This window comes from Gymnoscopelus braueri (genome assembly GCF_963280865.1).
Source record: "Gymnoscopelus braueri genome assembly, chromosome: 23".
Lineage (NCBI taxonomy): Eukaryota > Metazoa > Chordata > Actinopteri > Myctophiformes > Myctophidae > Gymnoscopelus > Gymnoscopelus braueri.
In genome coordinates, this window is record NC_137625.1 from 29,813,819 (window position 1) to 29,880,779 (window position 66,961).

The 66,961-nt window shown below is 42.3% G+C and overlaps 1 protein-coding gene across 1 annotated transcript; it reads left to right on the forward strand.

Annotated features, from left to right (window-relative positions):
- Positions 1-37,122: 37,122 nt before the first annotated feature.
- LOC308079623 (phosphatidylserine decarboxylase proenzyme, mitochondrial-like) lies at positions 37,123-38,280 on the forward strand (the record flags this gene model as incomplete). Its single annotated transcript, XM_080421174.1, has 1 exon — positions 37,123-38,280. The coding sequence occupies one exon, from the start codon at positions 37,123-37,125 to the stop codon at positions 38,278-38,280; it is 1,158 nt and encodes a 385-aa protein (XP_080277300.1).
- Between the last annotated feature and the right edge of the window lie 28,681 nt (positions 38,281-66,961).

Below are 66,961 nucleotides of genomic sequence, written 5' to 3' on the forward strand. Positions count from 1 at the left end.
GAACGACGGCCTTGATAGTGGTTTCTGTTCCGCTTTTGTTACGTGAAACATTCCTCATGGATGTGTCAGAGACTGTGTTGCCAGGTCTGCTTATTATAATTTCCCCCCAAGAGTTTATTTGAAAATAGCAGATCTACAAGCTCACAACGCGTCGCGTTGTGAGCTTGTAGATCTGCTATTTTCAAATAGCTGATGTATATGTTTAACATGCTCATGTGACCTAGGTTGCTTGTTTCTCTCACAGAATCTGGCAACACTGGTCAGAGAGGAGACATTTCTAGTTCAACCGTTTATCTGACACGATTATAACACAGCCATGTGCAAAGATTACTTTTGATATAAAAAGGACAATACCGGTCTAAACACATCATTGTCTACTGAGATCTATGGCCATATATCCTACATAAACAGGCCGTCTAGCTTTTTAGAGGTTGTCACGTTTGTTTAGGACGACTGGAAATGTCATGACTTAAAGATCAGATCTACAAGCTTGTATATCTGCAATTTTTGAATAGCCAAAGTATAATATAATGGTTAAAGTGGTTAAAATCCAAAATGACAGATGCTTTCCCGTTCTTAATGGGTTAAATAGCAAACTGTAAAACAACGTGTAGCAATTAAACAGATCACTAATAAAGTCAACTCTGAAGCAGGATAATAGCATTTACCTGTCAACGCAAAGGTAGAGAGAGCTAATATAAATAACATGCCATGATAGTAGACAGATACTATGATGCCATTCAATTCCAGATGGTGTCTATAGTGGTCAAATAGAACATTATAACCAAGTTGACAATGTCTATCATTACTAGCTCAGCAAAAGGCTTTTTTTAATTGTGAGTTGACAGTGATTTAATTCTCCAGTAATAAAATTCAGCGCTAGAAAATAAGTAACACAAAATAATTGTCGTTGTATGACCATGTTAGCCAGTCACAGTATAAACATCAATTGTATGCCCCTGAATACAATCAAATTACTATCATACAAAATGTGTGATATCGACAAATATCAAATGGCTCTCTGAATAATCTACATGGTATGGTAACGCCATGAAGCGGGTGATTTACGCCTCTTCAAAGCCATGACTTTTCAGCAGTGGTGGAAGTAACTAAGTACATGTACTCAAGTACTGTACTTAAGTACAATTTTGAGGTTTTTACGGGTGGAAAACGGAACGCTCGTCCTAAAACACACTGCCCCATTTTTTCCACGGGCCGAGGCCGCAGGATTAGACCCGGGGCGAGGGTGTTTTAGGACGGCGGTTCTTCCATTTCCATTCGTAGAGGTGCGCGAGCAGCGCGATGGAGAGACGAAGGACCCGCCGATGTTTCCTTTTTGCTTGATATTGTTTGATGGCGAAACAATCATGACTGAAAGAAGACCCTTCACAGCTAATAGAGAATTATTTTACATTTTAGGAATCGGTTCAGAATTGAATGAGTACGTAGTATAAAAAGGGGGGAAAAAACGGGGGGAAAAAACGCAATTTTGTGCGCGCGCACACTCTGGTCACGCATGCACGAGCACGTGCATGTGCGTGAAGTGTCCTCTTTTTGGGAATTCAGAATATGGTCGGTCTAGTCGGTCTAGTCTCCCTGTGCTGGATTAGATTAAATTCATACTTTCTTATTCAGATTTACCTTGCTTGATTTTTACAAAATGGTCCATTGAACTAATTATAATAAATATAATAATTTACAGAAAATTTTACAGTGGTGCACAGCTGTTATATACATGTAGGATAAACACTTCTGATTCTGAATCAATCCATCGATGAGACAAATCAATATACTACTAGGAAGCTTTCTTTGACCTCTGGCATTGAAAAGCCAAAGAATTCAAAAATAAAAAAAAACTGGCAAGCCAAAGTTCAAAGGAACACAGATGTGGTAAAAAAAAAATTGGTGCCACACTCCTAATATTCAATATAAAACTTAACTGTGTTTATCCCAGTTAGTCCATGGAGATCATTAGATTTATGCCAGGTACATTTGGTCATAAAATGATTAAAGAGTAGCAGTGATAGTAGTATCTGACTCGTGTGCGTGTGTGCGTGTGCGTGTGCGTGTGTGTGTGTGTGTGTGTGTGTGTGTGTACTGGTGAGAGCAGGCAGGCTCCCCTGTAGAGCACAATCACTCTGCTTGGCTAAACACAATCACACAACCTCAACCTTCCTCATGGGGCCCACTGAAGGGGGGGGGGAGAGAGAGAGAGAGAGAAAGAGAGAGAGTGAGAGAGAAAGAGAGAGAGTGAGAGAGAGAGAGGAGAGAGAAGAAAAGGTAAGGAGAGTGGAGGGGAGAGAGAAGAGGAAGAGTTTGGAGAAATAGGGTGCATGGAGACAAAAGTGTGAGGAGGGCTGCGTGTGCGCGTGCGTGTGACGTGTGTGTGTGTGTTCTAGCAGGACAAAAGGCAGCCTCCATCTGTTCCATTGTCACAGGGTCTTTAATAGGGATCAGATAAACATGACATTTGGGATGAGTGACCAAACTCACATTATAAAACCCCAGACCCCGTAACCGCTGCTGTTACGTGTGTGTGTGTGTGTGTGTGTGTGTGTGTGTGTGTGTGTGTGTGTGTGTGTGTGTGTGTGTGTGTGTGTGTGTGTGTGTGTGTGTGTGTGTGTGTGTGTGTTCGCTCACTCGCACATCTGTGCGGGAGCACAGTTGTATAACCTGTTTCCCAGAAGCTCAGTGCAGGGCTGACATAGTGGATTTAAAGCAGTTGCGGGTGGATTAGCGGTCCATTGGCCTAATCAGAGGTGGTAATCAGACTATTCTCTGTCATGACAACAATCAGCACAGAGTGACACACACACACACACACACACATCTGCCTATTGAGTTGAGCCCTAATGCCATAACAGTGATGAAACATCTGGTCGCTCAGGGCTCATTGTAATCAAGGAGACGGATTGAGGCGCTTGCAGATGGCAGGGCCCAGAGGCATTATCCGTTTCATGCAACAAAGATGCAGACAGACCGGGTGCGACCGACACACAGACACATAAACATACGTGCACACGCACACGCTGTTGAGCTGATCTGCTTTGGTCACAACCAACGCACGGTGACTGTTCCGTTAAGCGTGATTTATACTTCATCATCGTGGACTGAAAATAGCCGAACTGTAAGCTCACAGCCCGTTGAATGTGTAACGCATTGTAAGCTTGTAGATCGGTTATTTCAGGCCTGCGATACAGTCGTACACGGTGGTGTAAAGTAACTAAGTACATTTTTTACTCAAGCACTAAAGCCAAAGTGCAGTAACTACGTTTTTTGGACACATCGACTTATGTATCCCAAAGGTCAAATTGCCTTCGTGATTTTGGGGGATAAACAATTACCTCACAACTAGTGTGATATCACTTATATGCCGATATCTCATGTGGCTGACCAGTTGAATCACTTTTAAAGCCATTTTTCAGTGTTTTTTTCTTTCCGTAGTTACTGCACTGTGGCTTTGTAGGGCAGTGTACTTAAGTACAATTTTGAGGTATTTTTTTTACAGACAACAACATATAGGCTAATCATTATATGCTCATTTATTAATCCGATAGTGTTGCCCACCGAATATAGACCTAAACACAGATCATAGCTATTTGCTGCAGTGTTGTAAACACTGGGTCAGACTCGCTCCCATTGCATATTATGATTATAATTTATCATAATAAATCGCAGCCTTTGCGATTCGCTAATCGCATTATTTTCAAATCGAGATTTCGGTTTGAAAACGATGAATCGTTCAGCCCTAATTTACTGTACATGAACTTGTGAAACGTCATCAGTCGCAGTCCAACTATTGTCCCCGTTCAATGCAACTCTGGTCGATTCATCACGATAGAGCCTACTTGAAAATGTGCTCTGACATTTGAAGTCTCCCTCTCAGTGGTGGAAAAAGTATTCACATTTGATACTGCAATGTAGAAATACTCTGTTACAAGTAAAGGTCTGGAATTAAAAATGTACTTGAGTAAAAGTACAAAGGTATTGGTATTAAAATGTACTTAAAGTACCAAAAGTAAAAGTACTCATTGTACACAATATCCCATTTCACAAGTTCAAAATGTATTAAAAAATATTTTTAAAATAGCCGATTTATCTAGATCTGCTATTTTAAAATGTCTGAAATATATTTAGGGCTGAAGTTGTTGGTGTGTTTTGTACTAATATTCAAAATCTACAAAGTAACTAGGAACTAAAGTTTTCTAATAATTATAGTGGAGTAAAAGTTCAATATTTGCCTCTGAGATGTAGTGGAGTGGAAGTAAAAGTATTGGAAATTGGACATACTCCTAAAAAAATCCTTAAAAGTGTACTTAAGTACAGTACTTAAGTAAATGTACTTGGTTACTTAACACCACTGCTCCCGCTGTTTGAGCAGTGCAAGTCCGTGGAAAGATATATTCTTTGGTTTTTGTGAACTTGAGAGAACATTCTCCTCAGGTTCATACTTTTGCCTTCTTGGTATTGAGGAACGGCCCAGTGTCGATTCCAGTTTTCATCCGTTCCAAGCTTTGGGGGAAGTGCCACTCGTACACGGAATGGAGACTGTGAGATGAAATTAAGGTGACGATCTACAAGCAACAACATCCATACAGCCATGATCCATTTACAGTATACAGTGTATATATTTGTTTAATTCAACTTTGTTCTTCATAAAACTTTGTGCGTGCCCCATTTTCCAACCTGCTGAAGGCAATATTGCCGACATCAGCGTTTCCCAAATAATCTTTCACGGCAGCAGGGGGTAATTTTGGTTTTGAGACGTACGGTATAGACTCGCTCCCGCTCCCAGTTTGTGTATTTTGCTGCAGCTTAAGGATTTCTCTTATTTCAATAGCTAAAGCATGATATATGGAACTGTCTGTGCTGTAATTACCCTCTATGTATGTGTTTGTTTTGGATGAGAAATATGGGGCCCGGTGATGAATTCTCATTGTCTTTACTTTGGTTTTTTTTCTCCCTGGCTCTTCTGGATGAATGCAGAGGGAACGCCGCTGCATCTGCATCGCCTCAAAATGTCGCCCATGTATCAAAGCTTTTTACACCTGCGGTGCTTGTCCACTATAACCCGTTAAAACCGGGAACGCATCTCTGTAACCATTATTTGATATTTTGGCTTTTCAAAAATAGCAGATCTACAAGCTCATAGCCCGGCACCGAGTGCCGCGCTATGAGCTTGTAAATCTTTTTTTTTTTTTTTTTTTGCAAATCATTGAATATATTTTTTTACTCAAATATTTGATTCTGGGGGGTCCCTGGAACAACATTTTTTGAGATGGGGGTCCGTGGGCAAATACATATAATTTTAGGGGGTCTGATGAAAAAAGTTTGAGAACCACTGATATAACAACATACGTTTGTTTGTTAGGATTGTGTTAGGATTTAGAAGAGATTTGTAGAATCCCCAGAAGCAGATATTTGAGTCAAAAATTGTCGCTTTAAAAATATATATATTCAAAGATTTGCAAAAAAAAATCATGATTAAAAAAATATATATATAGCAGATCTACAAGCTCATAGCGCAGCACTCGGTGCCGCGCTATGAGCTTGTAGATCTATTTTTGAATAGCCAAAGAAATCAAAAAAATTACACAGATGCGTTCCCGGTCTCAATGGGATAACTCAAAGCAGTCTCAAAGTCACAGGTCCTGTGTATCTGATAAAAGATAATGATCCATCTGTACAGATGGTCACCGTATCATGTGCCTCCTCACTTTCAAATTAATTTAAGTCAGGTTGAGTTTCCTTTCTTTACCCTGCCCCCCCCCCCCTCAAACCAAACCACATTCCACACTGTCTGTCTGTACGGCTGCAGACCAGTGGGCCAAATTACCTGAGTCTAACTATCCTACACACACACACACACACACACACACACACACACACACACACACACGCACACACACACACACACACGCGCGTCCGCGCACACGCACACGCACACACACACGTGTCCGCGCACACGCACACACACACGCACACACGTCTAGTCTAGTCTAGGGGAAAACTGACCCCCTCTGCATTTCCCCAAAGAGTTATGTGTATATGTGTGTGTGCGTGCGCACACACACACACACACACACACATGAGCATGTGTGTGCACATGATTGTCTATGGGTGCATGCTTCCATTTTCATGTGTGTGCGCGCGTGTGCGCATATGAGCACACTCGTGCCGTTTCCTGTCTGTGTGTGTGTGTGTGTGTGGGGGGGGGGGTGGGGTTGGCTGTAGTAGAATGAAGGCCCCATTGTTCACCATGGTGGTCCCTTTTGGACCCCCAATCCTACCCCCATACACACACACACACACACACACACACACAGAAACATGCATACGTACACACTTGCCGGCAGACTCACACGTCTGCGCGGCCTTAAACCTCTCTAATCATAGCTTTATGTCAGGGGGTGGTAGTAGCTGACTAGTAAATATTTGGGTGTTGGATGTAAACTCTAGTCTGCAAGCGTGTGTGTGTGTGTGTGTGTGTGTGTGTGTGTGTGTGTGTGTGTGTGTGTGTGTGTGTGTGTGTGTGTGTGTGTGTGTGTGTGTGTGTGTGTGTGTGTGTGTGTGATTCAGACACAGCTATACTTCCTTCCTGTGAGGTGATGATGTTTAGTCTCCCCCAGGCCGCAGCAATCTGATTGGCTCGAGTCGTTTGATCTCCCTGCTTAGACACGTTGCCCTTGACCTCCGCCCCCCTTGTCTCAGATCTAAGATCAGCCTTTTGTCAGACAGATTCCTACGCACCACGAGTAGGAGGTCAAATGATCGGGCCGAGTCCAGATCAGTGTGTTATGTGTAGGGAACAGTCTAGTGAGAGACTGTCAGGCCACTGTGGCTTCATAGGGGGACACTAGGGCTGTCACGATTACACATTTAAGTTGACAATTGTCACTCAAATAATTGCGATTAACGATTTAATTGTGTGTTTGGCATTGAACATGGGAACATATGAATGAAATAAATCTGTGTTTTAGGCTTCGTAAACAAAAATTGCACAAGGCAGTATAACTTAAGTATACAAAGAAATTGACATATTTAATAAAAAAAAATTGTAAAAAAAAATCAGAAATAGCTGATCTACAAGCGTCACACGTGACAAAGTTCTTTTTTATATTTGAAAATGTGTAATTTTTTTCAATCAAAACGATTATGATGATTATGCAAAAATAATAATTATCTCAAATTATCTCAAAATTTACAGGCCTACTGCACTGCACAGTAAAATCCTCAGTGTTAATTTAACTCTGATTGTGCACAAATCATGGGGTAAAACAGTTAATCTAACTAGTCGATTTATCGATTATAATAATATAATCAATTAATTGAGTAGCATAATGGACCATGAAGTCCAATAGGTCTACAACAGTTAACCACTTACAACCTGAAAACGTCGTCACGCTCATGTCACTACGCCGTCACACCGATGTCACTATGACTCAGCCATAACCATATAAGGAGTTCCCAATGCAGCTACGCCCAAATATGGAGTGTGTTGTCTAACCTCAATGTGTCGTCATGGCATCAGGCACAAACAAATCAGTCAGCTCCATATATGGGCAAAAAAGGGGGCATGCCCATATATGGGCATATACTGATGACATCATCTCCATACTGTATATGGGCATAAAAGGGACAAGGACTGACAGATACAGAGAGACACTATGACTCAGACATATTGGTCGGATTGGCGGTGTGACGTAGGTGTGAGGGCCGCGTAGCGGCTCCAACCTCTAGTTTTCAAAAAAATACCTGATGTTGTTGCTTCAATTCTGAAATTATAGTCTAGTCTGTGCATGCTATTTTGTCAACCAAAGTTCTCCAAAAGTACCATCATTTGACTCACTTTTGTCATAAATCATTCTGTATGCCTAAATGTCACCATTTATTTTAAATAACAGATGCCTCATTTTGAAATGCTACTCTCAATAAAGGAGAACATGAGGAAACCACTAGAACACCAACAAGAGCAACCTTTGTGAAATGGGACTCTCTCCAAGTGTGAAAAATACGCCCGTTCTCCTCGGCTGTGTACACTGTCAAATCTTCAATGTTCATTTAACCATTTGTAACTCTGAGAGTGTACAAATGGGATCAAATGGACCATTTGACAGTGGTGGAAAAAGTACTCGAATGTTTTACTAATAAGTAAAAGTAGCAATACCACATTATAAAAATACTCTGTTACAAGTAAACGGCCTGTGTTCAATATGTTACTTGAGTAAAAGTACAAAAGTATTGGCATCAAAATATAATTAAAGAGGTGGTGCCATGGTTTTGCACTTTTTCTGTTTTTCATGTGTCTATGAGGTTGATAGAACTTCATTAAGCCCCCTGGTGGTGTTTTAATGGTGTTTTATGTCTTCTCTGACTATTTTGAGTTTCTACCTGGAGGCTGAAACCTTGAGGGTCAAACGTGCCAATAGAAAAAAAGCGCTTTAGTGACATGGTAAAAACATACCCTCCCCTTCATTATCATAACACAACAGGTGTGGGCATGAGGAGGAGGAGGGACTAGGACAGGTGGGTGGTGCTAAGGTGGTGGAGGAGGTGCTAAGGTGAGAACCAGGTATACTTAATGAACTGGAGGCGTGTCCACATAAAACATAATTTGAACAATTTTTGAAAAAAATCTTCCTCCTAGTACAGGGCTACTCAACTTAAGATGGCTCAGGGGCCACTCAGCAAAATACCAAAAGTCCAAGGGGCCGCCATAAAAATGACGGTCCTATTTTGGATTTTTCGATTTTGTAACACACAAGAAAATGTACATTTTGACATCATATTCTTTTCACTGTACCAGTTTATTTTGTGTGTATGTCCAGTGGCATCAGTTCAGCAAAAGCTAAGGTATGGCAAGGTTAGGGTTGCCAACTCCCAGAGATTGAAATAAGGGACACCTATCCTGGGCGCGCGGCAAAGCCGCGCGGACGGAAAAATGTGGGGGTCAAACCCCCCCAAAAACCCGAACTATGCATTATACCTGTAACAATTGACGCACCTGTATGTATGTCTGTCTGTTTGTTTTTGAAAAATGTTTTAGCAACCCATATATTTGAACGGAAATGTATATTTTTATCCTGTGCTTAAAAATTAAAAATTAAAATTTTTTTTGTTTTTTTTTTTTTTACCATGAGGGGGCCGCCAAGACGCTGCGTTCGGGCCGCATGCGGCCCGCGGGTTGAGTAGCGCTGTCCTAGTATAACCATAATACCTGATGATTATGTTTTAGGGGGGGGGGGGGAAATCACTGAAAATCACGGCACCCCGTCTTTAAAGTACCAAAAGTAAAAGTACTAACATGTCTGAAAATAGCAGATCTACAAGCTCACAACGTGTCGCGATGCGACAGGTTGTGAGCTTGTAGATCGGCTATTTAAAAATAGCCTATGTATAACATAGGGCTAAAGTGGTTAATGTATGTTTTATAATGTAATAATTTATATCTGAAAAGTAACGAGTAACTTACGTTTTCAAATAATTGTAGTGGAGTAAAAGTAAAAGTATTGAAACTTGTCAATACAAAAATACCTCAAAATATTACTTATGTACAGTAATTGAGTAAAAGTACTTAGTTACTTTACACCACTGCCATTTGATCCCATTTGTACAACTCTGGGGAGCAGGGAACGGCCACGCAAAACAGGATTTTTTTTTTTCAAGAGCAGTTTTCTTTTCAAACAGTGTTCTTGGAATCCTCACGACACCCTTGGCCGATGTCTAGACCAAACACAAGCCTCTAAGCACTACAGTACGACTGCCCACTGACGTCCAGAACCCAGAACCCAGGGCGGGGGACAGCGAACACATGGTGATTATGTGGAGTCAACAATTTAATGTTAGACAATGAATTGCACTCTACTGCTTTGTCTAGCCTTTGTAAATTATAAATCCTACAAAATGTGACCTTAACCCATCAGGACCGGGAAAGCATCTGTGTCATCTTAAGATTTCTTTGGCTATTCAAAAATAGCAGATCTGCAAGCTCATAGCGCGGCACCGAGTGCCGCGCTATGAGCTTGTAGATCTGCTTTTTTTTTTTTTTTTTATCGTGAAAAAATGTTTTTTTGATTCTTTTTTTTTTTAAACTGTTAGGATTCAGAAAACATTTTTAGAATCGGCCTCAGGTATTAATGGGTTAAAGATTGGTTGCTTGAAATTTTACACCATCTGGCAACCTTTTTTAGCATATCTCTGCTGTCCGGCAGGAACCAGCTAACTCCAAAATGTCCTGTTTTTCAGGAAATTAAAAAGGAGGTTTTGTTCATCATTGATAAGAACAGCTGAATGGACCTCCAAGCTCACAATGAGGTTGGAGGTCAAAAGGGGTGGAGCCTGGAGTCAGCAAAACCAGCTAACTCCACCCCCCTTTGGTGGAGTTAGCTGGTTTAGCAGAAAGTTTGAGGATCCAATGGAGTTAGCTGGTTTTGTCAGAAGCGCTTTTTAATACTTTTCATTGGTTCAATATGTTTTTTACCAACACACAGACGTAAAGGGTGTTCAATAACACTGATTTATGGGGGAAAATGGGGGGGAGGGGTAACATACACTGTATGCTTTTGTCTTAATATTGACCTGTATGTGAAAATAGAAAATACCAATAAGGAAACCTTGAACAAAACAAAAAAGATTGGTTGCTTGGTTGCTTAAAGATACGTAGGCCACTGGCATAATTCCTCCTAAATAACAATCATAGGGTATTACTGATATATGTCCTGTTTTTTTTTTTTACTACAGTACTAGTAACCAGTGGTGGAAAAAGTACTCAAATGTTTTACTTAAGTAAAAGTAGCAATACCACAATGTAAAAATACTCTGTTCAACCCGTGTTCAAAATGTTACTTGAGTAAAAGTACAAAAGTATTGGCTTCAAAATATACTTAAAGTACCAAAAGTAAAAGTACAAAAATGTTTGAAAATAGCAGATCTACAAGCTCACAACGCATCGCGATGCGATACATTGTGAGCGTGTAGATCTGCTATTTTCAAATTGCCTAGGTATAAAATAGGACTAAAGTAGTCAATGTGTGTGTTATGTTATGATATAATAATGTATATCTGCAAAGTAACTAGTAACTAAAGTTTTCAAATAATTATAGTCGAGAAAAAGTACAATATTTTTCTAAGTAAAAGTATTGAAAATTGGAAATACTCCAGTAAAATAAAAGTACCTCAAAATTGTACTTAAGTACAGTACTTGAGTAAATGTACTTAGTTACTTTACACCACTGGTACTAACCAGTAGGGGTCGTACCCGACACCAGGGTCTAAATGTCTCAACAGAAGAGTAGGAAAACCACCTCCAACCACTGCAGATGTTATATTCTTTGTATTAACATACTAAAATTGGTTAAAAAAAATGTATGTATCATACAAGGGCAACTGGCGGCCCGTTAATGCGGCCCGCAGGTTTCAGCTGTTACAATTCCAAACATGGAAACATGACCCTATGTCTATATTAGTAGCTTAATGGCTAGTATTAAAATTCTATTGTCCTTTTTATGACAAGTTTTATGACAAGTTCAAAAAGTTAACATAAGTATAACTAAATGCATTTGAAATTAAATAAAAATGTTACTTTTCAGGATTCCAATAAAAAAATAGCATAGCTCAAAATGCGTCACACTACTTTTGTGTGACATAGAATGTCAAAATACGGCAGTCATTTACGCAAAAAGCAAAAATACGGATATAAGAGGCAATGTGGCCCTCTGGAGTGAATGTGGTAATATAGTGGCCCTCTCCATCATCAAAGTTGCCCACCCCTGCTCTAGACATCTGACAGTGAAGTTTATGCTGCACGACAAGCAACCGAAGAGAAGAACAATGCACAGAGGACAGATGAAGTGATAAGCAGAAGTTAAAAATGCCACATGACAGCGACACCAGCCCCAACACCCCTCCACGCTCCACCAAAAATAAAAGATAAAGACCTCTTTAAGGAGAAAGAGGAAGAAAGAGATGTTAAAAGTCTCCAGAAGAAGAAAAGAGGAAGGAAGAGAAGATGAGCTGTGAAGATTAAGTTATATATTTCAGAGAAATGATATCACCCGCCGAAAACAAAGACAAAGTCGCAGTCGTGCAAGTGGTCTTGTGATACTTTCTAGAACACACACGCACACACACGCACGCACGCACACACACACAGTCAGACAGACAGACAGACAGACACAAAAGGCTTGTCGTGACTGAGAAAATAAAGGTTGTTCTTTTGACTTGAATCACCAACTGGATGCTGAGACAGTGGCTGTCTCTTAGTGACTCACTAAATTGCTGCTTTGAAATGTGTTATTCATAATGCAGACTTTCAGTGTGTATTGTTATCTCCCAAGAGACACGCGCTGGACAATAGTTTTGTCCGGCAGCTAAATCTGTGCAGTAGTCAAACTTATGCATACCAACAGAGAGAACTGATAAAATACTTGAATGCACTCGGCAGTGAGGATCATTTCTTTGACATCACAATAAAAACAGTAAATACAGGGCAAAAGCAACACAGTGCATATGTCAACTTGTTTTATCGCACTGTCACTCTTTGCTTTTGTTTAATAGTCTAATGGTCTGCAGGAAAAAAAACTATTTGCTAATCGTTTCTTATTTTGCGGACATTTATCCTCTGAAGGCAAACATCCGGTTTGTGAAGAGAAGAGAAGAGAAGAGAAGAGAAGAGAATTGTGCAGTGACTACTCCTACCTGTTGCTTGTGTACTTTTGGCAGTCATAACACACGCACACACACAAACACACACACACACACACAAAGAGCAGTGACAGGCAGAAGTGCACGGGGGGAGGAAGGTTGATATATAACACTTAGAGCCATCCTCACTTTGACAGGGTGAGTAAAAACACAGCCAGTACAGAACGATCCTCATCCCCACACACACACACACGCACACGCACACTCACACACACACACACACGCCCCGTTGATGTCTCTATTCATTTAGCCTGTCACCCTAACACACCCCTACCATATTTCACTTCCTCTGTCAGCCAGCTAAATTACAGCTCTCCCTGTGTGTGTCTCTTGCTCCCTCTGTCTGTCTCACAGAGAGAGAGAATGAGAGGAGAGAGAGAGAGAGAGAGAGAGAGAGAGAGAGAGAGAGAGAGAGAGAGACACACACACACACACACACGGGGAGATGGGTAGAGACAAAAAGACAGAAAATATCTGTGGTACTGCACTGCATGTCCTATATTTGTCTCCTTGTGTCCCCTCTCCCCCTCTCTCTCTCTCTCTCTGGACGGACAAAGCCGGTGTCTGTAAGGCGGTGGAAGTGGCAGATGTGCTGCTTAATGTTATAATATGATAAAAGGTTCCAAATAACCGGTCAACGTTCCGAAGACAACATGCCATTTTGCACAAGCTGGGGGTAAAAAGGGCAGAGAGGGTGTCCTGGGCTAAACACCCCCCCCCCCTTGCCCTACCCATAACCCTCAAAACCCAACAAGACGCTGACTGTCCCGTGGCTCGGTGCGGTGGCAAGCCAACTCAGCTGCTTGCACTGTTGAACTCACATTGTTATTGTCGTGTGTACAGTACAGGACCCGAAGCTAACCCGTCCCTGACGGCCAGGCTATTAGCATAGCATTAGCAATTAGCAACCATAACCAGAGTCATGGTGAAGCGACACGGTGGCACGGCGCGGCGAGGCAAGGAGACGTGGGCCGCTGTCTAAACTGGTTTCTGTCCTCTACAGCATTGGTTTTCAGGGGTCCTTGAGGGAGTTCCAGGGGGTCCCCAGCTAAATGATGGATAGTTAGGAACCAAATGGACCCTTATGGATCTGTAACTCTGAGAGTGTACAAATGGAATGGACTCTGAGAGTGTACAAATGGAACCAAATGGACCCGTTAGCAGCAGGGGGCACCGGTTGAGTCGAGGTAACGCGTTTTCAGTGGCGTTTCAATTATGCAGAGGTCTCCACGAGGCTGTCTGTCCTTTGTGCCGTAGTTGGCTAAACTTCTCAGTACGCTGACTGGAGAACACCTCTGTGTTTATTTAATCCATTTAGACCGGGAACACATCTATGTCATTTTCTGATTTCTTTGGCTATTCAAAAATAGCAGATCTAGAAGCTCATAGGAGCTTGTAGATCTGCTTTTATTTTTTTATCGTCATTGTTAATTCAAATCTTTGCTTCTGGGAGATTCTACAAATGTCTTCTAATTACTAACTTCACACACACACACACACACACACACACACACACACACACACACACACACACACACACACACACACACACACACACACACACACACACACACACACACACACACACACACACACACACACACACACACACACACACACTGTGCACGTACTGTACAATGTGTATGAGGCTTCAAACACAACTCTCACAGCCATTCTTTCTATGATAACATAGAACAGTGATTCTCAACTTTTTTTTATTTCAAGGACGTCAAGTTCGATATTGGCCACAAACCCCCCATATGATATCGCTGAGACCCCAACTTGAACTGTAAAATCCTCTGCCTTCATTTAACCTAGCTGGGGACCCCTGAACACCCCCCCCCCCCCAGGACACCTGCGTTACAAAGACTATCACGTGCACACACACCCACCACACAGACACACACACACACACACACACACACACACACACACACACACACACACACACACACACACACACACACACACACACACACACACACACACACACACACACACACACACACACACACACACACACACACACACACACACTAAGTGGAACAAGGGTTTTTAATTTCTTCTCAGCATTGGTAACAATCCCTGGATCAAGCAGATTAATTCCACAAGAGGATTATTTTCTACATTAGAGATAATAATGTGAAGAGTAGGGTGGGGGGTTGGGTTGAGGGGGGGACACCATTAGATCTGGCAAACAGCTAGCTAATCCAGGTGCAGCACATGTAACACAATGCACGCATCTGCAGTGAGCGTGTGTCGCAGAACGTCTTGCTCTTTTTCATTTTGGCGTCCATGTCAGGTCCATGTATGTATGAGTCAGTCCGGCCACAGTGCTCGCGTGTGGCTCAGCGCGGCTCCGCCGAGCATGTGCCGCACTGGACACGCACACACGGCAATCGAGAATTTCAGCGTGGTGCATGCTGCTCGTAGAAAGCCTAAAAATAGACCGAAACATTGTCATATTGACAGCATAACAGCATTAATTACTTAACTAAATTTTCTCTGTTTCAAAGTCTCACCAGAATGCATTGCTAATTTGCTATTTAAAATCTTGTACTGTACTGTGCAATGACAGCAGTGTGAATGTGTAATTTATACACACACACACAAACACACACCTCAACTTGCACACAGCATTTACCATTATTATTATTCACACCGCAAGGAAGCCAGTTTTTCATTTTGCCCAAATTCAAGCGGTTTTTTTTAAACTCTGTTAAACTCTACGGCCGGAGTTTTCGCCGTTACTGCACATGCACACGTGGCTGCCAAAAACTTCACCTATTTTTGCTGAATGTTTGCCTATTATATCGTCCCCATATTAGGGACGATTGTGTTCATGTGGTTAATGGCCATGATCAAAAGCAAACACATATACATATACTATTTCGTTTCTTTTATAGGCCCGCTGTTCTGCGGTGCAGCAGAAACGCTGTCAGTGTGAACAGCAGATGCATGTGAGACTCCGCCGTTGGCGCCACACTGAGGTGTGGCGTCCAGCGTGTTTCTGCCCTAAGAGTGAAGGAGAGCGTGCATGTGTGTGCGTGTGCGTGTGCGTGTGCGTGTCTTCCTCTACAACACTTATTAGCAGCAGGGTAGGGAGTGTGTGTGCTGACACCAACAAGAAAACACACTGACCCTGAAACACAAAAGCCACAGGCATTATTAGGATGTTCTGAGTGAGTGTGTGTGTGTGTGTGTGTGTGTGTGCGTGTGCGTGTGCGTGTGTGCGTGCGTGCGTGTGTGTGTGTGTAGGGTGTGAAGTTGTGACTTTCTGTAAGGCGGCAGTGTGGTTTTGGACTGTGTGTGTGTGTGCGTGTGCGTGCGTGCGTATGTGTGTGTGTGTGTGTGTATGTTGCCTGTCAAAGTACAGTACTGCCTGTGTGTATATTGTAAGCTAAGCAGAAGTCAGTGTCTGTATGTTTGGACATGTCCATGCATTATGTGTGTGTAGTGGTGTCAGTGTGAGATGCCATGTGAGCATGTCAATGTGTGTGCACTTTAGTGTGTGTGTGTGTGTGTGTGTGTGTGTGTGTGTGTGTGTGTGTGTGTGTGTGTGTGTGTGTGTGTGTGTGTGTGTGTGTGTGTGTGTGTGTGTGTGTGTGTGTGAGTGTGTGCCTGTCTGCTCTGTTGTTCCCGGTGTCATCATTGTATGGTGTGGGTGTGAATATGATCAGTTAAGACTCTTGTCTGTGCTGTCACGTTTCCTGTAGGCCACAACACAACAGAGGAACAAAAAAAGAAAACACACACACACACACACACACACACACACGCTCCCACACACAGAGTATTTTCTGCTTACAAACACAAAGTACACCAAGAAGACGACATATTTTTTTAACCCATTAAGACTGGGAACGCATCTGTGTCATTTTTAGATTTATTTTCTTTATCTACCAGCTCATAGCGCGGCACTTTGCTATTTTGGAAAAATCTTGAAAATGTGTGCAAATCATGCAATATATATATATATTTTCACTCAAATCTTTGCTTCTGGGGGGGGGGGGGGGGGGGCCCTGGAACAAAACATTTTGAGCCAAAAACATATCATTTTGTGTCACCTTGCGATGCGGACGCCCCATCTCAAAATATGTTGTTCCAGGGACCCCCCAGAAGCAAAGATTTCGAGTTACAAATGCTTTTCGCTTAAAAAAATATATGCATTCAAAGATATGCACAAATGATCACGATATTTCAAAAATAGCAGTTCTACAAGCTTGTATATCTGCTATTTTTGAATAGCCAAAGAAATCTAAAAATGACACTTGACTACTTTCCCGGGCTTAGTGGGTTAAGATATTGTTGAGCTTGGGAAATGTTAACTCAACTAACCGTCGTTGCTTTAGTTTTATCACTCTTTTCACAGACCTGGTATATGCATCTACTATTGGCCACAGAGCAGCACCACTAGGGAAGTTGACCATTTTGATGCCTTGCCCAATGGTATTTCAGAAGGGGGTTTGGAGTCTGTAATCCACTTCCTACGCCTTGATCTCCCCAGCCAGTTCAGGGATTTTAACCTGCCTACGTCTCGTCACAACAAGCCTTTTTATAACCTTAACCTTTGTCAACACATCTCTTCTCTCAGGAGTGTTCCCACAGGCCCTGAAATCTGCCGCCATCAAGCTACTCTTAACTGCTAGACTTATTTCTGGATGCCACTGCCAGTGATTTTTTGATTTTCTTACCTTTTCAAGTAGTCACAGAATATTTATCTCCAGTATGATCGATCCCCTGATAGTTGGTAATCAAGGGGGGTTTCACTCTGCTTCCGCGAAGAAAAAAGACATCGCGACATTTGTTATAGGCCGTTGAAAATAGCATGTCTTGTCAAAAATCCAGGGGAAAAAAAGGAAAGCAAGATACAGCCGTTTCCCCAAATACGCTAACCAGGAAGTGGATGGAGGAGTAAACCTTGTGTTCACGTGATCTCCTAGATCTCTCTGTGTCTGAACCTGAAATGGTGGCTCATAGGTTGCGGAACAGCGCCATCTAGTGGAAACACTAGATGGCACCAAAAAATAATAAAAAAGTCATCAAAATCGCCCGTGGCAGTGTGGGCCTTTGGAAAAAGAAAGTCATAAAAGTCGTCCTTGGCAGTGAATGAGTTAACCCATTAAGACCTGAAGCTAAAAAAAAATCTTCTAAAAACAGTTTTCTGAAAAACCTATGTTTCTATATCAGTGGTTCTCAAACTTTTGTCAAGGACCCCCACCTCAAAATATGCTTGTTCCAGGGTTAGGGTTTGAGTTAAAAATGTTAGCTTTAAAATAATATATATGTTCAAAGATTTGCACACATTTTCAAGATTTTTCTAAAATAGCAGATCTATAAGCTCGTAGCGTGGCACTCGGTGCCGCGCTATGAGCTTGTATATCTACTATTTTTGAATAGCCAAAGTATAAAATATTGCTTTTTTAGCTCAAATAAAAAAATGACACAGATGCGTTCCAGGTCTTGGGGGTTAATGCTGAAAACAAGCATCTGAAAGACAACAACAACACAAGACTACCGTTCAAAAATCAAACAATACATATATTTCAAAGCAAAGCCAATAAACCTGAGCATCTTCCTCGTCAATTTTTGGAACTGTGGGCTGTAGCACATAACAGACTACAAGACGCAAAATGTTAACAATTGAGAGACGACAGCTAAAAATGTTATCAACAAAACCGCCAACACCGTCAGAGAAAGAGGAATCAGATTAATTCAGATTGCTGTATTGCTCTCTGTCTGTCTGTCTGTCTGTCTGTCTGTGTGTGTCTCTCTCTCTCTCTCTGGATAAAACTTCACTGGAAACGAACTGCCATTTACATTCTGTGACTGTGCATATGAATGTACAGTATATATACCATCTTCCTCACATAGACACGGATGTTACAGCTGTGCAATGGTGGAAAGTAACTAAGTACATTTACTCAAGTACTGCTCTTAAGTACAATTTTGAGGTATTTTTTTACTTTACTTGAGTATTTCCAATTTTCAGTGCTTTTACTTCTACTCCACTACATCTCAGAGGCAAATATTGTACTTTTACTCCACTACAAGTATTTGAAAACTTTAGTTACTAGTTACTTTGTAGATTTCAATGTTTATTAATAAAGTATTAACCACTCTCTATATATATTTCGGCCATTTGAAAATAGCAGATCTATAAGCTCACAATGCGTTGTGATGTGACGCGTTGAGAGCTTGTCTGCTATTTTCAAAAGATTTGTATACATTTCAAAGCTTGAAACGGTACATTCTGCATAATTTTGATACCAATACTTTTGTACTTTTACTCAAGTAAATTTAGAATTCTGGACTTTTACTTGTAACAGAATATTTCTACGTTGCAGTATTGATACTTTTACTTAAGTAAACACTTTGAGTATACTTTTTCCACCACTGCCATCCAGGGGAATGGCGGTGATGTTGTCAGTACCCAGTGATGGCTCATTAGAGAGAGAGAGAGAGAGACATGGAAACAAGTGATTCTTGATGTGATTACTTCTGCCTGGACAGAGGAGGTACGTATATGCAGCGACGGGAGCAGATGAGGCAGAAGACGTGTGTGTTTGTGTGTGTGTGTGTGTGTGTGTGTGTGCGTGTGTGTGGCGCGCACAAGCGTCCCTCTCTTAGGGACTCAGGGGTGAGCTGATGAAGACTGAGGCCGTCCATGTTAAGTGGGCTCCAGAGAATGTGGATTTTTTTTGTGTGTGTAATTGTGTGCTATGCTCATGAGTAAGTAAGTGTGTGTGTAGGGAGTACTACAGGGTGGAGGGGGGGTAAGTAGAGTCACTATCACTGATTTGAGCTTATTGATCAAAAATGTTGGTGTATCAGTGCCCATACCCTAGGTGGGGTCGGCGAAAGAGCCTTTCTGTGTGGAGTTTGCATGTTCTCCCCGTGTCTCCTAGGTTAGGTACCCTCACAAAAAACATGCAGATAAGAAGCGGCCTGCTCACTCCTCATGCATTGAAGGAAGCATGAGCTCAGTTCGGGGCTCTACCCTGGCTGGCAGAGGGAGAGTAGTGCCCAAGATTACAAGCTTAGGTAATTGGTGAAAAAATAGGGTTACAAAGTCATGGGATAAAAAAATGTATAATAATAATGTTGGTGTGACATGGATGTTGGACACTGCAGGTTGAAAGCTCTCGTACACACAAGTATGGAGCGGAAACAAAATGATAGAGTACACATTCCCATTTAGTCCTAGACCTGAAATCAATAGGCTAATATAATAAGGCTTCCCATTATGTTTTGTTTGTTGCAGTGGTGTAAAGTGCATTTACTACAGTACTGTACTTAAGTACAATTTTGAGGTATTTTTTACTTTACATGAGTAATTGAGTATGTCCAATTTTCAGTCCACTACATCTCGGAGGCAAATATTGGCCCTCATTTATCAAAATAATGGGTGTACGGCGAGATCACTGCAACTTTTGGCATTTATCAATATATCCTGACTTTGACTTCAGCGTACGGCCCGCTCAGATCTCACGTCAGGTCGGAGGCAGTTGTTGACTTTGGCTACACCCGTTTGTTCCATCCTAGACCTGCGGAGCAGCATTTTCTGACCGTCTGACATGCATCTGGACACATGTATCCACTCCAAAATGTATATCTAACACACTAATAAATAATCCCTGTGAAAATATAACATTTTATAAACTCATTTAAACAAACTGCTTCATTCAGATAAGATAAATAAAAAATAGCCGATCTATAAATAAAGAATAGCCGATCTACAAGCTCACAACGCGTCGCGATGCGACGCGTTGTGAGCTTGTAGATCTGCTATTTTCAAATAAAATCTTGGGGGGGGAATTATAATAAGCAGATCTGGCAACACTGCCTGAGATGCGTTTGACACTCCTGTACTAGACCAGGGCTACTCAACTTAAGATGGCTCAGGGGCCACTCAGCAAAATACCAAAAGTCCAAGGGGCCGCCATAAAAATGACGGTCCTATTTTGGATTTTTCGATTTTGTAACGCACAAGAAAATGTACATTTTGACATCATATTCTTTTCACTGTACCAGTTTATTTTGTGTTGTGTGTATGTCCAGTGGCAGACACCTATCCTGGGCGCGCGGCAAAGCCGCGCGGCCGGAAAGATTTGGGGGTCAAACCCCCCCAAAAACCCGAAATGCATAGAAAACTATGCATTATACCTGTAACAATTGACGCACCTGTATGTATGTCTGTCTGTTTGTTTTTGAAAAATGTTTTAGCAACCCATATATTTGAACAGAAATGTATATTTTTATCCTGTGCTTAAAAAAAAAAAAAAAAAAAAAAAGTTTTTTTTTTTTTTTTTTTTTTTTTGGACCATGAGGGGGCCGCCAAGACGCTGCGATCGGGCCGCATGCGGCCCGCGGGCCGCGGGTTGAGTAGCGCTAGAGGGTTGAAATATCCACCCACGAGCACACTTGGCACAACGATTCCTTCGCCTGGCTACAATCACCGCTGCCATGATCACTGCGCTTCAGTTACCACCAACTCTGTGAAGACGCTAATAATTTTCACTCTTAACTATGTGTGGCTATTAGCGCCGGTGTTTGTGAATTGGACAGTTTTCTGCAATGAGGCTCATTTGCATAGAAAGTGGCAGTTGGTGCAACAGTTATGCATATTGCCCAATGTAAATACATGCAAATAGTACATAGACGCTATTTGCTTGGGAGCGCAGTGTAAATTTCACCCTTTGTGGGTTCTTATACGTGATTATTTTTTGTCTAAGATTGCGCAGGTTTAGCAGCCGCAAAAAGCCACGCAATCCTTTTGTGAATTTGTCTCCCTGTAAGTGTAAAAAAAAAACACATTATATGCTTGACATTTCAGGGTAATTGAAACCTAAACAGGAGGTTTGATTTGGCCCATAATTGTTCATTGGTGAGGTGTCTAGTTTATTCTTTTTTAAAAGCAGTCCCTTGTTTACCAGCTGCAACATTCAAGTGATGGACAGACACATTAATGCATTGGGCAACGTACTAATTACAATCCAATAATGAGCTTGTGAAATGGGCCATTCTGCATGCATACCTTTACATTTTGTACCGTTATTTGTTATGAATATTGTGATGCCATGACAACTTTTTTACTTTTACTCAAGATAACTCATTCACTGCCAAGGACGTGATTGACGTGTTTTTTACCAGGTTGCCAAACCTGGTCTCTATCTACACTCCAGCTAGTAATGACTTTTTCCTCATAGGCTGGCCCTTTTGCGTGACTTTTGCGTGACTTTTTCCTCATTGGCTAGTCATTTAGCCAATGAAGGCTCAATGTCCTCTCGGAATATGGGATCTAAAGGCGACCAGCAATACTGTGTTCGGCCACTGTATGCATCTCTATGAACTGTGGCGCAGTTCCTCATTTGGCCTTTCAACGTTGCCATGTTTAGTGAGAGAAATAAGCAGCCAGGTCTAGGAAAACAAGCCCAAAAGAAGCAACTACAGGCCACATGAGCACTTTCAACCGTCGGCTATTTGAAAATAGCCATGCCGCAACCTCGTATAATATGACTGCAGCCTGTGAATGATCCAAGCACCACCAAAGAAGAGTAGGCTACACCCAGAAATCACGAGACCAAAACAAAAAAAAATGATTCACAAAAGTAAATCTTTCTCAGCTTTCTGTTGTTTTCTGCTTGTTTTTCAAAAAACAATCCACATTCAACTGGCCATAGCTCTGGAATGGAGGATCGCGACAGGACAATTTTTTCCCCCTCGACCACGACACCCCCGTGCGCGTGATGAGCCGATCTCCGTGAGGACGGAGGTCACAGAGAATATTCCATGACTTTTTCAAAGGTACAGTAAAAGCGATGTTTTCGCTGGCAAGGGGACGACGATGTTTTAACCAATTAAGACCTGGGACGCATCTGTGTAATTTTTAGATTTGAGCTAAAAAAGCATTATTTTATTTATTCAAGAATAGCAGATATACAAGCTCATAGCGCGGCACCGAAAAAAACGCAAATCTGTGAATATATGTATTATTTTAAAGCGAAATTTTTTTACTCAAATCTTTGCTACTGGGGGGTCCCTGGAACAAAATATTTTGAGATGGGGGTCCGCGGCCAAATTCATATAATTTTGGGGGTCCTTGACAATTATGAAAAAGTTTGAGAATCACTGATCTAGCAACATAATTTGTTTCGAAAACTGTTGGGATTTAGTAGACATTTGTAGAATCGGCTTCAGGTCTTAACACATTGACCGCCAGAGGTTAATCTCATAATGTACTCACCAGTGCCAACGTTTTATTGTTGTTTTTTGTTTTTTTCACGTCACCATAGACCTCGTTAAAATCCTTAAGATTGAGCTGTGCACTGTTTGTATACATCGCGGAGATCTCCCTGCGTCTACCAGTGAAAACCAAGTGTCAAACGGAGCCGCCATGTTGTAGTTAGAACGGTTTATGTTAAACAGTGATCAGCGAGGAGAAAAACTACAATCGAAGAAAATGGCGTTTTAGTGTGCGCTTTAGAATGGAGGCCGACGGGATCGGCAAAACGTGATCCCGAATAATTCCGTTTCCGGTGGTGTTACAATGAAATGTGCCGTATAGAAAATTGAAAAAAGTTTTTTTTTTTCGAAAAAAAGGAAAAAGCACCACAGCCCGTAGGCTACGGGATCGGCGCTTTACGGTTGGATTTATCGGCCCATAGGCTACGGGCCTGGCGGTGGTAGTGTTAATGGGTTAACTCTGGCAGTCAATGAGTTCAAATTTGAACACGGGGCTTTTCCTTGCAGAGTATTTCTACCCTTTGGTATTGCTGCTACTGACAAATCGGAGAACTTCTTCCCTCCCTAGATACGTTTCCACACTGCACAGAGATGGTGGGATGACACAGGAACACCCCCACGAGAACATACACCTTTACTTGTTTGAGGGGGTAATGGATATGTTTTCAGGAGGGTTCCAACATGGCTTTCCCTCCCCTCCATGGTGAATTGCCCAATCGTAGTCATTACAGCCGTTTGAGAGACTGTTTCCAAAAACAGGCAATCAAAAACCTGTCTGGATAATTAGCGGAGGGGGAAGACATCTTTGTGAGCGTGTCTCCTCTCTTCTTCTCCTCCTCTCATCACCACCAATCTCACAACACAAATCAGATCTTTTCCTCAGCAGAGCACACAAACTAAACCTGTGGTGTGTGTGTGTGGCTCATTGTTCTGCCGAGACAGTTTGACTGAAAACAAACTGACAAGAACCATTTGAAGCAGAAAAAAAGAAGAAAGAAAGCGCGCACGCACGCACGCATGTACGTAGAACAACAACCTGTCAGGAGCGCGATATGCCTCTAATTTTTCTGTCATCTGCCATCCGTTTAACGAGACGAGAAGCGCTCTGCCCCCACACGCCTCCTTCGAGACGCGAAAGACACGGAGAGAGAGAGGGAGGAGAGAGGGAGGGAGATAATAGAGAAGAAGACAGGAGAGAGGGAGAGTATCAGATGTGTGTCTTTTTCCTATTTCAAACCTCTCAACTCACTTAACCCATTCAGTCCGGGAACGCGTCTTCTAAATCCCGACAGTATGTTGCTGCGATATCAGTGGATCTCAAACTTTTTCATGTCAAGGACCACCCAAAATTATGTGTATTTGGTCGCGGACCCCCATCTCAAAATATTTTGGTCCAGGAACCCCCAGAAGCAAAGAGTTGAGTAACAAATGTTGGATTTAAAAATATATATATATTCAAAGATTTGCACAAATTTCATGATTTTTTCAAAAATAGCAGATATACAAGCTCATAGTGCGGCTATGAGCTTGTATATCTGCTATTTTCGAATAGCAAAAAGTATAAAATAATGGCTATAGCTAAGACACAGATGGGTTCCCGGATTGAATGGGTTAACCTACCACCCCCCTCCCCCCTTTATTGCAGGATGTGATCTCTCTCTCTCTACCCCTACCCACCCCAACCTATATGCCTCAGACAGCGGAGAGGAACCAAGTGTGTATTTGTAGGTGTCAGGGGAGGCAGGGTAATAAGCACTTAGCCACTGGCCCCTGTCTTTTTACAGGCCAAACCCACAAGCTCTCTCTGCCTCCCTCTCACTCTCTGTCCAGTCCCCCGTCCCCACCACCCCTCTGTCCATCTATGTATCTGTGTGTGTGTGCGTGTGTGTGTGTGTGTGTGTGTGTGTCTCTCTCTCTTTCTCTCTCGCTCAGAGCAAAGGGGGAACAGTGTTTATAGTAAAAGGTCCTGTTCACTTTAATATGCCACATTATGCCAATGCTGTAGTCAGCTCTCATGAGAGTGCAGGCCGTGTGTGTGTGTGTGTGTGTGTGTGTGTGTGTGTGTGTGTGTGTGTGTGTGTGTGTGTGTGTGTGTGTGTGTGTGTGCCTAGACCCGAGTATCTGAGCGTATGAGCACAAAAGTGTGTGCGCTACAGTATGCAACGCATTACCTATCCTTGCGTGCTTGCACGCATGTTTGTGTGCGCTTGTATTGTGCCAGCATTTACATTATGCGTAAGTGTTTCTGCGTGTGTGTGTATGTGTGTGTGCGTGGGGGGGGGGTGTATTGTGTGTGTCCATGCTGTCATCTCACGTTCTCTCGCCCCTCCAGTGGAGCCGAGGAATTGGCAGAGACAGGCGGGATAGATGAAATATTTACCTGTCGCATGTTTAGAAAGTAAAACAGCTGCCTTTGTTCTGCTAATAAGCATCTTGTGTAAGGGGCTAGTATATCGCTACATTTGTATATGGGGAGAGAGATGTACAGAATGATGAAGAAAAGACAGAGATACGGGAAGAGAGACCGAGATTTGCCAGACGGGTCTAGAAACAGCATTTAATGTGACCTGACGCCAGTGTTGATTTCGTCGACTAAAACTATGACGAAAAATGTACAAATCCTTATCCTCTATTACTTACAGAAACATGTCCAAACAATTCTGAACCCAAGTTCCAATTCCCCTTTTTTTCAATATTATTTCAAAACTAATTCCATGCCTCGGCAATTCAGCTTGTAGATAGAAACATCCATTTTGGATAGTTTATGCTTCATTCTAAAGGGGTGCTATGTACACTACACTACAGCAGTGGTTCTCAATCTTTTTTCTCCAAATTGTTATGCATTTGGCCGCAGACCCCCATCTGAAAATATTTGGTGCCAGGGACCCCCGGAAGAGATGATTTGGGGTTAAAAATTCGAAATTATTCAAAAATGTCCAAACATTTTGAGGTTTTTAAAGTATTTAAAGAAAATAGCAGATCTACAAGCTCGCAGCGCGGCACTCGGCGCCGCACTGCGAGCTTGTAGATCTGCTATTTTTGAACAGCCGATGTATAAATGGATAAAGCGGTTAAGATGATTGTTGACGCTATGTTAACTACTTTTGCTGGGGACCCCCTGGAATCCTCCCAAGGACCCCTGGGGGTCCCCGGACCCCACTTTGAGAACCAATGCACTACAGTATGTATGCCCTTTATGTCTCAACAACACGCCCATAACCACCCAAAATCCATCCCACCTCACTGAGAAGGTTATACTCAGCCACTATAAAAGGCAAGGGGAACCCGGCGCTTGTCTGCTAGAACGCGGCGAGTCTTGAGATAAGTGCAGCAGTGATCCGGCCATTAGTCACTGTTGTTCAAGAGCCTGGCCCAGTACGTTCCGAGTCCAGCCGTTTTGTCCTTATATAGGGCAGGCAGGCTAGTGGCTGATCGTATAACACCCGAGTCAGACTGCAGCCGCACAAAAACATAAATTAGAGACAGAGACAACTGGCCTAGTCCAAGAAAACACAAGGCTAAGGCCGGTTGCTCCGATTCTGTCAGACACACGCACGCACGCACGTGCATGCTCGCACACACACCTCACACACACAAACACATAGAGCGAGAGAGAGAGGGGGAGCAAACAGGAACAATGTCAGAGTATACAATATGTGTCTTTATAACAAATGCACATGCACACACACACACATTCATATCATTGTCCTGACACTGTTTGGTTCTGTTAGCCAGGGCTGATTTTTTTTTCTCTCTCTCCTATAGCAAGAGAGGGGAGGTGTGTGTGTGTGTGTGTGTGTGTGTGTGTGTGTGTGTGTGTGTGTGTGTGTGTGTGTGTGTGTGTGTGTGTGTGTGTGTGTGTGACAGGTTGCTGTAGTGTTATAGTCCCCTGCATGGCCCTCCGATGCTCCTGTCCCCTCGCCTCCTTGACTCGGACACTTAATCAATGCACTGGAAGTGGCCTTTAACACACAATCTAATTATATGGAAATGAAGGCAGGCTGTGGACTCGATGCTAAATGAGCCAGCGCAGCACACGCACACACACACACACACACACACACACACACTGTCCACACACAAACACATGGACGACACAGAGCATGGCACACGTGCACACACATGGCAGGAAAAAAACACACGAAATACATCGGAAAAAAACTGTTAAGGTAAAAGGCAGACAAAGTGACGTTCATATCAACCAGATATATGGAAGCTGAGAGGCTTGCAACGTAAGTGATTGCTAATAATAAAGCACACATGCAACAAACGCACACAACTACTGTATAACTCAAACAAATGCCGATGCACCGTCCATTCGGCCTTATTAATGGTGCCTCCTGCGGTTTATCATTAGCCCTCTGACACACCATCACCAACACATGTCATGTGTATTCATGTGAGTGTGCCTGACAGAGAGAAGAACACAGAGTGTAAAGATGGTATATAGCAGGGGTTCGCAAACTTTTTTATACCACGGCCCCATCACCCCCCCCCCGGGAACTGAAACGCTATGGAGGTGGTTCAATGTGCACACATTTGTAATGTAAACTGGAGTATTTAGCCAAAATATGTTGGTAGAACCACCAGAGTTTCTTGATCCACCTCACTTTTTATCGTTTTTCTCCATCGCGGTAACTAGTGTGGTTGTTCGTTTGTGAGAATGATCTCCCCGGCGTCCCCGCACGGTAACGTGACATTGCGATCTAAATTTAACTATGTGAGGGTACAGATGGAACCAAATGGACCCGTGGTCCTGTACCCTCTCGCTCTCGGACTAACAAAAACAGCCAAAATGTCTCTTTTAAGCCACCCGCTCATATTGAACATAATTCCTAAGTAAATCGTTTATGAACAGAGCTAAATCAGTTTGTGTGCCTCAGCAAGGGCTTGTGTGTGTTGTCTTGTTGCTGCTCGTTCTGGGTCGCTGACTCGCTGTTGGAGGCGGAGCTGTGTGTGTGTGTGTGTGTGTATGAGGAGTCAAGCCAATACTTTGTTTGGTGGCGTCGACCTCACTTCCCCCCCTTTTTTTCTTCTTCTTTTTTTACCGTTTCGTGATTTAAAAACATATCATATTTTTTGGTTGCCACTGTGCGACCCCAACGGCACCTTCCCACGACCCCACTTTGGGTCGCGACCCATAGTTTGAGAACCGCTGGTATATAGGATATATGGTAGCAGGGTCTTGGATAACTTCAGGAGAAAAAAAATTGAAAAGTGTACTCCTCGGGGCACAGGTCTCCGCCAGGCCGGGTTGCCTAACCAGGGCCCGCAAACTTTGGTCATAGCCACATGGAATGCGATCTGAGAAACGTATACATCTTGATCACATGACCCCAGAGATAATGTGTACCGATTTGTGTGAGTTTTGGCCAAAATCTGTAGGAGTAGTAGCTAAAAGTGTGTAAACACTATGGCAGAAAATGCAATCTGGCACAAATGGCCGGGCCAATATGTTGCGTCATTATCCAAGGAATCCAGGGAAAAAAGGTGTTGATTGTACAACCTACGGTTCAAGAGTTATAGCCCAAAACGTTAAGTGGGCTGTTGCGGCGCCCCCATGAGGAGATTTGGAGAAATCTGGGATGGAGGTTCTTCCTTGGCTTCCCAGCAATCGGGTAATAATTTTGATTGTATGAACGACGGTTCAAAAGTTACACAGCGCCACCACAAGGCTGATTTGAAAATCTATCTTGGCATTTATTCCTTGGCGTAGTGGGAAATGGTGGGAATGTGCATGCAAAGTTTCACGGCAATCGGACGCTGCTTTCATGATTTGAGGCATTTTGTTCAAAAAGGACCACTCCTGCAAACTTTGGAAGCCAATCTTAGCCAATCAGGATGGAATATGAAAAATCGTCCGTCTTGATCACATGACTATAGAGATAACGTGTACCGATTTGCGTGATGTTTGGACCCTCCCTTTGATAGGACACGGCAACAACAGGATTTGAATGTGGCGGTAGTGCCATTATGGGACAGTCAACTGACACAGGCAACTGTCTCTACAGCCTCTATTTTGAGGGTTTCACTTTATCGGCAGTGCCATTGGTAGGTTTGCAGGTATGACACACAGCAGCAGAATCGGCACAGCTGGCGTTAACAAAAAAAGGTGGGCCTAATAAAAAAGGACAACCTTGAGTAGTAGTTGTCTAAACCTACAGTATATCTATTTCATTCTGTGCGTCCTATCCCGCTTGTGTGGTTCTCCAAATATTATTTTTCCAGTTAGATATAGCTGTTAATTGCACATTGTCAGTGGAATATTACTGACACGCGTACAATTAATAACACCACATAAGTGCGACAGTTTTGTCTCTCAATGCTCGGAAATCTCACAGCTGGCGAGATATTTCATTAACGACCGCATGGAACTCTATGCTGGATAGTTACAGTATAGGCTGAGTGCATGACTGTGCATCAAACTAGGAGGCCTGCATGTCCTCTAACGGTGTCGGCTTCTCTCCCTCCTTATTTTCAGTGGAAGATACGGTAACGTTGAGTGTTCCTGACAGCGCTGAGAATTTAGCATGTCTTAGCACTCAGAACACCAAGTGCGAGAAGTTACAACTATTTTAACTTTTAGCAGAAGCAGCATAGCGTAAGCCTAAGAATGGGTTTCTGGGATTCTCACGACTTCCAACAACAGCCCCTGCTGCAGTGGCGTCCCTCAAGCACCTGTTCGGCACAGCTAGCTAAAAATAGAGGTACCCGCGGGACACTTGGGGTGAGCGCTGATAACGTTTGCAAACAATTGTTAATGAATGCTAACGGCACGAAGATACTCAAAGCATTATTCAGTCAGGGACAGCTGAATAATAGATATGGAGCCTACCTCGTTGTGTGCACTGCTATTTGGTAAGAAATTATTAACAATCAACGCAAAATATGCCAACAAACTAAACAAGCAAGTGAGGAAGCGTAGCTCTGAAGTTAGAGTTAAAGTGGAGGATGAGGAGGAAGCTGGAGGCTATCCTGTATAGAACCCCCTCCCATCCCTTCTCTTTTGTGCTAGTTGGGCAGCGGTGGAAAAAGTACTCAAATGTTTTACTTAAGTAAAAGTATCAATCAATACTATAATGTAGAAATACTCAAGTACCCTGTCCCCTGTCACACCGTAAAGTGACTTGGACAGTCCTTTGTGCAAATACAACCAAGTCTGACCCCAGATGTTCTGTTCTTTGGGATTACTGGCCCTCATTTATCAACGCGGTGTAGACCAAATCATGGGCGTACGGCGAGATCACTGCAACTTTCGGCATTTATCAATATATCCTGACTTTGTCTTCAGCGTACGGCCCGTTCAGATCTCACGTCAGGTCGCGAGCAGTTGTTGGCTTTGGCTACACCCGTTTGTTCCATTGTAGACCTGCAGAGCAACATTTTCTGACCGTCTGACAGGCATCTGGACACATGTATCCACTCCAAAATGTATATCTAACACACTAATAAATAATCCCTGTGAAAATATAACATTTTATAAACTAATTTAAACAAACTGCTTTAACAGTCATTCAGAAAAGATTGCAGATCTGGCTGCATTTGCTATTTGAAAATAGCAGATCTACAAGCTCACATCGCGACGTGTTGTGAGCTTGTAGATCTGCTATTTTCAAAATATACGAGCGCTTATGCGAGAGCATTTTCGGGAGTCGGGACTGGCACGGCCGCGCCGCTGTAATCTTTTCATGAACAGCGAGGTCTCCAAACTTACAGTAGCGTGTCCTATAGTTAACGTGGCGTCACGGCAGCCCGTGACTCAAGAGGGAATACATTGTTTTATTTTAGTGTAACTAGAACGCGCACTGCGCACTGCTCGTAATGGGTTAAATGAATATACAAACGGTGTTTGTGGTGTCATTCATGTCGGCTACTTGACAAAGATTGTACCATCACGGAATACATGAAAGACTGCTGTTTCCACAGAGTGCCAATGCTACACTTGTCTTGGGCTTGCAAGTAGGTGCGTGCGCGTGTGTGTGTGTGTGTGTGTGTGTGTGTGTGTGTGTGTGTGTACGTCAGACGCGGACATGAGAGGGAGCGAGGCGAGCGGGGGAAACTTCATGCTTTGTTTGGTCGTATTCTGGTTCTTCAGTCGTAATATCGGGGCGTTCCGAGAATATTTAAGGGCGTGTTATTTAAATGACGCTCGTTTTCAGACGTGAGATTTATCAAAGCTCTGAGATACTGTATGTTCAACATGACAGATGCATGTTAAGGACAGTGGTGGAAAGTAACTAAGCCCATCTACTTAAGTACAATTTTGAGGTATTTGTACTTTACTTGAGTATTTCCAATTTCCAATACTTTTACTCCACTACATCTTGGATCCAAAGAGGCGCTGTGAATGATCCAAGGACCACCGAAGAAGAGTACACCCAGAAATCATCGCCTGCTTCCATGTTAAATGATTTACAAAAGTAACATTTTTTCGGATTTCTGTTGTTTTCTAAGTGTTTTTCAAAAAATAAGCCAGATTCAAACGGCCATAGCTCTGGTGAGGACAGCGGCAGGGTTGCCAGATCTGCAGATCCCGCAATATTTTATTTGAAAATAGCCGATCTACAAGCTCACAACACGTCGCATCGCAACGTGTTGTGAGCTTGTAGATCTGATATATGTGTTGTTGTATGTTAAAGTGCTCATGTGGCCCATAGTCGCTTCTTTTGGGCTGGTTTTCCTAGACCTGATGTCTTGTTTCTCTCACAGAATCTGGCAACACTGGACAGCAGTCATGGAGAATTAATTAATGAATTCCTGGCAGTGAAAGAGTTAAGGACAGCTGCTGTGAGACTCACTATTATTCACTCATGTATTCACTGTTGACGTTATATTATCCAAATACCCACTGTTGCAAACCACACATGCAATCAAATCAAATGAATATCCAGTAGCGATAAGCGCATGCAAGAGCCATTCAATTCCTCTTCCTTGTTTTTCCCGGTAGTTGGCAGGCAATTCAACATAAGTCAAAACCTTTATTAGAACATGTGTTTGTGCCAGTGATCTGAGTTCAATTGATCGATCGTCTCGCGAGTCATGACATCACGTCAAGAGAATCGATCAAGTCAAAACCTTATTGATTGATAACTTTGGAATCAGTCCTGTTGATATACTCGCACATAGATCACATCAAATGTCATCTATGAGCTTGTAGATCTGCTATGTTTTGGTCCTTGACATGAAAAAGGTTTGAGAACCACTGATTTTATAGCAACACACACACACACACACACACACACACACACACACACACACACACACACACACACACACACACACACACACACACACACACACACACACACACACACACACACACACACACACACACACACACACACACACACACACACACACACACACACACACAGCAATATCTCCTGGCAGAGATAATTACTGGCAGCATTTAGACACATTCTGGAACCACAATCCTTCAAAAGATATAATACATAGCCTGTAGTTGATGTTCTGTAGTTGATGTTCTGTGTGTGTGTGTGTGTGTGTGTGTGTGTGTGTGTGTGTGTGTGTGTGTGTGTGTGTGTGTGTGTGTGTGTGTGTGCGTGCGTGCGTGCGTGCGTGCGTGCGTGCATGCGAGAGAGAGAGAGAGGGAGAATGACAGATACAGGAAAAGGTCATGATTGAGTCAAGCAACCTGACAGCTGTCAGTTGAACCCATTTCAGCTGAGGAACACGCGCACACACACACACACACACACCTGACAGTACAAGGCTCATGCTCACACTCTCTCTCTGTCCCCCTCTCTCACACACACACACACACACACACACACACACGTCAATTAGGAGACATGGAGACCTGAAGTGCAGTGGATTGATTGGGTCGTAGATTTGCTCCCTGCAGCCACTGTCAGCAACAGACCAACTATACACAGGACACCTGACATACCACATCCTCACACACACACACACACACACACACACACACACACACACACACCTCTGCAGTAGGATAGTCTGGTGAGACAAACAATACACATACACATCCCCAGGTGCTAAAAGCACAAACATACACACACACACACACACACACACACAGACATATCTGACAAGACCTAGCACCCACTCAACATCTCTGGAACCTTTATGTTAACCTGCCTTCCCCCCAGAGACAGACAGACCCAGAATCAGAATGAATGAGCACAACCCACATACAGAGAGAGAGAGAGAGAGAGAGAGAGAGAGAGAGAGAGAGAGAGAGAGAGAGAGAGAGAGAGAGAGAGAGAGAGAGAGAGAGAGAGAACAGAGAGAGAACAGAGAAAACAAACAAGAGCTAGAGCTAGTAATACAGGGAAATAAAAAAAGGTAGCAGGTGGACCAAGAGGAGAGAGACGGAGGATGAAAGAGGTCAGGATGATGCTGGACACGTCATTACCCTGTTCAGAGAGAGAAAGAATAAAGAATAAACGACAGAGGGAGAAATAAAAGGAAATGGGTTACGGAAAAGGGCTATCCGCGATAACAATACAACAAAAGAACAGACAGACTTTAACCCATTAAGACAGGGAACGGATCTGTGTCATTTTAAGATTTCTATCAAATCTAGAAAATAGCAGATCTACAAGCTCACCAATAATAGCAGATCTCAATAGCAGATCTACAAGCTCATAGCGGAGTGTCGCGCTATGAGCTTGTAGATCTGCTATTTAAAAAAATCGTGAACATTCGTGCAAATCTTTGAATATATATATATTTTTTAATGCCAACATTTGTAACTCAAATCTTTGCTTCTGGGGGGGTCCCTGGAACAACATATTTTGAGGTGGGGGTCCGCGGCCAAATACATAATCGAAAAATGTTTTCTAAATCCTAACAGTATGTTGCTATATCAGTGGTGCTCCAACTTTTCCATGTCAAGGACCACCCAAAATGCTATGTATTTGGCCGCGGACCCCCCATCTCAAAATATGTTGTTCCAGGGACCCCCCAGAAGCAAAGATTTGAGTTACAAATGTTCGCTTAAAATATATATATATATTCAAAGATTTGCACACATTCTCCACGACTTTTCAAAAAATAGCAGATCTACAAGCTCATAGCGCGGCGCTCGCTATTTTTGAATAGCCAAAGAAACCTTAAAAATGACACACAGATGCATTACCGGTCTTAGTGGGTTAAGAGAGAGAGAGAATTAGATTGAGAGAGACAAAAAAGGCATGCCGATATAAAGTGTGAGAGAGAGAGAGCGTTAAGCATATTCATTATGAAAAGGTGGTTGGATTGTCTTGTGCGTCCTATCGGGGCAGCATCAAACCCACGTGTGATCGGGAGAGGGGGGGAGGGGGGGGGACAACAAAGTGGATCCCGGGGCCTGTAGAAGGGGGAACCTTTTTGATCACGCTAATTAAAAGCCATTTTGTTTTAAACAAACAGACACAAGTCTAATTGGCTCTTTTCCATAAGAAAGGAGAAGGATGTTGAAAGTGGAAGAACGCACGGAGGGAGGGAGGGAGGAGGGGGGGGGGATCAGAGGGATGAGTTCAGCCTGGTAAGGGGAGTGAGTGCGTAACATGCCAGACACACGCACACACACACACACACACACGCACACACACACACACACAAGAGGCTCACAGGGTGTCTCAACTTAAAAAAAAACAAACACAAAACAAGACGATTACAGGTGTAGGCGTGCGCACACAAACACACACTCTCACAGTCCCACAGACAACCAAGGAACAATTGCTTTTTGTAGTATCCTTTTTTTTAACACTATACCTAACGATGCTGGTGCTTTCCTGCATTGAACTGTCAATCGTACAAAAGATTCTGTAAAACAGCTTTATCCATTTTGATGCAATTTGGTCATCATACCATACCATCATACCAGACCGTTAGACTTGGTACAAAGCAACGTTTACCAACGGATAACCACGAAGTACAAACCAACGGATCCTGAGCCACGTGGCCAATAGGGCAGGAGCCCATCTGCAGTTTCTGTAGCGTGAAGCAGCTTGATGTACAAGTACATCCCCCCAGCCAGTGTTGCCAGATTTTGTGAGAGAAACAAGCAACCAGGTCTAGGAAAGCCAGCCCAAAAGAAGCGACTATGGGCCACATGAGCACTTTAACAGATACATCAGCTATTTGAAAATAGCAGATCTACAAGCTCACAACGTGTCGCATGACGCATGACGCGTTGTGAGCTTTGTAGATCGGCTATTTTCAAATAAAATATTGGGGGGAAATTATAATAAGCAGATCTGGCAACCCTGCCCCCAGCAGTGATGTAGGTAAGTAAGTACACCCTCTGGACACGACGCTAGTGTGTCGCAAGGAAGATGGAAAGTGCTACTACTTAACTCATTGACTGCCAAAATTAATTAATCAATTAAGTAAGCCAGTGCCAGCGTTTTTGAGCATTTTTACTAACCTTTCAAGAGCCACAGAATATTCAGGACGAGTGTCGCATAAGACGGAGGATTGTCTCTGCTTCTATCGGGGGGGGGGAAAAAAGCGGGTCACTGTTATATTAGCTTGATCTCGCCAAAAACGCAAAAAAAAAATTGATCACTCAAAGAGGATCACTCATAAGTTTGCGAACTGCGCCATCTAGCTTAAACACTGAAAACACTGTTTTGTCGTGTTACACGTCATTGGCACTCTGGGCTTTGGATATTTTTTTTACGTGTTTCAAACTCACTGAATGAGTTAACCACATGACGTCCCTATTTTTGCCGAAATTAAAAATTGCGTAAAAATTTAAAATACAAGAGATCCACAAGAGCGCAATGCTGATAGATCGGCGGCATGCTGATACGACAAAGTATGTAGGGCTAAAGAAGTTAACCTAACCTGGGCGATTATCTCCGCAGCAGGGCGATGCACTCGGATCTGGTGGGTGCTGGGCCCAACCCACCTCCAAGCATTCTGATTAGGCCACAGCGAGGCAGTGTGATGACACCAGCGGGCTTCCTGCCACGGAAAGGAAGAAACGCTGCCGTGATGGACACCTTGAAGCCTTGGAGGCTGTTTGAGAGAACAAGCAGCAAGAGCTCAAAGCTCCCAAAGGTGACATGACAGCTGTTGCACCACAACGATGACACGAGCAATGGTAAACAAATTCAACGCCCAGAGCAGTCTCTATGTGGAAGTGCAGGGAATACACCTGCTTTCTCAATTTCTTTAATTTTTTCTGCTTGAGCTGCCATTTTCCTGCATCGTTTTCTGCCTTTAATTAAAGTCATGCTGTGTAACTTTTTTCCAAACAAAAGTTTAAGTTATTTTTGATTGTAACCTTTCACCGGCGTATTTTTCACAATAACAGTTTTTGTACAACTTCTGTAAACATTATTTTTAGTCACGAACGACTGCCTGACACTCGAACCAAAATCATGCAGGCACTGGACATGTATGTGTTGATGTATTTTAAAGTTAATACATCCAGGTTCTGACAACGTTGTTCCTTTCCAAAATATCTTTGGCGCTAGGGGAGCAAGAAGCAAAGCAAACAAAGTGAAATACGAGATAAGATAAGATAAGATAATTGGGAGTCCCAATAGGGGAATTTTGGGGTACTCCAATAAGAACAGGTTGCCAGCTAGCTTGCTGCTTTGCTTTTTTTTACCTAGCCTGAAATGAAAGCCAAACAAAAGACATTTCAATTCATCACTGGGTTTTTTTTTTTTTTTTTTTTTTGCAATATGCCCAATTTCCCATGTATGGAGATCAATGATGTCATCAATATAACATCATAGTACTGACGTCATAGACTGGCCTCCCAGTAATACGGCAATGGGTACTGCACTAAGTACTATGACGACGGGTACAACGGGTCTAAAATCTGCATGGCTCCAATGTGGATCTCGGACTTCGTGTGACCAGTCTATGACATCAGTCATAGTCATCTATGCAGCCACTATCTATGACGAATGACTCCATATTTGGTCAATGTTTCAACCTGATCCTATTCACCTCAGCTGATATTCAACCGAAATCCCACTGTTGTGATGTGCAATCAGTAATCCGTGTTCTGTGGATTTCTCTGCGAAATCCTGTTGCGAAACAATGATGTAAAATATGTGTCATTTCACGTCAGCGAATGTACAGAATATATTCTTGATGACGTGAAATGTTGACATCATCGCTACGCGACATCAACATTTTTGAAATAAGACATGGGGGTACATCCAAACGAGTGGATACTTTAGGAAAATGCAATGGAAGGTGTGGAGCTCTCTGAGAACTGCATGGTTGCTACAGGGACCATTGCGTCACTTCTCGGGCGGGCGTGGACGGTGGAGATCCGCACCGTCAGGCCCCTTCCGCCTGAGGCCCCTTCCGCTCCTGCTCACTACGACCGGCGGCTATTACGTGGGTTACAACCTGTACGTGCGGTATCAGGACCACCGGCTGGCCGAGCTGGGCGTCGAAGTCCCGCCTCGCGTGGCGGGCGACTTGCAGGTGGCGTTGTGCAAGTCCATTCCTACCAGGTTGCTGTCGAGGACATGGGGGCGTCTGAACCAAGTGGACTTGCCCACGTGGCTTCGGAAACCAGTTTATAGCCTCTATATCTGGACTTTTGGGGTCAACATGCAGGAGGCGGCGGTAGAGGACCTGTATCACTACAGGAACCTGGGGGAGTTCTTCAGAAGAAGATTGAAACCTCAAGTCAGACCGGTCTGTGATTCTCACTGCATCGTCAGCCCAGCGGACGGTAGGATTCTTCATTTCGGTCGCGTTCATAACAGTGAAGTTGAACAAGTTAAAGGCATCACTTACAGCCTGGAGACTTTCCTTGGATCTTTGACCCGGACAGACGGACCGGACATCAACGAGAACAAGACGGCCGCTGGTTCCTTCCAGGACCTTCTGGTGACTCAGCCGGGCAATGAATTGCATCACTGCGTGGTTTACCTCAGTCCTGGAGATTACCACCGCTTCCATTCACCCACCGACTGGACCATATCACACCGGAGACACTTCCCTGGTTCTCTGATGCCGGTCAACCTGGGTGTCGCTCGGTGGATCAAGGCGTTATTCTGTCACAACGAGCGGGTGGTTCTGAACGGCACCTGGCGCCATGGCTTCTTCTCACTCGCGGCCGTCGGGGCAACAAACGTAGGGTCCATACGGGTTTACTTTGACGAGGAGCTGTGGACCAACGCGCCGCACCACCACAAGGGCTCATACAACGACCTCCGCTATGATGTGGGTGGGAGGGAGGGCGTGACCATGTGCAAGGGGGAGGAGCTTGGTGAGTTCAACCTGGGCTCCACTATCGTCCTGCTCTTCGAGGCACCGCGGGGCTTCGCCTTCAACCTAGAGGCCGGGCAGAGGATCCGATTTGGAGAGCCACTGGGAACGCTGTGACAAACGACAGAACCGATGGAGAGACTCGGTGGGGGAGAGAGGGAAAGAGGGCGGATGCATTTATGGTGATAGGCTTATTGGACCAGTTCCGAATTGCAGCCACCTGTAAGTGCTCTTTTAGAGCGGTTTTGAATGAGAGTAAGGATTCACACTTTTTTATGACTGTTGGTAGGGCATTCAACATTTTGGTGGCATAGCAGTAGAACGAATTTAACCCCTTGTTTGAGCCAAATCAGGGTTGAACGTGATTTGTGGAGCTCCCTCTGGTGTTTTTGAAGTAGTTTGACAGGTACATGGGTGTCTTTGTGGTGTAGTGTATCTTGTAGACCAATCACCAGGCCCATTGCAAGTTGCTGTACTCCCTAGCAAAATGAGCAGGGGTTAAATGAGTTGTAGGTGTGAGGCCAAGCAGTAGTCTGACCAGTTTGTTTTTAAGGCATGTAAAGCCAACGTTCCGTTAGCAGCCACAAAAAAACGGAACGCCACACAGGGTATGCCAAAATGTTTACCAGTGTATTTACATTTTCATGTCTATAAGAGGGTGTATGTATGCGTCTGTCTCTGTCCGGGGCTAATCTCCACTGAACCTCTTTACCTTTTCTTTTCAAATGTTTACAATTTCCCGGAAACCTTTTTTGATTTTAGAATGTTAGTCAGTACGGCCTCAGCTCGGGCTGAAACATAGCCCAAATGTGGAGATGATGGATGACATCAATATGACATCATCAATGACATCATCGATGTGACAGAATACATTATAACAGCTGGGTGCACGTGCGCTTCAGTGTTGGTTTTGCCTAAAGCAGTTTTTTCTGCAAATAGAGTAGTTTTTCTTCATTGTTTTCTCGTGCCCCCCATGTAAAGCGTCTTTGGGTACTTAGACCAGAGCTATATAAATGTGAGATATTATTATAGATGCAGAAATGAAATTAAAGACTTGCAAGTCAGTAACTCCAGAAGCTGCAGACCTTCTGAGAAGGTCAATCAGTCAAATCATGGTGTTTGCACAGGGGGCAACGAACGAGCCCCCCAGGACCACCGGGAGGGCTGGCCGGGAGGGCTGGTCCCATGCTTGCAGCATGGGACCAAAATGTGTACGAACAAAATGCCTCGTGAATGCGGTCAGGGCAGGCTTTTTGTGGTCTGGTCTCTGGAGGAGGACGTGGTGCTTCATAGCCATGGACGTACCACCTCAATATTTATGAAAACATAACGGTAAGTATTATATTGTGTAGAGCAGTGGTTCTCAACCTTTTCAGGCTGCAGCCCCCCAAAATAATCATATTTGAATTGGGGACCCCCCCCCACCCTGACAAGCACTTGGAATGTAGGCATTCAATTTAGTTTGACTCAGTTCCACAGATATACATTGTGAAAATAGCACATCTACAAGCTCACAACGCCTTGCGCGTTGTGAGCTTGTGGATCTGCCATTTTCAAAATGTTTGCGTCCTTCTTATATTATTTAACAATTTGGCCAATGTTTGACCAGTTTTTATAGTATAGTTTGATGATTACTTGAGATGTAGTAATGGTCTTTTTGCGTTTCATTTCTTTTCTCTTTTTTGTATTAAAAAGGTCTTAAGTCCGTAAATTGTCACTTCACTGTCATCTGGGGACCCCCCCCCAAAATCATGTGGGGACCCCCCTGGGCGTCCTGACCCAGGCCAACCAATGTGCTATATATATATATATATAGCTAAAATCTAAAATGACACTGCTTTCCTGGTTTTAATGAATTTGACATCATCTATTAAATTAATGAACAAATCTCAACTGTTCTAAGCATGTTTGTCTTAAGTATTTCTGAACTTTCCCACATAAAAGTGTCAAGTTTTAAATACATGGAGCTTAAAGAACAACTGGGAAGTAATTAATGAACAGAGATAAGCTAATGATAAATACATACAACATACTCATTTGATAAGATGCTTATCTCTGACCCAACCTAAGAAGGTTTTTATAGTTATTTGGTCTGATATGGTTCTGTCAATAAATCAGAATCAAAATAGACATTGTACGTTCTGTAGTGCATGTAATAATTGTGAAGATTAATAAATAATTTAGCTCTGGGGGTCCACAGCTATATGTATTAACTTGTACATGTAATAATGGTGAAGATTAACTATCAATCAGGTCTAAAAGGGGCTACAACACATTTCCATAAAATGTGCACAGGGGTTCCTCCATGCAACATTCATTTACCTGTTTTAATTAAAACGCCGAGTGTAAAAAAGAAGCCACATGGACCTTTTGGATTCCTTTAGACTTACATATAAAAAATGTACACCGATGTTGAAATTGCATTCAAGAAAATGGATATACTGTACATAAATACATACATATACACATAATGTACCAGCGTCGTCGGAGTTATTGCGCAGAAAAACGCATTGCAAAGCGTTGTGTTGATCAGCATGTTCAGTTGTCGGTTCCCAGCATTTGCCGGGTTATTGCATGGGTGAAATAGGTTCTCTCCATCAGTGTTGATTTTGTCGACTAAAACGATGACGAAACATTTTCGTCGACTACCTCTTTTCACTGACGAAAACTAAATAAAAACTAAAGCTAAGCTATGATGACTAAAACTATAGACTAAATATATTGACAATTTCGTCAATAAATAAAAACTAGACTAAAATGTTAGTGAGGGACTAGTGGAGAAGAGATCCAGTAGAACTAAAAGACAAGTCATTTTATGTTTAGTTGTGCTCAGGGTTGTGCCCTGAAAATAGCAGATCTAACGTTGTGAGCTTGTAGATCGGCTATTTTCAGCATGCAACCAAGTGTAAAATCAGCCATTATGACGCCATCAAGGCACCGCCAAAATACATTTTAGTCGACAAAATCAACTGTAGATTTAGTCGACTAAAATCTTATGATAATTAGTCGACAAAAACTAGACTAACACTAAAACTTTTCAGATGACTAAAATATGACTAAAACTAAATGACATTTTATTCAGAAGACTATGACTAAACTGAATCTAAATTGTGCTGTCAAAATGAACACTGCTCTCCATCTTGCCCCCCCTCACCCTCACTGTCTCCGTTCCCGCTCCCTCTCACCCTCACTGGTCTGACAGGGAATGAGTAGGATGTAAGGATGTCTGGCCTCTGCCTCTCTACTCCAACTATACCACGATGGGTGTGTCTACGGGGGTGTTAGAAGAGGGGGGGGGGGGGGGGGGGGTTAGCTTCTCTCCCAGAAACCTTGTATCTCTGTATTTCATCTCTTTGTTTTCTTTTCATAAATTAATGCTCTATTTTATACTTCTCCGTATGACGGTGTCGTATGCAAAAATAGCCAATCTGAGCCAAGCTCAACATGTTGCGATAAGTTCTGATCTTGTAGATCAGCTGTTTTTTGTTACTTTTGAAAATCTTTGAATCATTTTGAAAAAGTTTGAAAGGTTCCCTGTTCAAAATAGGGACGAAAGTGGTTGAGATATTTTTTTGGCTTTTTCTGCCTTTATTGATATAGTATATAGTGGACAGGAACTGGGGAGAGAGAGACGGGGAGTGACATAAAGCGAAGGTCGTCGGGATCGGGATTCAAACCCACGACACACTGTCAGGCAGGTGCAAAAGTAAAGATTTGAGTACTTCTCCCACCACTGTCCAATTCCTGAAAACAAGTTTTGGACATACAAGGTTTCATACATACTGTAAGGGAGTTTCCTCTGCTACGAAACTACCCCAAGCTGCATCTGTGTGAAATAATGCTTTCAGTATAGACACCCACTCATATATTCACATCTGCTTGTACACCATGCCCTCATTAACCCTTTTAGACCGGCAACGCATCTGTGTCATTTATAGATTTCTTTGGGCTATTCAAAAATAGCAGATCTACACTGCCGCGTTATGAGCTTGTATATCTGCTATTTTTGAAAAAGAAATCGTGAAAATGTGTGCAAATCTTTTAATATATACATATATATACATATATATATATATATATATATATATATATATATATATATATATATATATATATATATATATATATATATATATATTCTTTTTTAAAGCAAACATTTGCTCAAATCTGTGCTTCTGGGGGGTCCCTCGCACCAAATATTTTGATATGGGGGTCCGCGGCCAAATACATATCATTTTGGGGGTCCTTGACAGGAAAAAAGTTTGAGAACCACTGGTATTAAAGCAAAAATAATTTGTAGAATCCCCAGAAGCAAAGATTTGAGTTCCAAATGTTTGCTTTAAAAAATATTTAGCCTATTCAAAGATTAGCACAAATTTTCACCATTAAAAAAAAAATAGCAGATCTACAAGCTCGTATATCTGCTATTTTTGAATAGCTCAAAGAAATCTAAAAATGACACACAGATGCGTTCCCGGTCTTAATGGGTTAACATACAAAGACTCCATGCGTCAGTTAACAAATTCCTAGAGAATAGAGTGTTGAATGTACCATAGAAAGTAGACCACCACCGCACACACAGTCTCATTCTTCACCTCAAAACAATGGCCTGAATACAGTAGCTCTGGAATCAGAGCGTGCACACACACACACACACACACACACACACACACACACACACACACACACACACACACACACACACACACACACACACACACACACAGTTAGATTGAAGGAGTCACACACATATACAAACACAGACACACACACACAAAAATAAATGCCATTTGCACACATGTTACATACTAAAAAGGGTCTATGTTCTCTCACACACAAGGTCATAATTGGACACGCACACGTGCACGAATGCACCGACACACTTAGATAAGCAAATCAAAGAACGCAAACATGTACAATCATGCACTATCCACTTCTCAATGAGTCCAACATGTACACACACACACACACACACACACACTTTTTTCACATTAAGACTATTACAGAGGTGCAGGCTGTGCAGATAAGCTGTATAGTGGACAAGGGGTCGATTCAAGCACTCTCACCAGTGGTGAAAAGTAACAAAGTGCATTTACTTAAGCACTGTACTTAAGTACAATTTTGAGTTATTTGTACTTTACTTGAGTAATTCCAATTTCCAATACTTTCCCTTCTACTCCACTACATCTCGGATCCAAATATTGTACTTTTACTCCACTACATTTATTTGAAAACTTTAGTTACTAGTCACTTTGTAGATTTTGATTATTATTACAACACATACATCTACAAGCTCACAATGATCTACAAGCAAACAATGCGTCGCGATGCCACGCATTGTGAGCTTGTAGATCTGCTATTTTCAAAAGATTCTTATACATTTGAGAACGTTTAACTTTTAAGCACTTTTTATACATAGAAATGCAGCTCAAAATGCTGAACAATACAGCACAATTTTAAACAGTTTAAAAACAACAAAAACAGCAGCGACGTCGAGGTGCTGAGCAATACATCTCATAAGATGCTAGTTAAAAGATACGTTAAAAAAGGTGGGTTTTCAGTTGACGCTTAAAAGATGTTGACTGTGCTTGCCTCCCTGATTTATTGAGGTAACGTGTTCCACAGATTAGGGGCGTAACCGATGAATGCAGCATCACCCATTCTCTTCTGGGTGTTAACTGTAATCTCTAGTACATTGGTTTTCAAGGTGGGGTCCCCTAGGGGTCCTTGGGGTGGTTCCATGGGGTCCCCAGCAAAAGTAGTCAATCACTTTATCCATTTATAAGTTGGCTATTAAAAAAAAAACAGATATACAAGCTCACACCGCGTCACTTCGTGCCGCGCTGCGAGCTTGTAGATCTGCTATTTTTGAACATTTGAGAAAAATCTTGAAATTCTTTTGAACATTTTGCATTTGCAACACAAATATTCTCTTCTGAGGGTCCCTGACTCAAAATATTTTCAGATGGGGGTCCGCGGAAAAATACATATCAATTTGGGGGTCCTTGACATGAAAAGGTTTGAGAACCACTGCTCTAGTAGACCTGTCGAAGAAGATCTAAGTACTCTTGGGGGCCTATACATTTTTTGTAAGTCCATGGGATTGGCTGGTCCCATACCATGTAGTGCTTTAAAAACAAGAAGCAATATTTTAAAGTCAACTGTAAATGACGATCTGTGCGAGGGCATTTTGGGCCCAGGCTCAGGTGAGCCCGGTCCGAACAGGTCCACCATCTACTGTCCAATTTCTGGGATTCCAATTACCTGCAGATTCTGACGCCTGGAGTGGATAAGCGGATCCTCTACAACAGTGCTTTTCAACTTTTTTCATGCCAAGTACCCATTAAATTGATAAATGTTTGGCCGCGGACCCCCATCTGAAAAATGCTTTGTGCCAGGGACCCCCAGAAGCAAAGATTTGAGTTAAAAAATATATATATATATTCAAAGATATGCACACATTTTCAAGACTTTTCAAAAATAGCAGATCTACAAGCTCGTAGCGCTATGAGCTTGTAGATCTGCTATTTTTGAATTGTGGTTAAGTGGTGGAAAAGTGGTTAAAATGATTGTGTCGCTGGGGGGACCCCCTGGTGGTAACCCCCCCCCCCCCCCCCCCCAAGGACCACTGGTGGTCCCCGGACCACTGGTTGAGAACCACTGCTCTACAATGGCAAAAGCACCGATCACTAGATCGACAAGGCAGAAAACTCATAGATGCAGTGTTTGCAAGTTGTGCAAACAAGTCCCAGCACGACACACACACACACACACACACACACACACACACACGGAGGTAGTTAAAGTGGATGTTTACAGGTTATGTGTGAGTTTGTATGTTGAACAACTCAGGTTTTTTTTTTTTTTTTTATAAATCAGGGCAGTGTGTGTATTCTACTATATGGATCCAGGTCAGTATTTGCGTGTGTGTGTGTGTGTGTGTGTGTGTGTGTGTGTGTGTGTGTGTGTGTGTGTGTGTGTGTGTGTGTGTGTGTGTGTGTGTGTGTGTGTGTGTGTGTGTGTGTGTGTGTGTGTGTGCTGTACTGTACTGTCTGCCCATTACAGGGCACTGAGACACAATCAGCAGAGAAAGGAGGAGAAACGAGACAGGAATAGAGAGACACCGTCAGAGAGAGAGAGAGAGAGGGAGAGGAGCAGAGAAACCACAAAGGAATTATGTTTCCTCTTGGCTCATATGATCTATTATTAATCCAATTTTTACCACAGACCCTTACATTTTTGGGTGGAAGATAAAAAAAAGGGGGGGGGGGGAGACAAAAAAAAAACACATCACATTGAGCAAATTAATGAGGTAAACGTAATGATCTGAGATGATCAAAGGATATTGGTGTTGGGCAAAAGTATAGCCACCAATTAGTAAAACAAGCGCGGGAGAGGGACTGGAAATAAAATATGCACCGACGCGCCTGATGAGACGGAGGTCAGAGAGAATGGACTCATTTCACAAATGAAACACGGCACACGGCGGGCCCCCCGTGTGTGCCGGTGTGTGTGTGTGTGTGTGTGTGTGTGTGTGTGTGTGTGTGTGTGTGTGTTCAAGCATTGGGGAAGGCGCGTGGGCCCCACGCGCCTTCCCCAATGCTTGAACACACACACACACACACACACACACACACACACACACACACACACACACACACACACACACACACACACACACACACACACACACACACACACACACACACACACACACACACACACACACAGGGGTGTGCGGCTGTGTGTGTGTATGCGGGTCATGTTTAGTTTCCCCCGGGTCTACGAGCTGAGAGAGCGAGGGAGAGGTCCCAAAAGAGCATGGAGAAGAGGAGCTTGCTTTACTTTGATAACAATAATAAGGTAGCAAAGCATTCACACTCTCTCTCTTTCAGCCTCTCTCTCTTTTTTTTTACCCTACGTTGGCACAATGAGTATTGCCGTTCTCGTTTGATCCGAGAAGATGGCTTGTTATGTTTTTGATGAGTTTGATGCACAAAGGAAAACGGGGGGAAAAGTTAGGCCGAACCCCCTGTCCGACTTGGACCACGGTTCATTAGCAAGACCTCAAGGGACAGACGTCTGCTTTTCTACTTTCTTATGTTATTAGGGTGGGGGGGAGGGGTGGGTTGGCGGGTGCAGGTACAGATGGATTATTGACCTTATGACAACTTGTGTGTGTGCTAGGGTTGCCGCCGCGTGTTGTTTTTTTCCCCACCAATTAATGAATGCAATGTCAACACCGGTCATACAGAGAACACCGGCTACTTTAATTGTCTCCTTGTGCCATTGTTATCTGCATGGTGCCGTTTCTGTCAGCTGACTTCATTCCCGTTGTCAACCAGTACGTGCCATACTCGACATGCCTGGCATTAGGCCAGAAACAAACAATAAATACATAAATAAATTAAAATGTATATTTGTGACCATCTATCAATCAATCATCGTTTGTGGGAGACCTGAGTACTAAGCCTAAACGTGGGGTCAAGGTTCACTAGCACTCATTCACAATGGTGGAAAGTAACTACTGTAAGTACATTTACTTAAGTACTGTACTTAAGTACAATTTTGAGGTATTTCCAATTTTCAATACTTTTACTTCTACTCCACTACATCTCAGAGGCAAATATTGTACTTTTACTCCACTACAATTATTTGAAAACTTATTTTACAAACTTATTATTAACTTATTAGTACAAAACATACATTAATCACTTCAGCCCTATATACATTTCAGCCATTTGAAAATAGCCGATCTACAAGCTCACAATGCGTCGCGACGCATTGTGAGCTTGTAGATCTGCCATTTTCAAAAGATTTTTATACATTTGAAACCTTGTGAAATGGGACATTCTGCATAACGAGTACTTTCTACTTTTGTACTTTAAGTATATTTTTATACCAATACTTTTGTACTTTTACTCAAGTAAATTTTGAATTCCAGACTTTTACTTGTAACAAAGTATTTCTAGATCGCAGTATTGATACTTTTACTTAAGCAAAAAAATTGAGTACTTTTTCCACCACTGCTCATTCAACACAGCAGCCTCTTTCATTTATCTGGTTATTTTGCATGTCTGTCTTGTCAGGCTGTATAGTGGTACACCCTGCTAGCCACCCCAAGAGGTCTATGGAGGCTGTTCCTTACACCCCAGGCATCAGTTTTAGAGAGGTATTGTTTGGGACCCAACAACTCTTGTATGGACAAGTTCAATCCACCATGAAGATTTTGAGATTCGGACATCTTGGGCATGGATGTGCCCAGACGTGTTCTTGGCAATCTTGTGTGCAAGTGGGCATTTTGGCTTAATATTGGAGCTAGAGTTTGCATGTTCTCCCCGTGTCTCCTAGGGTAGGTAATACCCTCACAAAAACATGTAGTAATCCTGGTCGCTATACCGCCTCCCCCATGACAGCCTGATGGAGGGGAAAGGAACTGGTTGGAATAACGCGTTTCTTCCACGCGCTACGTCCTACCGGGGTAACTCCCCCCTGTCAGGTGACAAGAAGGCCAGTTGGCTCTCATGCATTGACGGAGGCATGAGCTTGGCTCTGGGCTCCCTAGGCTGGCGGGGGGAGTGTAGCGCCCAGGATCACTTAGATAATTGGCACCGGGTGAAAAGGGGTTACAAAATCGTTGGATTAAAAAAAACAAATATTGGAGCTAGAGGAAAGGCCATGGGTAATTGTGGGTAATGAAACGTAATGTTCATCCTCCCGGGAGAATGAAAACGCAGAGTATTCAATGGCAATCCAGCCAGTACTTTTTGATATATCCTCTTTGGGAAGTGTGTGGACAGACTGTCCAAGGCTGACATCCTTCTGTCCCACTGCTATGGGACAAAAAAATCACATGTGAACAACTGCAGAGAACAAACGCTAACCAGTCCACACTACATTACAGAGACATCCGTGGTGTAATAATATGATTTACACACAATTACAATTAGCTCTACTCCTCATTGACGATTGGATTGTTTCTTTTCATTACGCCGAAGACAACTGCACTGCATCTGTCCCACTTTCATTCCCCCCATTCTTATGAGGAGATTTGTCTCCTTTGAACGTCAAGTATTGTTAACGGTTCACTTAACCAAAAGCCTTGACGGGTGGAAGCGAAAGCACGCAGCATATCTCTCCACTTAATAACAATGGAACGCCTGCTGCTCGCTGAGAACAGAGGCAAGATGAACACTGAGAGAGAGAGAGAGAGAGAGAGAGAGAGAGAGAGAGAGAGCAAGAGATAAAGGGAACAAAAAAGTTAACGGCACTGTCTTATGAATTATAATCCTGACCTCGAAGAAAGAAAGAAGGGGGGGGGGCAATGTGGTTTCATTCTATTAATTTATTCAATCTTTGTGTATTCTCTTAAGCTGTGTGTGTGTGTGTGTGTGTGTGCGTGCGTGCGTGCGTGCGTGCGTGCGTGCGTGCGTGCGTGCGTGCGTGCGTGCGTGCGTGCGTGCGTGCGTGCGTGCGTGCGTGCGTGCGTGCGTGCGTGCGTGCGTGCGTGCGTGCGTGCGTGCGTGCGTGCGTGCGTGCGTGGAAACAATGTTAGGACAAGCCACTTAAGCCCATTAGTCTAACAACTCATATGTCTTGGCTGCACGCCCCCTCAGAACCAACCAAACTCTGTGAGAGAGGAGCAGAGAGAGGCAGACAGAGGAAGCGAGAAAAGAAAGAGAGAGAGAGATAGAGACAGGAAAAGAGACACTGGGAGTCAAAGGACAACATAGAAGGCCTGCTGAATAGCAAAGAGGCAGCATGTTAACCATGAGGACAGATGAGAGGAATACAACAAAAGTGAGAAGAGAGCGACCGAAATGAAAGAGCTGTGTGCTCCAGCAAGCCACCGCCCACCACATGCTGGGGAATTTGTTTACCGCTTCCTGTCTTGCGTGTGATAAACACCTAGTTAAAACACACACACACACACACACACAACATACAGGGGGTCAGGTGAAGAAGCTGTGTGTGCGTGCGTTCTCATCAGCTGGATAGAGACAGTGCCATTCAGAGACACTGACATGTCTCTCCCTGTCTCATTCTTACATGTCTAACTGTAACGCTTGCTGCTTTTTGGCCCTCTGGTAGTGTTTACATCCACAAACACAGGGCAAACACATCAGGCCATGTGTTTCCAGTGGTGGAAAAAGTACTCAAATGTTTTACTTAAGTAAAAGTATCAATACTCTAATGTAGAAATACTCTGTTACAAGTAAAAGTCCAAGTAGAAAGTACTCATTATGCAGAATGTCCCATTTCAAGTTTTCCAATGATTAAAAAATATTTTGAAAATTGCAGATCTACAAGCTCGATGCGACGCAATTGTGAGCTTGTAGATCGGCTATTTTCAAATGGCCCAAATGTATATAGGGCTGAAGTGGTTAATGTATGTTTTGTAATCAAAATCTACAAAGTAACTAGTAATTCAAGTTTTCAAATTATTGTAGTGGAGTAAAAGTACAATATTTGCCTCTGAGATGTAGTGGAGTAGAAGTAAAAGTATTGAAATTAGGAAATACTCCAGTAAAGTAAAAAAAATACCTCAAAACTGTACTTAAGTAAATGTAATTAGTTACTTTACACCACTGTGTGTTTCAGTGTGTGTTTATGTACGTGTAGTGTACATGTTTGTGTTTTCATCAGTGTGTCTACAGAGGGGAAACCAATCCCTGATTTTACAGTCCGATAACGAATATCCACTGTTGCCCAGCTGGTCCGGCCCAGCCCCACCACAGTGAATGCAGGCCAGTAGCCTCTGAAAGTGTACAGCTGGAAATAGCATCTACTGTATACTGCAGGTACCGTAGCAGCATCGGTTCTCAAAGGGGGGTCCGGGGACCCCCAGGGGTCCTTGGGGGGGGTTCCAGGGGGTCCCCAGCAAAATGTGTTAATATAGCATCACAATCATTTTAAAGGTTTCATGACATTCAGTTTTACCACACATTAAAAGTCTTTGTCATGGTCCTTCAAACTTGTATAAAAAGTTTTAACAAATAATTCCACTCCAGTGATCCATTGCAGGTGTTTTTCTCTCACATTTCTCAAGCCTTTTCAACTGCTATGAAAAAAGAAATCTTTGCCTGCGGGTGTCGCTGTTGAGGGATTTTGCCTGTCAATCATCGCCTCTGCTCCGCCTCCCCCAAAGGAAAGGATAGGGGAGGGGAGGGGCGAGGAGGAGAGTGGGCGGGATTAATGGCCTGTGACTTCACTGCCCAAGGGCCAAGCTCAGATTACTTTCCAGCCTAATTATTCAGAAAACCCCAGACCACAGAAAATCCACTGAATGTTCAAAGTTCAGATTTTTGGGTGTAATTGAGGTCATAAAACCCCCTCAAAAAACATAAAAAATAAAAAAATGAATGTCATAGAACCTTTAACCACTTTAAATTTTATACTTTGGCTATTCAAAAATAGCAGATCTACAAGCTCATAGCACGGCACTCGGTGCCGCGCTATGAGCTTGAAAAATCGGGAGCTTGACATTTTTTGAAAAATCTGGGAAATGTGTGCAAACATTTGAATTTATAAAGCGAACGTTTGTAACTCAAATCTTTCTTCGGTCCCTGGAACGAAATATTTTGAGATGGGCGCCCGCGGCCAAATACATATAATTTTGAGGGTCCTTGGCATGAAAAAGTTTGAGAACCGCTGCGGTACAGCATCACCTCACACCGATTACAACATACTATACGAAGAAAACAAGAACAAAGAGCGTGACCTACAGTACTGTATACATGACCATCAACCTTCACAGAATAGATGCACCCATTACAATATGTTTGGCTGATCACCGATTAAGTTCTCTTTTTTTTTTCTTTTTTTAAGTCTGACTTGCCAATACCGATTTTTACCTATTCCGAAAATGTCAATTTCTAAGAATAGCAGATCTGCAAGCTCATAGCGCGGCACCGAGTGCTGCGCTATGAGCTTGTAGATCTGCTATTTTTAAATAGCCCAAAGAAATCTAAAATGACAGAGATGCGTCCTCCGGATTGAATGGTTAATGGAACAGAATAAAATAGAATATTAATAGAATAGAATGTTCAAAATGACATCCTGTAGGCCTGTTTTAGGAGGAACAACATTGGACCCATGCCTGCCCTCATTCAGTGAGTGGAGTTTGGAGGCAGAGGAAATGGAGCAAAGATGAAGCAGGCAGATAAAAACTGGAGAAGGGTGAGGTAAAAAAAAAAAAGAAGAGAAGAAAGAGGAAGAAGAGGAGCAGGAAGAAGGAGGGCGACTATCTTCTGATCAGATCTGCCAAAATATTGACTGAAAAGACAACAACACCCATATACAATGTATACACACACATATTAGCAGAGGTAGCACATGAGAAAACGAAAGCAAAGTGTGATTTTTTCATACACAGCAGATCATCAGATCTCAACAAAGAGAATGGCCACAACACTAAAATGTCCACCGACCCCAGACCAGTGGTGGAAAAAGTACTCAAAATTGCTTTACTTAAGTAAAAGTATCAATACTGCAATGTAGAAATGCTCTGTTACAAGTAAAAGTCCAGAATTCTAAATTTAGTCAAAGTAAAAGTACAAAGGTATTGGTATCAAAATGTACTTAAAGTGGGCTACCAAATAGTGCTCATAGTGCTCGAAAAGTACTCATTATGCAGAATGTCCCATTTCACAAGTTTTCAAATGTATGAAATGTGTAAAAAGTCTTTTGAAAATAGCAGATCTACAAGCTCACAATGCGTCGCATCACGGCACATTGTGAGCTTGTAGATCGGCTATTTTCAAATGGCCGAAATGTATATGGCTAATGTATGTTTTGTAATAATAATCAAAATCTACAAAGTAACTATAGTTTTCAAATAATTGTAGTGGAGTCAAAGTACAATATTTGACTCTGAGATGTAGTGGAGTAGTAAAAGTAATGCAGATTCCCTCAAAATTGTACTTAAGTACAGTACTTGAGTACATTTACTTAATTACTTTACACCACTGCCCCTGACAAATGGTCTAACACTGTAGTTTTGAGTGGAAGTAATGAATCCACAGCCTACTTATCACAATCGATATACACAACAGATTCAGTCCAGCCAAAAAAAAGTGAAAAATCTTTTTTTGAAAAAAAAGGTTATTTTTTAATTTTTTATAAATAATAAAATCAGTCCAGTCCCCCGCACCTCGCGACCACCGCGAGCGCGATGCGAACCGAATTAACAGAAATAACCGAATTATCCCCGCCAAAAATCAACAAACCCACCCGAAAAAAAACACGGTCCATGTGTCCCTGATGTGTCCCCCCAGGTCATATTCCATTCCGGCGCCTCTGACACACACACACACACACACACACACACAGATCAGCAGAAGTCCCTCCAGAGACTAACAACTGTGACATTTATGGGGTCCGGCGTCTCAGATTCCTTGAATAGTCAATAAACAGAGAGACCAAAGTTTGTCTGTGAACTTAACGAACAAGGCTAGAGGAACTTTTCCCCGGTCACACACACACACACACACACACACACACACACAGGGCCATAAAGACAGGCATTAGCTGGCAGGATGCCAAGGCATGGAAGCCTCATTAGAAACTAGAGGCCACAAGAGTCATACGCACATATCCAAAAAATACAAAATGCACACACGTTCAGACACAAAACACAGGGTGACATCTGGACTGGAGGCTCATTACAAGGTTATGTTCCATTATGTGACATTTTTTAGGGGAGAAAATATTCAAATCTTACCAAACCTATTTGAAGTGCAAGAAAGTTTTGAAACAAACCCTGCAGCAAGCAGGGTTAAAAAATGATAAAAGAAACCCCATGATACATTCCACTTGCTGATCGATCGGACATGCTTTCCTAATGAACACATACATTTGGGCTGTGGCGGCCATAGCTCAGTGGGTAGATAAAGCCCGCCTGAGAAGCAGAAGGTCCCAAGTTTGATTACCAGCCCCGGCAATGTGTTGTGTGGTGTACCTGAGCAAGACCGTTACCTCCTAACTATAACGATATTGATATAACATCATCAAGATATATAGCCCAGCCAGCCCTAATAATTAGACATATACCATTAACAAGCCGGAAACAACAACTGCTATGCTGTAATTAAACTATTTACAATGTAGGCATTTAGCAGACATTGTAAATCCAGAGCGATTTACAATGCATAGAAAATAGAAGTAATCTAGGATCACAGGTAAACCAAGAACCCATCATCAGTCTAAACAGTATAATATTAACCCATTAAGACCTGAAGCCGATTCTACATGTCTCCTAAATCCCAACAGTATTCTGAAAAAACGTATGTTTCTATATCAGTGGTGCTCAAACTTTTTCATGTCAAGGACCCCCAAAATGATGGACCCCCATCTCAAAATATATTAATTTTGTTCCAGGGACCCCCGAGAAGCAAAGATTTGAGTTAAAAAATGTTCGCTTTAAAAACATATATATATTCAAAGATTTGCACACATTTTCACGATAAAAAAAAAATAGCAGATCTACAAGCTCGTAGCGCGGCACTCTGTGCCGCGCTATGAGCTTGTAGAAAGCCTTGTAGAAAGTGACACATAAGTTCCAGGTCTTAAAGGGTTAAAAAAGATCAATAATCTGTACATTAAAAACTATACACACATGACCTGGCATCTGTGTACATAACATGCCATCTAAATGAAATGTTAGCCTTTGCATAAGCCTGCAAGGTCGTCACGGCTCGGGCAAGTGCTACGCAGTGGTGTGTTCTACCCACAGACAGTAAAAAGTATGGACAAAGTTACGCCCATAGACTCTACAGACCGTAAATGAAGCCTATTTTTCAGCAATTTCAAATTCGCCTTCTTTCTATATCGAGTCATGTCGCGTCATATCCTATGCAACCGGAAATTAATGCTATTTGGGTAGCTTGTTAATCAAGAGCGGGGGCGGGGAATGAATGCTATTGGTTGTGTAGCTTGTCAATCAAATCATCCCGCCCCTCCTAGAGCATACCCTACTTTATCATCAATTTTTTAATAAATGGGACCATAATTTACCAAAACGCATATCATGATGATTGAAAGAAGACTTTAAACTAGCGACTGGAAGCATATAGTATTTATGACAATGTTTATTAAAGTAATAAAATCAAGTCTAAAAAAACCCACCTGCTTGCATTGAGAGTTATTTCTTCTGACAGCAGCAGGGGTAAAACGGCGAAACAACAGGCCATTCATATGAACTGTCACTTCCTATATAGACTCAATTTCAAAGGCGGATGCTGGGCCCTTGGTTCTACCGTGTTACGCTATATACGTAGTGTGACCTGCAGAAACATTTCGTAGCCAAGCACTACTGACCATTTCATCCATTGAAAAGGCGCTTGCGTATCTCCACGACCACGTGCATGCCGTGCAAGGACTGATAATCGTATCCCTCCGAAAAAACCTAGAACCAGTGGCGTAATTTACATAGGGTTGCTGGGTTATGTAAACCCATACGCAGGATTTCACCGCAAGGGGTCACCCTGCTGGCGAAGATTATTATTATTTATTTCTTTTTAATTTTGTTTTTAATATATAAAAATAGCCACCCATATTATATACAGACTAGACTGCCTTAGCGTGGCTCATATCTGGCATAGAGAGGCGGGTCCGATCTATCTATTAGTATTAGTATCTCCGGAGAGAGAATGCGTGTGATCCCATTGGTTCACCGATCTGTCCGTCAGCCCCCGCCCCGTCAACACAACATTTGGAGCGACGCCCACTGCACTCTGGTTGGTTGGGGAAATGAAACACTTCCTATGCCCGGGAACACCGACTCGCTGGTCTAGGCTTTTATTTTTGAGCAAAACTAAAAAATAAAAGCCTGGAGATCGAGGCTATATACATACAAATTCACCAACTTTTAGTCATTTCCAATATATTAGGGGCCCTATCCAGCTCTGTGGACCAAATTAACCGATTTAAAGTAACAAAAAAATAACCGCTAAAACCCGAAATTTGTTGTGCTTGCGTGCCAGGGCCCTTTTGATCTGAAAACCCATGTGTAATAACGTCTGTGTACGCCACTGCCTAGAACACACCACTGGTGCTACGGTAAGTGCTACGGGCTAAACCGGGCTAAACCAACTCCATAAGTCCTTGTAAACGTAGCCTATAGCATTTCCATTTACTGTATCGACCTTTAGAAATAAGTTAATAGGACACAAAGTGGTACGGGATCTGTGGAGCTGCACTGTGCTTGGAAGATGCCCCAACTCCTCACTCGCACACACGAGAAAAGTAAAGCTTAAATTGACTATTACATAATTTAACACAGCGATTGTACTGACAAAATAAGTAGAAGCTAATAGCCTTGTATATAGGTTATTTTAATTATAGCTTATACTCCTCTCATGCCTGCAATTGTTGGTCCCTGGTGAAAGGTATACGGTCCTTTAGGGAAAAACAAGTTTGTGAACACCGCAAAATGTATTTGGCCCCAGAGAGTAAAATCCCTCGTATTAATATATCCATTTGTAACTCTGTGAGTGAGTGTACAAATGTATGCAACCTATTGCTGTCCCATTTGGTTCCATATTTGCACACTCTCAGTGTTAAATTAACTCTATGATTTGTATTTTACTGTGTACATAAGTAGTTGTGTAAAGTAAATAGTAGTAAGTACATTTACTACTGTACTTAAGTACAATCTTAAGGTATTTAGAGTATTTCCAATTTTCAGTACTTTTACTTCTACATCTCAAATATTATTTTTACTTTTACTCCACTACAATTATTTGAAAACTTTTGCTAGTTACTTTGTAGATTTTGATTATTATTACAAAACATACATTAGGCTAACCACTTCAGCCCTATACATTTCGGCCATTTGAAAATAGCCGATCTACAAGCTCACAATGTGTGGCGATGTGACGCATTGTGAGCTTGTAGATCTGCTATTTTCAAAAGATTTTGTATACATTTGAAAACTTGTAATGGGACATTCTGCAAAATGAGTACTTTTACTTTTGATACTTCAAGTTCATTGTGATGCCAATACTTTTTGGGACTTTTACTCGAGTACATTTTGAATACCAGCCTTGTAACAACATTGTAGAATCGATACAATACTTTTGCGTAAGTAGAAAACGTGAGTACTTTTCCCACCACTGCCCCTCACACAACCATCAACCAACAGCCTTTATCACTCCAACAAGACCCCCCCCCCCCAGCAGTGGGCATGGTGGTGATTGGAGGAGAAAGCCTCGTATAATCCCAGCAGGCTATAGTATATAAGCAGCATAATATGAGTGAAGAGCTGACGGCGGGTCTCTCTCCCTCTCTCTCACACACATATTCGCTGTGTGTGTGTACAACACAGCAGCATCGACGGCGGCAGCAGATACATTACATAGTATCTAATCTGGCAGTAGGCTACAAACGGCGCTCACTCCGCCAGTAAAAGCTGTGTTTATACCGGTTGAAAGCAGCGAGGAGCAATCTTTGTTATTTTCACAACTTGAACATGATTACATTTATTTATTTTTTCTTACCGTGGACTGTGGTGTGTCTGTCTGTCTGTCTGTCTGTCTTGGCTGTCTTCTGTCTGTCCCGATCGTCTCTCGCTCTCTCTCAGGGATGAAGGGATGAAGGTATATAGAGGTGAATGGTGATGGGTTTTCACCTTGATCATCTGTGTGTCGCTTCTTCCCCTCTCTTCTTGTTCTTCTCTCTCTTTCTCTCAAGTATACGAGGTGAGATCCCAGCGCTGGTCATCAGGGCGACACACACACAGAGACACACACGCACGCACGCAAACACACACACACACAGGGTGGAGATGTCAATGTTGTGTGGTTTGCAGGACAGACTAAATAAGTTAAAACTAGACTACCTGTGTCGTGTCCATGTTTTGATGCCCATCAGCCATCACCAGTGGTGTAAAGTAAATAAGTACATTTACTCAAGTACTGTACTTTTTTAGGTATTTTTTTACTTTACAAGAGTATTTCCAGTTTTCAGTACTTTTACTTCTACTCCACTACATCTCAGAAGCAGATATTGTACTTTTACTCCACTACAATTATTTGACAGCTACTGGTTACTTTGCAGATTTAGATTATTGTTACAAAACATGCATATTATCCACTTGATCCCTATATATACATTTCGGCCATGTCATTGTGAGCTTGTAGATCTGCTATTTTCAAAAGATTTGTATGCATTTGAAAACGTCTGCATAATGACTACTTTTGGTACTTTAAGTACATTTTGATACCAATACTTTTGTACTTTAATTTAGTCAATTTTGAATACCAGACCTTTAGTTGTACCTGAGTATTTCCATGTTGCAGTACTGATACTTTTACTGGGATAATATGTCTATATTAGTGACCGCATAGTATAGGTCATGTTGTTATTATTCTGTCACATTCTGTCCTCAGCTGCGCTTAATTACCTCATCTGTGAATGCGCGTGCGTGGCGCACGGACACACGTGTACACAATGACCCACACGCACACGCACCCCCACCAGTGTTGCCATGTCGGCTTATTATAAGTGACCTTGGGCTTCTTTTTCTGTAAAGTTGCTTGTAAAAATTGGTATTTGCGTTGTTTGGGCTTGTTTCTAAACTGCACAGTAGTTGCTTATTTAGGCTTGCTTCCAAAGAAGATTATTATTATTTAAACCAGTGGTTCTCACATATTTTCATGAAAATATTTTGTGCCAGGGAGCATTTGTATTCCAATTTCCAAATATATTCCAATTTTTGAAAAATATTCCAAATATTCCACATTTTATTGCAAGAGTGAAAATAGCTGATCTACAGCTCACAACGCGTCACATGTGAGCTTGTAGATCGGCTATTTTCAAATAGGTTTAAAGTGCGGCATGTGGCCTATATTGCTTCTTTTGAGCTTGTTTTCCTAGACCTGGGCCCTGTTTCACGAAAGCGGAATTAAATTATCCTGGTTTAAAAGGCAAATCCAGGTTTGACAAGCCTGCGCTGTTCAGCGTGGTTTATTCAGTTCCACGAACGCCAAGCCGGGCTGAGAAGGAGCGGCTTTGTCGAGCCAGGATCGTTAAACCAGGCTGAATGTGCGTTCACGAATTCCTATAAAAGACCATGAAAGTCGATAGCAGAATCCTTGAACTTGACCAATCATGGAGCCCAAAACCAGAGCGCCGTTCTTCTCTGTGGCTGAACAGCAGCACTGCAGCAGCTCATGCCGCAATAAATATAGATCCAGGGAGAAAGCACGGAAAAGTATTGCCGACAAATTAAATGCACAAGTCGTCCAAAAATATGCAATTCATTTATATACAAAAGTTGGCCATTTGTCTCCACAATGTTTGTAACTACAATTGTCCTCCATGCTGAGCAGCTTAGCTTAGCATCTTAGCTTAGCATCTTAACTTAGCAGCTAAAGCTAACTTGCACTGAAGTAGTGACTGCAGAGGCCCCAAGCTGCTACTGTGTGACTGTGTTGTGATTAATTAATGAATTCTACCCCACTGTAATAGTAATACTATTTTGGAAACAACAGAACTATTTGGTGTCATGTATTTATGTTATATTTTTGTAAAACATTGTTTTGTTTAACTGTGATGTTATTTCTGTTATGTATTATTCTGTTTATGTCCAGTTACAGTATGGCTATCAATCAAAAAGAAAGCCAAAGCATCCTGTTATGATAATGTGATGAAGAAACATGCCTTAAATTCATTGTTTATGTGTTTAACTGTCTTGTTGCAGTTCCATAATGTCCAGTAAAATGAACAAACTCAAAACACACTGATATGGACTCATTCCTTCTCTCTACATCAAGCTATAGAGTATTATAATATGATACAAATGCTAATGACTTATAAAGAATGTTGTCACTTTACTTAAAGGTCACTACGTCATGCTATAGGGTATTATAGTATGATACAAGTGCTAATGACCATTAAAGAATGTTTCCACTTTACTTAAAGGTCACTACGTCGTGCTATAGGGTATTATAGTATGATACAATGTCTAATAACGCATGAATATGTGTCCACTTTACTTAAAGGTCTCAAAGTCATGTTATAACATATTATTGATGTTTATAAGACATTATTCCATTTAATAAACATTTGGTTATAATGCGTTATGACACATTACATCACTTCTCTATGAGCCTTTACAACTGACTAAGTTAGGGTAGTTATAATGTGCTGTTCCACTGAGCATAATAATGCATTATGACCAGCAGTTATAATACGTTATAAACGTGGTTATAAGTCGTTATACATGATTATAAACATTTATAACGAGCATTATAATGCCTTATAAGGGCATTATAATGCATTATAAATGAGCTTATAAAGCATTATAGAGGCGACCTTCATAGAAAGTGTTACCTAATTTTCTAATTTCTAAAATCAAAGATCTACAAGTGAAAAGCTTGCCTTTTGGCGGCCAGGGGTCCCTGGTCAACGGGGGTCCAGGGGTACACGGGGGGCCGGGGGTCAACGGGGGTCCGGGAGTACCCGCCCCCCCGTGTACTCCCGGACCCCCGTTGACCACCGACAGGGGTCCGGGGTACAAGGGGGGCCGGGGGTCGGGGGTACCCGGGGGTCCACGGGGGGCGGGGGTCTGCCATAAGAAAAGGCTTGTAGATCTTCGATTTACTCATAAGAATTGAATAAGTGTGGAAAAACTCATTGGTTTACGATTGGAGTCATTGGACTAACAGCTATTTCACAAAGCTTGAAGAACAAGGCACTGGATTAATAAAGCTTGGTTGTTAGCCTGGTCCGGACCAGGCTAACTTCACAGCTAAATCGCCATGGTAACTAAGGTAGGATTGCTTTAATTTTCTTTCGTGAAACCGAGTCATGGATAAACATATCCAGGTTTGCTAAGTTAATCTGCCGAGATAACTCAGCTTTTATAAAACCGATTCATGGCTGATCCTGGATAATTTAAGCGAGGATAGCTGATTAAACCCGGTTTATCCCTAATCCAGGTTTCGTGAAACAGGCCCCTGGTTGCTTATTTCTCTAACAAAATATGGCAACACACACACAAACATGCACACACACACACACACACTCCCCTAGGTGCCATTTTTACAGCACATATGCGCGCGTGGCAGTGCTACGAATGTCAAGTGCAATGACTGTGTTGTCAATCTGAATTCCCTCTCCTCTGCTCAGCGTTTAGCAGCTAGAGCTATACAGCAGCACAGAACATGCTCAGGGTGGACTCGCCTCTCTCACTCACACACACACACACACACACACACACACACACACACACACACTCTCACTGAGTGAGTCAGAGAGAGAGAGAGTGAGAGTATCTCTCTCTCTCTCTCTCTCTCTCTCTCTCTCTCTCTCTCTCTCTCTCTCTCTCTCTCTCTCTCTCTCTCTCTCTGCTAACTTCCATTTACCTACCTGTTTGATTTTCAACAACCGGCTGGCGGTTGCACACAGCAGCTGTGGGTGTTAGTTCTTATCTTGGTACAATTTAAAACAACCAAAAGAACCATTTTTAGTTCATTTCACTTCGTTGCGCACACTGTTTATTGTTGCCGGACGCTAAAACGGGTCCTGTCATGTTCAACCGCCCCAAGTTCTCCCACACAACTATCCTTCTCCGTTCTCTACACTGGCTCCCCGTAGCGGCTCGCATCCAGTTTAAAACCCTGGTGCTAGCCTATAGGGCAGTGAAAGGAACAGCTCCTTCTTACCTCCGGGCTATGGTCGATGCCTACACCCCTGCCCGACCACTTCGGTCTGCCACCTCGGGGCGACTGACTGCCTCGTCACTCAAGGGTCCTTCTGGCCGATCCACACGTTCACGACTTTTTTCTGTTCTGGCCCCACAGTGGCGGAATGGACTTCCCACTGATGTCAGGACAGCAGAGTCACTGCCCATCTTTCGCCGCAGGCTGAAAACCCACCTCTTCAGGAAACACTACCCTTCCTCTTTGCCTGGCCTACTTGTTGTTAACTAGTTGTACGAACGCTTGTTTTATTGTTGTATTGTTTTATTGGATCTTGTGTAGTCGATACAATTATTTGTTTTAGCTCCTGCTCAATTGATTTAGCTATTTTGTCTCATCTGTTTAAGGAAATAGGTAGCTGATATATTGCACTTTTACCTTAGCGCTAGGTATACTCGTGGTTGCTTGTTTTTGCAGAAAATGCACTTAAGACTTCTGGTGATTAGTAGTTTTCGTTCCCTACCTATGTTGAATGCGCTTATTGTAAGTCGCTTTGGATAAAAGCGTCTGCTAAATGACTGTAATGTAATAATGTAATGTAATGTAATGTCATCCTACTACCTACTTTCTAAAAGTGCGCCTAATTCCCGCCTAATAATTCATGTTTCAACAACAACACCATATGCATATATGGCGTCATGTGGCCGGCGCGACACCTGCCCCGGCCAGCCCCTCGTTAGACTGACAGGAGTCAGGTGTGAGTCAGCTGTACTACGTCCTCCATTCTGGGAGGACAAAGTGATTCCTTCCATAGACTGTAAAACGATTGCTTCCCAAAGTGCATATTGTGACTTTTTGGGAGAAAAACGACAACATGTGACTTGAAGGGGGATTAAAAAAGACTTGAAGGGGGAAACATGATTTACGATTATGTCCCTTTCGGGACATAACTCGGACGTCGATGAGTCGGCTCACGCGGACTTGGCAACGTTTGGCACGGCGACTATTAATAAAGAGTGTCCACTGAAGTAGGCTACCTGACATGGTCTGTCTGACTGACCGCATTTCTCAATGGAAAAGTAGAGACCACCACTTACGAGTCAGTAAAACTATGTCTAAACCTAGCCTTATTCCTAAACGTAACCTCAGTAAAACTATGTCTAAACCTAGCCTTATTCCTAAACGTAACCTCAGTAAAACTAAATCTAACCTTATTCCTAAATGTAACCTCAGTCAAATAAATACAAGAATATAAGAACCGCTGGGTGCGAGCGGTCCGCGAGTGTTAACATACGGCCCGGGGGCTGTAGTCCTCAAAGAAAAACTAAATGACCCCCGCACCCGAAAAAATAATCTACATTCTAAAAGGCTGCCATATGTTAATGGTTTTGAGACAAATTAATTTAACTCGACTTTGATTAATAGTAATTGAAGTAAATTAATAGTAATCAATTTACCATTTGAGTACATACCTGCATTCCTCCATCCGTATGTACTCAAATGTTTTATGTTAATAACGTAACAGTGAAAGTGTCTGCCTTGAGTCCATATTTACAACATAATGCAATGTGCTTTATCAGTGACCTATGGAGTAGTGCATATCAGATACCGTATAAAGAGTACATCAGAGTGATACAGTACAGTACAGCTGTAAAAAAGAAAGAAAGAAATCAACATTTTATAACTGAAAATTATTGTTGTGAAAGCAAGGACCTTAGTAAAGGTGTCTACCAAATGTATGCAGTTTTAACATAATTCGGCACTATGTGTTTCAAGTTTCAATTGCATAATGTTTATGCTTCACTAACTTTACCAAAGTCAGTATGGTCCCCTGGAAATAAATGCTGCCCACCCCTGGAGTAGAGAGTGAAACCTATTCAGATTCTGAATAGTCATTTTTATACATTCTCTCATTGGGCTTCTTTTAGCTGCCTGGTGGTTTTCTGGGGACCCCTGGAACCGCCCCCCAAGGACCCCTGCTACTGTATAAGAGACCCACTGGTATAATCAAACACTATACTGTATGGAACCTGTGTTGAGTGCTCCCGTTGTGCTCTATATGAGACCGTGGTGAGCCTAATCAGCTAAGCATGGACAGACAGACAGTGTCTGTGCATTGCTCAAAGAATATTTTTCATTTCATGGACTTGAGGCGACGTTGTTCGTCGCCATATATCCAGCAGAGCGTGAGACGTGCCTACAGTACAGTATATGGGCCACTTTCTTTAGTTGGGTTTGATCATGGACACCCTGTTTTAAAACGAGCTACAGTGCCGGTGGTGGGGGGGCCCTGTGTTCCGGGGAGCCTCGTCTTGTTGTACCAGCGGGGTGTCTTTTGGCCCTGGCTCTTAAGTATAGTGAGACCCCAGGGGTCCATGGCACAGACTGTGAGGCCCTGGGAGGGAAGCATGTGGACTACAAGCCACTTAAAGCAGTTACAAGCTAAGACTAGCCTGTGTGACTCCTCCTGTGTGTGTGTGTGTGTGTGTGTGTGTGTGTGTGTGTGTGTGTGTGTGTGTGTGTGTGTGTGTGTGTGTGTGTGTGTGTGTGTGTGTGTGTGTGTGTGTGTGTGTGTGTGTGTGTGTGTGTGTGTGTGTGTGTGTGTGTGTGTGTGTGTGTGTGTGTGTCGATAATATCTAATACACATTGCAGGGCTACGTTTAGGTCACATGTTCTAAGAAAGGAAATCATGAATAGGTCCACATCATTGCGTTTTTACAACCCTTTTATTCTATCAGATAGACAACTGAGGGATACAAATAATGAAATTTTCCCATTACAGTAGAAATTACCGCAAACGTCTTATTCTTTACGGGAATCTGCATGGATAACATGAGTAATACGGCATCCCATGAGGTCTAAAAACTTCAAAAGAAGCCATGGAAATGGCTTGCATTCTTGAAATGAGTTGCATTCTCAAACTGAGGCTGCCGAAAGAACAGTGTATGCACTGTACAAAGGTTGAATGCAGTGATGCAGTGCCCATATCACGGTTTGTAAGCAACCTCCACCCCACCTCTTCCAACAGCGTACACACATACTGGTGCTATATAAAGGCACTAATATAAGTTAGCAAAAGCACAAGTCTGTACGTGTGTGTATGGGAGTGAGAGAGAGACCAGGTAAAGTAGGAAAACAGAAATTTGAAAAGTCATACGGCTACGCTTAGTCTGAGCATAGTCTATAGACAATTGTAGAATTTTGTAGTAAATCTAATCTAACATCAAAACATCTCTTATGGGAGGCACTGGCACCAAATATTTGGCCTAAAATGTGTTTTGACATGAACATTTTTGAGAAGCACTATATTAGTGCTGCTTGGCCCACGTGCACGCCTTCAATCACATTATATTCAATAGGTATCACACATGCAAACACAAACATAATGCATACAAAATGCAGTATTAACATTATTTTGGCCTATTATGTCTTTAACCTTTTTAGAGGGTAAATGAGAAATAAAGACGGACATTTTTGTATGCTGATAATTTGCACACACAAAAATATAATAAAGTTGCTGTGCCTTAATGTTAAGACTGTAACCATACTGATAGACTATTTACAAGTAAATATAGGGAAACAGACATTTTTAAAAAAAATAACCTTGATTTAGGTCTGTATCTTTCAGTCAGAATTCGGCCCTTGATCCATATTGTATACGTTGGCCATTCAAAAATAGCAGATGTACAAGCTTGCAGCGCGTCATCTGCTATTTTTGAACATTTTAGAAAAATCTTGAAAGTGAATTTTGTAGAATTTTGCATTGTTTAACACTTCTCTTCTGGGGGTCCCTGGCACAAAACATTTTCAGATGGGGGTCCGCGGCCAAATGTGTATCAATTTAGTGGTCCTTGGCATGAAAAAGGTTGCACTGTTCTAATGGGTTGAAATAATAAAATAACATTGAAATAACATAATTATGTCAATAGCTTACCTGCTGTCATCCACAGTCTAACACCAGGCTTACACGCCCTCTAGCGGCAAGAAGCTTGCATTACAACACTTCAAAACCAGCATGTATGTATACAGTCTCCAATAAATGATCAGTAAACAGCCTTTTTGGGCTTATTTTCTCCAGCGTATGAGCTCTAGTTATACAAATATATCATGATCCGCCCGCTGCCTTGTCGGATATTCGGATCCGTCCGTTCTATTCCCAGCCTGAGAAATGACAGAGAAATGCAGGAAGTCGTTGGAACATAAACAAGGCACAATGGAGGAAGCCGGGGTCAAGGCGGTGCTTCCTGTTTCGAGCCACCTCTGTGCTCCCATAGCAGCCAACGCTGGTCTCTGGCCACCACTTAGTGAACTGATTGCTTCTTCTGGTGCAAATAAAAAGTGCATTCTTTATTCCACAGGCTGTCATTATTTCACCCTCTTAATTATTGGTCTTTTTTTTACTAATTCTACTAAAAACTAAACTAAATCACTCACTGTAGCTCACTCTACAATGATGATTAACTATACTGATTAATAGCCTACTTACATACTGTAGCCTATATAAGTAAAACATTTTATGTACTCTGCTTTACTTTTCTTCTTTTTTTACTCATTTTCTATCGTTTATATTATACTCCACAGTCAAATATTGTACTTTTTACTCCACTACAATTATTTAAAATCTTTAGCTAGTTACTGTGTTTAGATCATTAATTCAAAACTGCACTGATAAATGATGATGTACAGTATTAGGGTAGGATACATTACAGAAGCACATGAAGTAATTAAAATCAGCCCCACCTTCACTAGCTGCAATATTAAAATGATGAACACATTAATGCATTACTGATTTACAATCCAATAATTGTGAAATCAGCCGCATAATAAAAGTAGTTGTACGTTTGGCATATTTTCATGCCAATACTTTTATACTTTTACTCAATAAAGATTAGCCTCCTTCTTCACCACTGGCTACAGTATAGTTCCAATAATGGGAAGCGATGTCACAGAATTGTGCAGCTCTTCTTTTTCTTTTTCTTTATTTTTGTTGAAAAAAATCTGTGCTAAGATGGATTGCAATAATAATAAACACATTTCTGTCCAGGTGTTCTCCATTTCAATTTGAAAGAAGAAGTAAATGAAAATATAACCACTGTAAGTTACACCGAATACCACTGGTGGAATTGCAAGGGTGTGTGTGTGTGTGTGTGTGTGTGTGTGTGTGTGTGTGTGTGTGTGTGTGTGTGTGTGTGTGTGTGTGTGTGTGTGTGTGTGTGTGTGTGTGTGTCTGTGTGTGTGTGTGTGTGTGTGTGTGTGTGTGTGTGTGTGTGTGTGTGTGTGTGTGTGTGTGTGTGTGTGTGTGTGTGTGTGTGCGTGTGCGTGTAGCAGAAGTAGGCCAGCTGGAGAATCCAGGCTAAAATAGAAGTGTGCATGTTATGATGCAAGCACTGGTCTTTAACTAAATCAATAGAGTTTGTCCAGGGACACAGATTCAGGTCAATGGCAACATTGACATACTAAATAGCCATGGAGTCACACATTCTTATGCCAACTTCTGTTTTGTATGGCTGATAAAGTCATGCAATTGTTATCTAACAATCGTCAAAGGGAAATTCTCAGGTTTAAAAAATTTCACTTGCATCTTGCAGTTGGCACATATTTCCTGATTCTTTAAAGGGATAGTTCACTAAAAAAAAAAAAATTCTATTGATTATTCACCCCATGGAGACTTGAATTCATGGATATTTTTTAGTTTTTGTCACATTCCTAAGCCAATAATTTGATGACCAGCGGACCGGTAGGCAGTAGTTCCGGCAGGAGACACAAAGGAGACTCTTTGTGTCTCCTACCGGAACCGCTGCTGGTCATCAAATTATTGGCTTAGGAATGCGACAAAAACTAAACAATATCCATGAATTCAAGTCTCCATGGGGTGACTAATCGATAGAAAAAATGAAATTTTGGGGGTGAACTATCCCTTTAAGCCTGATTAAGCCTAATTTCGAGGCGTTGTATATCTGCAACATTGTCGTGCGCAGTATAAATCAGACTTTATACTTTGTTGTGCGACAATATATAAATTACACATTATTGGCGGGTTCAGCGTTTGTGTTTTCCACACATAAATACACCCTAAAATATATATTTCTCCCCTCTTTTTAAAAATCCAATGTCAGTTAAAGCTATACACAGCCTCTATTGTCAGAAATCCAGCG